The sequence below is a fragment of the Pinus tabuliformis genome, chromosome J (assembly GCF_031772625.1).
Source record: "Pinus tabuliformis cultivar Carrire ecotype Pingquan chromosome J, CPIR1, whole genome shotgun sequence".
In the NCBI taxonomy this organism is placed as follows: domain Eukaryota; kingdom Viridiplantae; phylum Streptophyta; class Pinopsida; order Pinales; family Pinaceae; genus Pinus; species Pinus tabuliformis.
The window spans coordinates 1,283,862,773-1,283,934,861 of record NC_142295.1 but is presented as its reverse complement, the minus strand read 5'-3'; the positions used below and the strand labels follow the sequence as shown (position 1 = coordinate 1,283,934,861).

At 37.5% G+C, this 72,089-nt stretch overlaps 1 pseudogene; it reads right to left on the bottom strand.

Annotated features, from left to right (window-relative positions):
- Positions 1-42,142: 42,142 nt before the first annotated feature.
- Positions 42,143-46,563, bottom strand: LOC149231940 (tyrosine--tRNA ligase, chloroplastic/mitochondrial pseudogene; annotated as a pseudogene).
- Between the last annotated feature and the right edge of the window lie 25,526 nt (positions 46,564-72,089).

Sequence of the window (72,089 nt, the reverse complement as noted above, 5' to 3'; positions counted from 1 at the left end):
TCTACTTCCTTCTCTAGATAAAAATCTTACAGTAACTGTTGCTTCTCTCTGGAAAATCGAACTCTACAAGGAAATTGATCTTAAGTGTGTTTCTCCATCTACCATCGACTTCTTCTTAAAATCTTATTTAGACCTCCAACGACCAATATTAAAACTTAATCAAGGAAGAAGATCACATTTTGTTCGATCCGTGTGAGTTTCTATATAATTCACAACTTATCTCAATTATTATTGATTAAATAACCACTTTCCCTATGTTTAGATTTCATAAATAATTAAAAATAGTCTAATAATATAATTGAGACACTTCCAGGTGGAATTTCCATAAACGATTTCTAGGTTATGGAGAATTCATGTGTTTTAGCCTCTACGCAAAGTTTCAAGACTATAACACCTCTGATTCTACAAAAAACTAACAATTTATAACCCACAAGCTAAATCTAGTGGTTGGGGAAGATGGCATTTTAAATCCCTGATTAATAAGGTTGAGGGTTATTTATTCATGTATATAATAAGGCCCAATGAGGTAATCTCATATCTGTATTATTTGTAAAAGTCTTACAAGTTCACTCTCCCCGTGAACAAGTTTGATGCATCAATATGACCACCTCCTTTATCCATTAGATATCTTAGTTGCCCAAATAAAGCAACAAAAAAATAAAGCAGGAATTGTTCATTGTCAATTACTCATTTCACAAAATCCTCTCTCGTTAATGTGTACAGAACGACCATTTATACTGATTTTGAATGTGTTGCAATAGCCATTTTGTTCTCAATGTGAACCTGACAATTCTATAAGATAGAAAGGATTCTCCTACCATTTAGATTTGAATGTTAACATCATATTGAAACTTATTGGAATGGATTTCCTTAACATGTGAAGGGTTCTTTGATAAGGTAATCATTTTGAATTTCCAACTGGACTTGAAACCAGGTTTTCAATTTGTATTAGAGGGCAATTCTAGTCATTTTATGAAATCTTGGACCATTATCCTATAACATAATTTTTAGTGTCTCATTTAATACTAGTAGAAGCCAAAATGTGGACTTGAAACTAGGATTTCAATTTGTATTAGAGGGTAGGTCTAGACATTTTATTAAGTTGTGGACCATTGTCCTATAACATAATATTTGGAGTCTATACTAGTACTAACGTAACCGCATTTAATTAATTAAATGTGGTTGATCTATGTCGAAGGCTTCATTTGTATCTACCACACAAGCCATTGATAAATATATAATAATAAAAAAATTAGATATCGTTTTTGGGATTCAACTGCGTTAAGTAAGTCATTAACGTATGACCATTTCCATGAGAGGTAGTCGTAACTGACTAATTTCTCATGATTTTTGAATTGTTCACTTAGCACTCATACGCTAATGACTTACTTAACGCAGTTGAATCCCAAAAACGATATCTAATATAATGCACTGCGTAAACCCCTAATACTTAAATTCAAAAAGAGTGAAGGGATCTCTACATGAATGGTTCATGAGGCACAATACTTGCTAAGGTTTTGCAAATGGGGTAGCAAGCTAAGTGGGCTTGATTTTGGGGAAAACTCCATAGTTAAGCGCGCTTGAGCCAGAGGAGATCTGGGATGGGTGACCTCCCGGGAGTCCTGGTTATCGGGTGCAAGCCCCGGAAGTGACGATTGACGCTATGTGATTCATTTCACTAGTTTCAATCCCACTTCTTCACCCCTGTGAGCATCACCCAATGCAATGAGTGCTAAGTGAAGAATTCAAAAATCATGATAAATTAGTCAGTTACGACTACCTCTCATGGAAATGGTCATACGTTAATGACTTACTTAACGCAGTTGAATCCCAAAAACGATATCTAATATAATGCACTGCGTAAACCCCTAATACTTAAATTCAAAAAGAGTGAAGGGATCTCTACATGAATGGTTCATGAGGCACAATACTTGCTAAGGTTTTGCAAATGGGTAGCAAGCTAAGTGGGCTTGATTGTGGGGAAAACTCCATAGTTAAGCGCGCTTGAGCCAGAGGAGATCTGGGATGGGTGACCTCCCGGGAAGTCCTGGTTACCGGGTGCAAGCCCTGGAAGTGACGATTGACGCTATGTGATTCATTTCACTAGTTTCAATCACACTTCTTCACCCCTGTGAGCATCACCCGATGCAATGAGTGCTAAGTGAACAATTCAAAAATCATGAGAAATTAGTCAGTTACGACTACCTCTCATGGAAATGGTCATACGTTAATGACTTACTTAACGCAGTTGAATCCCAAAAATGATATCTAATATAATGCACTGCGTAAACCCCTAATACTTAAATAAAAAAATTATTACAAAAAAAAAGCTATTACAATATATATATATATATATATATATATATATATATATATATATATATATATATCTAGCTGAATCGGCAATGGCGGTGGTATCATACTCGCGTTACACGGGGTCGAATCCCACCAGCTGCCACTATAACAACTAGGAGGAACCGCCGAGCCTGCAAGGAACGGCCCCTCAGGGTAAGACGAGACTTGAACCCATGACCTGCATAGCGGCACGAACGACTTAGCAGACTGTTCGCTGACCACGAGACCAAACCCCTGCAGGCAAAATATTATTATTATTATTATTATTAATTAATTAATTAATTTTTATATTACTATTTTTAATAACAATATTTAAGAATAAATATTGTTATAATCATTTAAAAATAATTATTGTTATTACTAAATAATTATTACTATTAAGATTATTGTTATTGATTAATATTTTTAGACCATGATTGATTTTCATATTGAGACAATCTTTGTCACAATACAAAGTTGGACCATGATTGACCAAGGTTGACAATCATCTATTTTACAAAAATGGTTAACCATGGTTGGCCATATTTGATATTATAAACAAGAGGGAATAATAAACCCAATAGATTAAAGCTAAAAACCCAAGTGATTATAAACTAAAGGTAATAATATTAAACCCCAAAAATATGAATAATTAGATTAATAAACCCAAGGGATTGATATTATAAACCCAAGGGAATAATATTAGACCCTAGGAATATGAACCCTTAGATTAATAAACCGAGGGGATTGATAGTATAAGCCCAAGGGATTAATACTAAACCCTAAGGGATTATGAGCACAAGGGAATAATATTAAGCCCAAGGGATTAATATTATAAACCCTAAGATAAATATTTAAAACCCTAAAATAAACATGATTGTCCATGGTTAACCATGGTTGATCACCATATTGAGGCAATCCTTGTCACAATGTGATGTTGGACCATGTTTGACCATGGTTGATTTTCATGTTGAGACAATCCTTGTCACAATTTGACATTGGAAAATGGTTGAACATTCTTGACAATGGTTGATTTTCATATCTACAAAATATTTGTCACAATGTGATGTTGGAGCATGCTTGACAATGGTTGATTTTTAATACTAACACAATCTTTGTCACAATGTGACGTTGGACCATGGTTAACCATGATTAATTTTATTAGCCTAAGGATTATGTGAAAATCCCAAGGGATTATGAATCCAAGGGAATAATATGAAACCCAAGTGATTAATATTATAAAACCAAGGTATATAAACCCTACGATAAATAATATAAACTAGGGGAAATTTTTGGGGATAATATTCACAAGTGGGCTAATTTTATATGCCTTTTCCAAAAAAATATTCGCCAATTTCAATTTTTTTCTAAAATTGATTCGCCCAAATTTTATGGTATAAAACTATTTTACCTTAAGAATCACCAAATTTTTATATACAGACTATATAGGATTACCTGAAATTTTAATATTTTTCCAAAAATATTGCTAAACATTTTATAGATTGCATATTAAAGGCTAGTGATGATCTAGGTGGCTCTAGAGACACACACATGAGAAAGAGGACTCAGGAAAGATCAAAAATCAAAGTTTGTGGATTATGCTTGAACTAGGACCAGAGCGTAGAAATAGGCAGCCAATTCGAGTCTAGATGAAGGACATATAGGAAGCCAAATTTGGGTTGACTTTTTGATGACTAGGCAGGCTTAACAAAGACACAATTTGGCCTTTTCTGGCAGATGGAATTCGGTAACTCCGGCCAGATCCCGGGAAAAACTGTGGCCTGGTTAAAAAGACTTCTTTGGATTAAAATCTAAATTTTTGAATGTGCCTTATTAATTATATAAAAAAAAATTATTGAAAAATGGGAGGTGGTGGGCCACCACCCCCACCACCCACACCTCTCCATATATATGCCATAAATATCAGAATTGTGAGGCCGGTAGGGATTGAACCTACCATGGGAGTTATGGGGCAGGCCACCCAATGCGGACCCGACCCCCCAAAAAAAACTTTGGTTAAATTCAAATACACCATTTTAAAAAAAAATAACTATACATGCGGATTCTGTGGGGAGGCAGGATTTGATCCCCAGACCTTCCCTTAACCAATGTCCATTTTTTACCAATACGCCAAACAATTTCTTTGGACTATCCAACAACCATTTTTTTATTTAAACCTCATTTGCACGTAGTTTGGGGCATATGGAGGAAACAGAAGCGAGGCATGGATTTCGAGACAGAGGAAGACAATGCACGCAGTTCGAGACAAAATTTTGCAGGAGTGAAATTTCACTTTATCAAATTTTGACAAATTTTATATGGTTTTAACACTTCTTCATGCCACGAACATAATGGTGCTTTCCATTTCTCCATCAGAGTTCTGCATTTTTTGGTCATTTTTTAGTATGCAGGTGGAACAATGACTGTCGCAAAAGCAGGGAGTGGAACCATAATCCTTGAAATTTTCCTAAGGAGGTAATTTTTCTCCATGTCAGAATATAGCCAAGTTTAAAGTAATTTTTCATGGTTTTCCACAGGGATCACAATGGCGAGGTTAGATTCACCTTTTGAGTTGAAAAATTTCATTCCACCCATGGAGAAGAATCTTTGAGGAATCTAGGGGGAATCTAAAAGATACCTTGAGCCCCAGATTCCAAATTTCTTAGAATTCAGAAATTCGACAGTTGATTTTCCACTATTCAATGCCACAAATTTGATGGTGCATTTAGATTTGTTATTTTCTCATTCCATTTTCTAGCCACTTTTCTAAGTGCAAGTGTAGGTGTCAACATTCAGGTGAGAGCATTCATTTTCATGCAATTGATGTCGTCAGATCAATGGTCTGAACATCCTCAGCAGTTTGACATCCTTTTCTTAATATGGCCTTGGTTGTGAGGTATATGTAGTGTGTTCATGTACTTCTTTTTCTATGCATTGTGTTGCACAGGTCCGTGTTTGATGTTGATGAGGGATCTTGTTTATTACTGTTTTCATGATTCCTGCTTGATGTGACGCGAAATTGTCTATGTGATGTACTTGTTGTAATGATTCATCATGTTATGTTTTTAGATCCATTTGTTGTATTTTTGTGGGATACTCATGATTTTGTCATGCATGTTTTCATTGAGATCCCTTTTATGCCATGTTGGTGGGATGCTCATCATGCATGAGTTTGTGTCATACTAATAGGAGTCTTTTTGACTGAGAGTTCATGTACTGGGACATCTTTTGGAGCCACTCTTGTGTGAGGGCATTTCCCTTGTATGATAGTGACATCACCTCTATGTACATCATCACTATTGACAGCGCTTAATGTAGCGGCCTACACCGTCTTGACACCAAGGCCCGGAGACATAGTCCCTCCTAGACGAACTCTGTTATCAATGGCTTATGTTTTCATGTGTTGATGATTTTCATGTTCCTCTTATTTACAACATGCACATGTATTCACTTATGCTCTTTTAAAAATGCAATTTAACACATCATGAAAGTAAAAGGCCTTGGAAGGGTCCTTCGTCACACCCGGACCTAGATCAAGTGGTATAAGAGCGATATTTGCCTTGATATGAATTGCAGCATAAACAATGGAATGTGCAACGATAGAGGATGAAAACGCGATGTATGAGACCATGCTCAAAATTTCCAAAAGGGTGGAAATAATGTATGAAACTCTACAGAAAGAGACAGAGGAAAACGAGTGATTGCAGCTTTAGTTGCAAGCCACAGAAGAGGCCCTGGAAGAACTGAAGCACAAAAACCAAAGTCTTCAAACAGATAACGTTGAATTGAAGATGATTCTACATGAAGAGAAAGAGGAGAAACATAGTTTGCGGCAATCGCTACAAGCTAAGGATGAGGCCTTGGAAAAGCTACAGCGTGACCCATGTGAGGTAAAAAGTAGTTCTCCATCTTCATGTATATTTCCTGATGATGATTTCACTATTTTTGAAAATCATACTAGAGGAATTGGCTCCAAAGTGTTGAAGAAAATGGGGTATGAAGGAAAAGGCTTGGGCGTTAATTGCCAAGGCATTGTCAACCCCATCAAAGTACAAGAATTACCCCATTGGGTAGGACTTGGGTATGTTAGAAAGGAAGTTGGTGAATGTGCTGAGACAACTAATGAACCACCAACAACAGATGATGAGAAGCCCTCATCATTTCTTTCCAAATCAATAGAGGAGGTAAAATATGTTGATTTCCTTTTGGTTTCGTCGTCACATAGCATGATTTATGTTGGAGATGTGGATATTCCAATTACAGGGACAAACATGAGGCTCCTTACCAAGACAAGGAACAAGGAGGAAGAAGAACTTGGTGTTAATAACCAAGGCATAACTCAACCATTGGAGATTATGTAGAGACCTCAATTTGCAGTCTCAAGATACACAAAAGGAGAATGCTCAAAGGTGTCATATGCTTCCAAGACATTTTCGAGGAAAGAGAATGATGGGAACCCATCCCCATCACCCCATGTCAGTGCCCATTGCAAGGATAGAGCTTAGACAAGCTCTTATCACCATACTTACACCAGAGATAGTAGAGATAGGTATAACGAATTTCGATCTTTGAATGTTCATTTCGATTATAATCTTGTTGTTGAAGATGAATGTAAAAAGAAAAACATGTACCTTTTGTGGATTACATAACCATACATTTTCTAAGTGTTGGAAAAGAGTAGGAGCACAAACAAAGATGAGGCGTGAAAGACCCTCTCAACAGCATGTAAAGAAATAGGTTAAACAAATTTGGAGGAAGAAGATGTATTGCAGTCATTGGGAAAGAAATGGCCATCAAAGAGCCACTTGTTGGAGGCTCCATCTAGAGCATCACCTTAAAGAAAAAACGTCGGTGCATGAACAAGGTGAAACGATTGTTCCACAAGAAAAATCACCATAAGGAGGCGATCCATTCACCTTGATAAATGAAAAATGGTTTCTAGATATGTTAGCGTTTCACAGCCTTACTTTTGTAAATCATTTGTTGCATTTTGAAATGTAAAAGTGATGATGTGTTTTCCATCACTTGTTCAGCAACAATGATGTCTGGTCTTATTTTGAGTTGCATTTTAAACTGTGAAAGTGATGTCATGTTTCCATCACTTGTCAAAACAATAGTGTTTGGAGTTATCTTTGTAAATCATGTGTTGTAGTGATGATGTGTTTTCCGTCACTTATTGAAACAACAATGATATGTTGGCCTTGTTTCACAGCGAGGGTATTGTGTTCATTTTGATGTGAACTTGACCCTCAAGTATGTGTTATAAACTCGTGGCAAGTATGGGATGCTTGGGTAATTATTTGGTCATGAAATTCAAGCATGTAATTTGCAAAACAATGCACTATAGGTTGCAGGTGTTGGCTCATCGCTTAAGACTCTAAAGAGCAAAGGTGAAGGAGATGGAAGCAAGACCTTTTCAGGACACTTGTGATGCAAACAAGGTACAGAGAAGTTGTAGATTATTTTTCATGCTTTTGGAGGACCAAAAGCTCCTTAGTGGGGAGGATTGATCCAAGTGGATCTAGAGACACACACAGGAAAAATAGGATTTAGGAAAGCTAAAAAATAAAAGTGTGTCGGTTATGCTCGAACCAGGACCAGAGCGTAGATCTCGTCGTCCTGATCGTGACAGTGTGAATTGTTCGTCAATCTGAGTCCGGATGAAGGAGATAGAGGCAATTAAAGTTGGGTTGAATTTTTGATGACTAAGTAGGCTTAATGAAGACACCATTTGGCATTTTCCTGTAGACAGAATCTGGCCAACTCTGGCAAGATTCTGGGCAAAATCATGTCCTGGTTAAAAAGACTTCTTCAACCTAAAATCTGAACTTTTGAATGTGCCTTATTAATTATAAAAAAAAAAATTTAAAAAAAAGGAGGTGGTGGGCCACAACCCACACCTCTCCATATATATACCATACGTATCATAATTGTGAGGCTGGCGGGGATTGAACCCGCCTAGCCCACGTGGGTCGACCCCCACTGGGTGGCCCCATAAACAAACCAACCACCAAACACTAAAAAAAACCATTATTGCATCAAACTTAACACGCCCCCCATTTAATGTATGGTTATGGGAGTTATGGGGCGGGCCGCCCAATGCGGACCCGACCCCCCAAAAAATAAACTTTGGTTAAATTCAAATGCGTTGTTTAAAAAAAAAAAAATTATACATGTGGATTCTGTGGGGAGGCGGGATTTGATCCCCCGACCTTCCCTTAACCAATTTCCATTTTTTACCAATACGCCAAACAATTTCTTCAAACTATCCGCCTAGCATTTTTTTATTTAAAACTCAATTTCATGTAGTTCAGGGCAGATGGAGGAACCAAGAAAGGGCACGGATTTCGAGACAATGGAAGGCAGTACACGCAGTTCAAGGTAGAATTTTGCAAGAGTGAAATTTAACTTTATCATATTTTGACAAATTTTATATGGTTTCAGCACTTCTCGATGCCAAAAACACAATGGCACGGTTTGTTTCTCCATCATCATTCTGTATTTTTTGGTCATTTTTTAGTGTGTAGGTGGAACCATGATTGCTGTAGAAAAAAGGAGCAGAACCATGATCCTTGAAATTTTCTCGAGGAGGTAATTTTTCTCCATGTCGGAATATAGTCAAGTTTACAGTCATTTTTCATGGTTTTCCATAGGGATCACAATGGTGAGGTCAGATTCGCCTTTTGAGCTGCATAATTCCATTCCACTCATGCAACAAAATCTTTGAGGAATCTAGTTGGAACCTAAAAGACTCCTTGAGCCCCAGATTCTCAATTTCTCAGAATTAAGAAATTTGATAGTCTATTTTGCACTAATTGACACCACAAATATGATGGTTCATTCAAATTTCTTATTTTCTCATTCCATTCTCCAACAACTTTTCTAAGTGCCAGTGTAGGTGTCAACATTCAGGTGCGAACAGTCATTTTCATGCATTTGATGTTGTGAGATCGATGGTCCGAACAGCCTCAACAGTTTGACATCCTTTTCTTCATATGGCCTTGGTTGTGAGGTATATGTAGTGTGTTCATGTACTTCTTTTTCTATGCATTATGATGCAAAGATCCCTATTTGATCTTGATGAGGGATCTTGTTTATTACTATTTTCATGATTCTTGCTTGATGTGACACGGAATCGTCTATGTGATGTACTTGTTGTCATGATTTGTCATGTTAGGTTTTGAGATCCCTTTGTTGTATGTTTATGGGATACTCATGATGTCATCATGCATGTTTGCATTGAGATCCCTTTTATGAATGTTGGCAGGATTCTTATCATGCATGAGTTTATGTCACACTGATAGGAGTCTTTTGACTGAGAGTTCTTGTAGTGGAACATCTCTTGGAGCCACTCCTACGTGAGGGAATTTTCCTTGTATGATAGCGAAATCACCTCTATGTACATCATCACTATTGATAGCACTTAATGCAATGACCTACACCATCTTGACACTGGGGCCCGAAGACGTAGTCCCTCCTGGACAAACTTTGTTATCAACAACTTATGTTTTTGTGTGTCGATGATTGTCATGTTCCTCTTCTTTACAGCATGCACATGTATTCACTTATGTTCTTTTAAAAATGCAATTTAACACACCACGAATGTAAAAGGTCTTGGAAGGGTCCTTCATCACACCCGAACTTGGATCAAGTGAGATTCACCAAGGTTTCTAAACTTTAAGATAAATTTCCATCGTTAAAATCTTCCCTGATATAAACCCTAAATTATAACATGGTTGACGATTCTTAACCATGCTTGACTTTCATATTGAGATAATCCTTGTCACAATGTGATGGTGGGCCATGTTGGACCATGGTTGACCATGCTTTAGAATGATTGATTTTCATATCGAGACAATATTTGTCACAATGTGACATTGGACCATAGCTGACAATGATTCACTATGGATGACCATAAAATTATAATCCCTAGGTATACAAACCCTAAGATAAATACTATAAACTCTAAAATAAACATGGTTTACCATATTTTACCATGGTTTATTTTCATATTGATATAATCTTTTTCACAATGTGGCATTTGAGCATGGTTGAGCATGGTTGATTTTCATATTAACATAATATTTGTATAATATTATATCCTAATAATATGAACCCTTAGATTGGTAAACCCAAGGGATTCACATTATAAACCAACATTAGTAAATGTGGTTGATATACATTGAAGGCATATGATTATTATTATTATTAATTAATGTTACTACTATTATTATTTTCATTGTTAATTAAATTTAATATCATTATAAATTAAGAAATATTTATAATAATTAATTAAGTCATTTTTATTTCATTCATTATTCATTAGATAATTAATTAATTAAATAATTGAATAATCAATTGATTAATGAATTACCATAATTTACCATGGTTGACCATGGTTGATTTTCATATTGAGACAATGTTTGTCACAATGCAACGTTGGACCATGCTCAACCATTGGTTGAACCCTTAGATTAATAAACCTAAGGATAAAATATTAAACCAAAGGGAATAATATAAACCCAAGGTATATAAACTCTAAGATAAATATTATAAACCCTTAAATAAACACGATTAATCATGGTTGATTTACATATTGAGACAATCCTTGTCATAATGTGACATTGGACCATTCTTGACGATGATTGATTTTCATATCAAGATAGTATTTGTCACCATGTGATGCAAGACCATTGTTGACCATCATCAATTATACAAAAATGGTTGACCATGGTTGACCATGAATTACCTCGATTGACTAGGATTGACCATGGTTGGCAATGTTTGATATTATAAATGAGAGGGAATAATAAACCCAACATACTAATGCTAAAGACCCAAGTGATTATAAACCCAAGGGAATAATATTAAACCTTAGGAATATGAACTATTAGATTAATAAACCCAAGGGAAAATTAAACCCAAGGGAATAATATGAAACCATAGGAATATGAACCCTTAGATTAACAAAATGAAAGGATCGATATTATAAACCCAATGGAATAGTACACCTAAGGGATTAACACTAAACCCCAAGGGATTATGAACAAAAGGTGATAATATTAAAACCAAGGAATTAATATTATAAACCTAAGGTATATAAACTCCAAAATAAATATTTAAAACCTTAAAATACACATGGTTGACCATGGTTGACAGCGGTTGATCATCATATTGTGACATCCTTGTCATAATTTGAGGCTGGACCATGGCTTATTTTCATATTGAGACAATCCTTGTCACCGTATGTGACATTGGAAAATGGTTGATCATGCTTGATCATGATTGGTTTTCATATCGAAAGAATCTTCGTCACACTGTAATATTGGAGCATGGGTGACCATGGTTGATTTTCATATTGACATAATATTGTCACAATGCAATGTTGGACCATGGTTGACCATCATTGATTTTATAAAACATGGCTAACCATGGTTGATCCTGATTGATAGGATTAAGACTAAAACCCCAAGGGATTATGAACTGAATTGAATAATATTAAACCCAAGTGAATAATATTATAAACCCTAAAAAAATCATGGTTGGATGATTATTGACCATGGTTAATTTTCATATTGAAACAATCCTTGTCACAATGTGATGTTGGACCATGCTTGACCATGCTTGAGTGATCCAAAAAGGATTTGGATAGACTCGTAAGTTAAATTGAACCTCACTGAGGAAAATGAAAATCCAAGGAAGTTCCTGGAACTAACCCCATTGCATAGATCATCTCATTCTAAATCTACTGCAACTTGAATGGGAAAAAATTGACTTAGGATGCAAAAGTTATCCCAAAATGAAGTTGCCCTTTTTCCTTTGGAAAAAGAGGCAAAATCCCCTAAAATGGGTCCTAGAAACCCTCTAAGTCTTCAAAATTTCCTAAAATATCAAAACTATCACATAAGCAAAACCTTTAAAAAAGTCGGATAACACTATCAGGAGGCAAAACCATAGAGAAAACATTGAAAATGGGGCTTATCGGCGGTTAATAGAACAATGAACAGGAGTTGTCAGATTTGGTCGATCAATGGTCCAGATCCGATCGAAAAATCGTAATCGGTGAAGGTAGTCGGAGGATATCGGAGGAAGACACACGATAGGACTGGGCCAATGCGATATCGTGATCACCGATATCGGCAGATTGCAATCGGCATTAGCATAGGCCATGCCATATGGAAAGACCTCAAGCATGTTCAATATGTGATTGTTACAAGTCGTATCGCAATATCGCGTCGGAACATTGGAAAGGAGTGGGGCCTTTATATATATATGTTTGTGTGTGTGTGTGTGTAGATATATATATATATATATATATATATATATATATATATATATATATCTATATATATATATATATATATATATATATATATATATATATATATATATATATATATATATATATAGATGCAATGCAATAGTTGGACCCGACGGGGCTATAGGTGATAGAATCTGTTAAAAGGAATTTTCTATGTATTTTTGCATATTTTTTTTAATAAATGAAAAGCGAAGGAATGCGTCGATGTGACAAATCTGGACCTGAAGGGGTTCCTAAAAGCAAATGTATATTATTTCAAGATCGCATAAAGCCATTTTTACGATATTTTCAATGTTTTTAACGTATTTTCTAAATACAAAGGGAAGCCATGGAATGGGCATTGTGACTTGTGATAAGCTATTCCAGGTAGACCCGATAGGAATATAATGTGCATTTATGAAGATTTGAAGTCAGATGAACAATGCTTTTTGCAGATTTTTCCCGTGTTTAGTGTATTTTCCTATGTAAGTTGAGAACACTAAAATTTTGGGATTTTAAAGGCCCAATGGCCCCTTTCATTACAGAATAGGTGGCCACCATCCCTGAAGGCATTTAGCAATGATTTCTAACACTCAGAGAGGGGATTTGAGCAGACCAAAACAAGAAGATAGAGAGCTGAGAGGAAAAATGAACAGATAAGCACCCATTGGTTTAAAATTCACAGAACGACCGAGACATAGGTTGTTGAGGTTGTTGGAGGGGTTTGTTGCTGAAAGTGAAGCCAAAGTAGGAAGCTAATGTGAAGAGGTGGCGCAGAAGCAAAAGGAACAACCGAGGGAGTCACTTGGAAGTCAAGTGAAAAGCCAAGAGCATTGTAAACTAATAGAGAGAAAAAAGAAGTTAGAGCTGAAGAGCCAGAGCCAAGAGCCAAGAGCCAGAGCTTAAAGAGCCAGAGCTTAAAGAGCCAGGGGATAAAATGGTGTATGAACCTACTGTTTCTGTGTAAAACAACAGGAGTTGAGCCAAGATCTTGTAAAAATGACTTATCCCATAATCCCAGAGAGCCTAGTTGAGTTTGCTATAGCTCACGGAGATATAGCCCAAGAGTTGTGGGTGAACTCCTAATTATATTTTTGTTTCTGTGTGATTGTTTATTGCTGCATTATTTACTGTTATATGCGTTTATATATCAGTTTAAGCACATCAACTTACAACATATATAATGGATTTTAAAGCATATAATCAGTTAAAAACCAATACAAACCTACACCCATATTTTCAAGCACATATTTAATTCCACATTGGTTAATCATTAAGACTTGGGAAAATTTAAAGCTTTGGAAGTGGGACAGGTTCTTGTAAGTTAGACAAAAAGCCTAAGAGACCCATTTTCAGATGAGGTGGTATGAGAGCTTAAGATTGATTAACCACACCTTTAAGAAGGTTATATGAGAATCCTTGATTAACAGAGAAAAGATTGCTTGTCTAAAAGATGTTTGGACAGTCAAGGATTGATTGTCTAATTGATTGTATGCTTGTTTGCAGACTGACTATTTTATGGGTTTATAGAGGTGAAGGGAAAGATATTGATAGTTCAGTCCAGAAAGGACAAGAAGGAAGAAGGGCTGAAGGCATTCTTCTATCCCAAAGGACCTCAAAGAAATCCTTGGAGCACAAGAGGTTTGTTGCAAAAGGTTGCTTGAATAAGCTCTTTGTTAATATTGTTTGAAGTTCTTTGTTCATTGGCATAATGACAACTTCTACAAGTGAGTCCTCAAATTCTCCTTTCTTCATAAGTTTCCTTGATGAAGACATGAAGCAAGACTTGTTCATCATGATGGACATGGTGAGAGATATGTATGAGGATAGAAGGAGGAGCAGCATACTTGGATAGCAATTGAATTCCATGGAGGAAGAGAAGCAAATGCGTTCTGACAAATTGCAGAAAATGGAGAGGCAACTTCATATTGCAAGTATGAACCTGAAAAGGATGCATGATTTGGAGTCACAACTCTTTGTTGCCCAAGAAGCCCTAATCAAGTATCAACTTGAAGAAGAGGATGCAGGTGTTCAGAAGCACACACTTGAACCAGAGAGTTGTGGAAATTCTAGCAACCTTGAAAGGATTTATGGTGTTCCAAGTGGAGCTACTTCTTCACTTAATTCACCTCCTCATGAAGGCAATAAAGGTGAAAGAGGTAGGTATAAATCTAGTTCTAATCATATTCCTTTTGATTTTGTAAAGCATGGTAAATTTTCACATAAGCATGGGAGAATATTTGCATGTTCCTTTTGTGGTTTGGACAATCATGATGTTTGTAGATGTTGGAAGAAAATGACCACATAGAGGAAACTTTTGAAGGAAAGGAAACAAGAAGCCAAAGGTCCATTGGACAAGGCACATCATGCTGTCAAGAGGATGCACATGCAGTGCACTTACTGCCATAAACAAGGACATATTGCTACAAAATGTTGGACACTGAATCCAACAATGCTTTCACAAAAGCTGAAGAAAGTGGAAAGAGAATATGGCAGAAATGGAAAGGAAGATTCCATGAGTGATGTGTCTCAAAATGATTCACATGTTGATGCTGACGTGCAGACAGAGGTAGTAACTTTGAAATGGATTGGTAATAAATCGTTAGAGTTATTATCCGATTAAGATTGTATGTCTATTGATACATCTATTTCCATTTCTTTGTTAATGGAATGCAAATTGTAGGTCTACCAAGTAGGTGAATGGAGAAGTTGAGCAGGAGATTCATTTTCTTGCTACAACATTATATTTCATTTCAGCTTCGAAAGTACAGTCTGCTTAGGCGAAAGTTGAAGGATGAAATGCATGCATAAGCTTGATGTGCATGAACACAGGGATACTGATTATTTCCTTGTATTTAACATATGTAGGTGTAATTAACTTGCAGAGTTGATTTCTTTGGCATGCATGTGGTGCAATGTTGACTTGAGAGAAGTTAAATTGGTCTCTTAAATGGGGATAATGATGGAGTGTTTCATCTTTTTAAAAGGATTCCAAATGGTTTTTTTCTACATGCTTGACTTGAAAGGTCATTTGTTTTAAAGGCATGGTTTGTGGGCTTGTTATCCAGTCCATCATTTGTATACAGATGTAAGACATGGAGGTGTTCACAAGATGTGAAATCTGTTTCTTTTGTTGAAGCAAGAGGTTAGGCCATCCCGTTGTTGTCGGTATTTCTGTGGTTGTTAACAGTTGTTGTTGACATCTTGTTAAACAGGTACAAATGGAAGTTTTGTGGAGCAGATGTACTTCACATTTTTTTGATCCACCTTGGATCAATGATCAAGGCAGAGATGTTCAAACTACCTTCTATGACCATTTTTAGCAGAAGTTCTGCAGGAAGGCAAGGTGGAAGACAGTTCTTCTTAGAAAGACTAGCCCATCCAAGAAGGGAAGTGGTTAGAAACTTTTGTTCAAAGGCGCTATGCAAGGCAAGTGTAGGGAGGTTCAAAGAAGAGGGTGAGTCACTCTAATTTAGAGGTTAGATTAGTATATCAGTCTTTTGGAGACCAAAAGTTCTTTTAGTGGGAAGGCGTGATTCAAAATGGATTTTGGATTGATTCCTAAGTTAAATTGAACCTCATTGAGGAAAATGAAAGACCAAAGAAGTTCCTGGAACTAGCCCCATTATAGAGATCATCTCATTCTGAATCTACTGCAACTTGAATGGGAAAAAACTGACTTAGGATGCAGAAGTTGTCCCAAAATGAAGTTGCCCTTTTTCCTTTGGAAAAAGAGGAAAAATCCCCTAAAAATGGGTCCTAAATACCCTTTAATTCTTAAAAATATCCTAAAATATCAAAACTATCGCATAGGGAGAACCTTTAAAAAATTCGGATAACACTATCGGGAGGCAAAACCATAGAGAAAACATTGAAAAAAGGGCTTATCGGTGGTCAATAGAGCAATGAACAAGACCCATTAGATCTGCCAGATCAACAGTCCAGATCCGATTGGAAAATCGCAATCGGCGAAGGCAATCAGAGGATATCAGAGGTAGACGCACGATAGGACCGGGCCGATGTGATATGTGGTTGCGACAAGTCGCATCACAATATCGCATCGGAACATTTCAAAGGAGCAGGGCCATTATATATATATATATATATATATATATATATGCAATGCGATAGTTGGACCCGACGTGGCTATAGTTGATAGTTGATATATATTTTGAGATCCGTCAAAAGGCATTTTCTATGTATTTTCACATATTTTGTTTAATAAATGAAAAGCGAAGGAATGCGATGATACGATGAATCCGGAATTGAAGGTGTTCCTAAATGCAAATGTATATTATTTCAAGTCTGCATAAAGCCATTTTTGTGATATTTTCAATGTTTTTAACATATTTTCTAAATACAAAGGGAAGCCACGCAATGCGCATTGTGACTTGCGATAAGCGATTTCAGATGGACTCGATAGGAATATAGTGCGCATTTATGAATATTTGAAGTTCGATGAACAATGTTTTCTGCCGACTTTTCATGTGTTTAGTGTATTCTCCTATCTAAGTCGAGAACGCTAAAATTTGGGGATTTCAAAGTCTCGATGGCCCCTTCCGTTACAGAATAGGTGGCCACCATCCTTGAAGGCATTTAACAATGATTGCTAATGCTCAGAGAGGGGATTTACCAAAATAGGAAGACAGAGAGCCGAGAGGAAAAATGAACAGACAAGCACCGATGGGCTTAAAAGCCACAAACGATCGATACAAAGGTTGTTGAGGTTGTTGGGGGGGTTTGTTGCTGAAAGTGAAGCCAAAGCAGGAAGCTAAGGCGAAAGAGGCAGCGTAGAAGCAAAAGGAGTAGCCAAGGAAGTCACTTGGAAGTCAAGTGAAAAGCCAAGAACGCTGTAAACTGATAGAGAGCATAAAGAAGTCATAGCCGAAGAGCTAGAGCCAAGAGCCAGAGTTTCAAGAGCCAGGGGATAAAATGGTGTCTGAACCCACTATTTCTGTGTAAAATAGTAATAGTTGAGCCAAGAGCTTGTAAAAAGAACTTATCCCATAATCCCAGAGAGCCTAGTTCAGTTGACTAGAGCTCACAGAGATGTAGCCTAAGAGTTGTGGGTGCACTCCTAATTAAATTGTTGTTTCTATGTGATTGTTTATTGCTGCATTGTTTACTATTATATGCATTTATATATCAATTTAATCACATCAACTTATAACACAGATAATGGATTTTAAAGCATATAATTAGTTAAAAACCTATACAAGCCTACACCCATATTTTCAAGCACATATTTAATTTTGCATTGGTTAATCATTAAGACTTGGGAAAATTTAAAGCTTTGGAAGTGGGAGAGGTTCTTGTAAGTTAGACAAGAAGTCTAAGAGCCCCATTTTCAGATCATTGACAATGATTGATTTTCATATTAAGACAATCTTTGTCAAAATGCAACGTTGGACCATAGTTGATCATGATTTATTTTAATTTCGAGACAATATTTTTTTGAATGTGACATTGGACCATGGTTGACCATGTTTGATCCTGATTGATTTGCATATCAAGACAATATTTGTCACAGTGCTAAACCCAAAAAAATAATAAACCAACAGATTAATACTTAAACCCTAAGGGATTATAAAGCAAAGGGAATAATATTAAACCCTCGGAATATGAACTCTTATATTAATAAACCCAAGGGATTGATATTATAAACCCAAGGGAAGAATAAAAAACCCTAGGACATGAACATTTATATTAATAAACTCAAGGGATTAGCATTATAAATTCAAGGGAACAATAAACCTAAAGGATTAACACTGGATTACGAATATAAGGGAATAATATTAAACCCAAGGGATTGATATCATAACACCAAGGTATATAAACCCTAAGATAAATTTTATAAACCTTAAAATCAACATGGTTGAACATGGTAGACCATGGTTGATTTATATAATGAGACAATCGTTGTCACAATGTGACATTCGACCATGTTTGACATTGTTCATTTTCATATTGAGACAATCCTTGTCATAATGCGACGTTAGACCATGTTTGACCATGGTTGATTTTCATATTGAGACAATCCTTATGATAATGCGACATTGGACCTTGTTTGACTATGGTTGATTATCATATTGAAACAATCCTTGTCACAATGCGACGTTGGACCATGGTTGACCATACTTTTCAAACCGCAAGAATAGTTAGTTTTGTACCTCAATATGAGATAATAAGGTGCATGCAACTTCACAACTAATTTGCATGACACAATCAGATTCATACAAGTGCAAAACTCAAGCAAAAATATTAATATTAATGCAGCTATAAAGGAGAAGTTCTAGGGAAATTGTAGTAATTCGAATTTAATGGGTTGTCAATGTCTAACACAACTTTAATTCGGCTATGTGTTAGATTTTAAATAAATTCTATTAATAATCATTCAAGGCCCGCAACAAACTCCGCCAAATTGACCTAACTACCAGAAAAATTTAATTATAATATATATATATATATATATATATATATAGATATATATATGAGTACTCCATTTCATATGTGACATCTTAATTCAAAATTCTCTGAACATTTTATCACCAAAACAAAAATATCAACTCCTCCTAATAAGAGAATTATGAACAGGGTGTATAACTCTCATTCCTACTACCACATCACAAGAAAACTGAACTTGAACATTTTGAAAGATAAGTCAAGTCAACTTTCTTGATACCAGGAAAACTGAACTTGAATGTTTGAGAGATCAGTCAATGCAATTTCTAAGATTGCAAGAAAAATGAACTTGAACCCATTGAAACGTCAGTGAACACTTCTAATGGCTTAATTCTGAGAGTATGAGTCACCTCATTAGAGGTTACCATATTCATGTCAAAAATGAAAACTTTGTAACCAGTCCGAACAATCTCTCTGTCACTGTCGACCATGGATGGATGCAGTAACATGTAAATAAAAAGGGGAAAGCCATAAATGTTGAAGGAATGTTATGGTGAGGATGAAGTTAAAGGTGAAGGCCATAAAAGTTGAAGGAATTCAATAGGAGGGTGAAACCAAACTTCCTCAACACGCTTTCCCCAGATTTATGGTTGCATGACAGGGAAAATTTGTGTATAAAAACTCAGTGTATATATATCCATAGATAATAAAGCAATTTTCTTTTAATCTCCCTTAATGGATGCATGGTTGTTAACGGGAAAACTGTCTACTCAGAACGACCTTATCCCACTAAGGTGTGACAGTGACCTTAGAAACAACCAAGGAAAACTACTTTCCTATTCTTCTTTATGAACTATAAATGAAGAGGAATAGGATGAACCGACCTGTGTCTTGCGCTAGTCCTTTTGATCCAATCTCTCTCCTCTTTGACAACTTCCAGCTATCTGCTCCCTTACTTGCCCAGCTTCACCAAGTTCCTGTAAGATCACAGAAGAAGAAAACTACACAAAGACATGGATTTATATTCATAAATAGCTTAGGATCAGATTTAAGCTAAACATGCAAATATAACAAACATCAATGATACACAAGCATGTAGGAGAAACTCAAATAGTTTTATTGATATAACAAGAAGGTCCAGGAGGAGTTACAACCGATGATTCCTGATCCAGCATCAACCTCCCAGCAAAGGAATCCCCTCTTCACCTCCAACAAAGCATAAATCACCCAATACTCTGATATCTATCTCAAAACCAACAACAATTCTCTGCAATGTACAAAATTCCAGCCTCTAACCCCTGGATCTCTGGGATGAGAGATCTATATATAGATATTTGTAGAGGTGTGAGTCAGCTCTGGGTTTTTGATTAGTGTCTTCTCTCTAATAGTTCTTGATGCCACTTGGAGATCTCATTGATCTCTTACTCATCCTTAGGCGATTTTGAGAGGCAAGTGTCCCATGAGAAGTTTCTGGAAGATTCCATGATCATCCACCTCGCAAACTGTCTCCGCCACTTGTCTTTTCCCATCCATCGCACCCTCACAGTGTATTTAGGTGCACTGCAACGCACTTCCCGTGTGTACAAGGTGCGCTGCAGCGCACCCTGGCCATGGAGCAAGTGCACTGATCCAGTTTTGACCAATTTTGAGTAGTTTTTCATGGAGAACTTCTGGGAGAAGCTGTAATTTGTTGACCTTGTTCCTTTAGGAGTTAGAACAACACTTTTAGGGACTTAGGAGCCCTTGGTTTATGGAAATTTCATGCTTAGAGCTATAAGGCACAAAAATTTCTAGAACAGTTGCCCCCTAAAGTATGAGGCCGTTTATTGGGTGAAATGCTTTATTAGGAGGATCCGAAGTTCTTTCAATGCTGGGAGGAGACCTGTAATAAGATACAATACAATACATTATCTTCATACTATTTTCATGATCTAGCTGAGGCGGGCATTCCCATGCTCAGCTTTATAAATTCATTTTCATGTACATAGGACAGACAATCGTCTGATGGTAGACTGATGATTCTGATAGAGCCATCATCCTTTTGGTAGGATGATTATCTGTGCTGCAATGCTATACATTTTAATGTCTTTATTTTCCTGAATATATATCGCAGCCCGGAAGGATGAAACTAGATCCGGGGTCTTCAATCTCGTCCGATCTTCACTCGAAGTACAATTCGATCCATGTGAGAAATGTTCTGAAGTCGAACATGGAAAGACATCGCTTGATTACCAGTCAATGATGTAAACTGTTAACAAGCGCGAGAGGAATCACCGATAATGATAATGACCCTCAAGGTAATACAGTACAATTCATGTGGTGTGAATAAATGACTTGGCGTCAAACACCACGCAAAATCTTTCGGTCGAAGGCCATTGATGTAAACCTGTCGCCGGAAGTGAGAAACTTGCCATTAAGGCATGCAAGCTTCAAAGTACTGAATGGGGTGTTCCTAGATCAACTTCTTGGATAATGAGTTGATGTCGACAAGAAGCGATCTGTCAAAGGAGGGCCTTAATGAGTCCCACATCAATGACACGGAATGGAGCAAATGATTTTGATGGAGGTGAAAACAATCTGATGATATACGGTTCAGGATGGCGGTCATGAAAGAATGAAGTATAATGTATGGTAGTGGATGGGACACAGGTGACTTCTCTAGATGACTTCTCTTGAACATGTCGGCGACACTTATGTGATGGATTGGTAGCATTTACCCCAAATGTGGATGGTATGGCGTGACCATGGTGATGTGACCGGTGAATGAAACAACCCAACCCGACTCAGGCATGGAATGGAAGTGTCATGTTCAAGAGCGACTTGCTACCAATAAAGATTCTTTGAGTTTTCTTCCAAAATTTTCCCCAGTCATTGCTGACCAGTAGCTCTCTATTTTTGTCAAGCTTGAGGAGGATAACATATGCTTGTTCTATAATTTACCCTTCAGGAAAACCCATCGCTACGTTTTAACGAGCCTAGTGATAGTGAAACTCGTTCTCGTCTAAAGACAAGTTTGTCGCTATTAATCTTTTTAACGAGTTTAACGACAAAGATAACTCGAACCTTTTCATTTTTAGAGAGTCTGAAAAGGTACGTAAAGGTAAATCCAAAATTCCTTTTTCATCATCTAATCCCTTAAGTCCGAAAAAGTATAAAACAATACAGAAGGGATGAATTTTCGATAGTTTTAACGAGCCGAACAAAACAAGCGCTCGATCTTTTTGTGCAATAATCCCTTAGGTCCAAAAATATTAAAATCTAGAGGAGGGATAGCACTTCCTGTCGCTTTAACGAGCTGGAAGGCCAAAACTCGGCAATCTTTTCATATTTTACGAGTCAGTTGGAAAGAGCTTAAAGAAGACTCATCTTTTGAGGAACGAGTGATAAAAAGGGTAGCAGCTTACAATACAATACATTATCTTCATACTGTTTTCATGATCTAGCTGAGGCGGGCATTCCCATGGTCAGCTTTATAAATTCATTTTCATGTACATAGGATAGACAATCGTCTGATGGTAGACTGATGATTCTGATAGAGCCATCATCCTTTTGGTAGGATGATTATCTGTGCTGCAATGCTGTACATTTCAATGTCTTTATTTTCTTGAATATATATCGCAGCCCGGATGGATGAAACTCGATCCGGGGTCTTCAATGTCATCCGATCTTCACTCGAAGTACAAGTCGATCCATGTGAGAAATGTTATGAAGTCGAACATGGAAAGACATCGCTTGATTACCAGTCAATGATGTAAACTGTTAACAAGCGCGAGAGGAATCACTGATAATGATAATGACCCTCAAGGTACTACAGTACAATTCACGTGGTGTGAATAAAGGACTTGGCGTCGAACACCACGCAAAATCTTTTGGTCGAAGGCCATTGATGTAAACCTGTCGCCGGAAGTGAGAAACTTGCCATTAAGGCATGCAAGCTTCAAAGTACTGAATGGGGTGTTCCTAGATCAACTTCTTGGATAATGAGTTGACGTCGACAAGAAGCGATTCGTCAAAGGAGGGCCTTAATGAGTCCCAAATCAATGACACGGAATGGAGAAAATGATTTTGATGGTGGTGAAAACAATCTGATGATATACGGTTCAGGATGGCGGTCATGAAAGAATGAAGTATAATGTGTGGTAGTGGATGGGACACAGGTGACTTCTCTGAATGACTTCTCTTGAACATGTCGGTGACACTTATGTGATGGATTGGCAGCATTTACCCCAAATGTGGATGGTATGGCGTGACCATGGTGATGTGACCGGTGAATGAAACAACCCAACTCGACTTAGGCACGGAGTGGAAGTGTCATGTTCAAGAGCGACTTGCTACCAATAAAGATTCTTTGAGTTTTCTTCCCAATTTTTCCCCAGTCATTGCTGACCAGTACCTCTCTATTTTTGTCAAGCTTGAGGAGGATAACATATGCTTGTTCTATAATTTTCCCTTCGGGCAAACCCATCGCTATGCTTTAACGAGCCTAGCGATACTGAAACTCGTTCTCGTCTAAAGACAAGTTTGTCGCTATTAATATTTTTAACGAGTTTAACGACAAAGATAACTCGGTCCTTTTCATTTTTAGAGAGTCTCAAAAGGTACGTAAAGGTAACTCCAAAATTCCTTTTTCGTCATCTAATCCCTTAAGTCCGAAAAAGTATAAAACAATACAGAAGGGATGAATTTTCGATAGTTTTAACGAGCCGAAAAAAACAAGCGCTCGATCTTTTTGTGCAATAATCCCTCAGGTCCAAAAAGATTAAAATCTAGAGGAGGGATAGCACTTCCTGTCGCTTTAACGAGCTGGAAGGCCAAAACTTGGCAATCTTTTCATATTTTACGAGTCAGTTGAAAAGAGCTTAAAGAAGACTCGTCTTTTGAGGAACGAGTGATAAAAAGGGTAGCAGCTGATTCCAGGTAATGTTTGGAATTTTCCAATCACAGCAGTGTCACAAGGATGGCTAGTGAAATCACTCTTTGCAGCTGTTCCTCAAAATGGGTAAACAATCAAATGGAGGTGAATGATCGGCCAATGGAAAAGTGGAGGTGACGGTGCAAACATGACCAAGGCTTTAATGGCTGAAGTATTACATTCACGGTGGTTATTTACCGGGGAATAGTTCATTTTTTAACGAGCTTAAACGCGGGTGGAAACATTTGCTCATGTCTTATGTTTATTTTTTAACGAGCTTGAACTATGTGCTAAAACTGCTCGATAAGTTTGCATGCCCCCAGCATAATAATGCAAATCGAGGTGCATGCCCCCCAAGCTTCATTGCATTCAACTCGGTGGTTGGAATGAAGGTTTACCTTTGAGATTTGGAAAGGGTATTTGTTACATTTTTAATGAGGTTGACACAGTAAAAGAACTATCCTCATGACTCCTTGTTTCATTTTTTAACGAGGTCGACACGAGATAAGAACCATCCTCGACATCCACCGTATTTACAGTATTTGATAGAAAATCAAAACCTGAAGGATGATTAAGGTTGCTGGAATAATCTTTGTGGTAATCCAGAAGATGGGAGTGATGGTGGTAATCTTCCCATGGTGCCTCTTCTTTCATCATTGATTGAATGATTCCTTCGTTTGTAGAATGTACATGTGACCAAGGATTTGAAGAGGTGCCATATTCCTTAGACCTATCTATCCAAACACTCGATGAGCGTTGATTTGGGGTTGCCCCCCAGGCCAAGAAAATTGATTGCTACAATATTTCTAAAATGGCGATGATCCATGCTGACAAAATGTTCAGGAATCTTCCGAATCCATTAGATATAGAAGATTTCATATTGTAGGTTTCCACTGTGGCCACTTCCGCCAAATTACTCGGAGGCGGTAGGGCAAAAGTACCCATTAAGGCAGGGTCTTTTAGGAGGCCTACTCCAATATTTTGAAGCGAATGGTTGCTTCCATGGATCATTTGAATGCTTCCTGTAACTTGTGCACTGTTGGGGAGAAATGTTTGTTGGTCGAAGATTGTAATTCCTCCTTGGAAGGGAAATGCAATCTTCCTGAAGTAAGTCGACACAACTGCGGCCATGGCATATATCCAGGGCCTTCCCAGTAGGATGTTGTAATCGAGGTTTCCATCGATTACTTCAACATCAATTTCTACTGTTTTTCCCCCTAGTTCAACTTTCAAGTTACTTAAAATCCCGTATGGAGTGTATGATCGTCCATCAAATGCTTTTAACATTGTTGAAGATCGCGACAAGGGTGGTGAGCCTAAATTTTTCCAGCAACTCATCGACATAATACATGTGGATGCCCCCTCATCAATAATTGTTCGATGAACAGTTTTGCTGAGGGCTTTCACTTGAATAAGGAAAGCTAGTTGAGCCGGTAATTGAGGGTCATATCCTTTATGATCAAAGGCCACAAGATTGGAATCCATTGGGCCAATCCCACCTATTGCTGATAATAAAGCTTACTTTTGGGAGGGGCAATTTCTCGATACCTCAAGTGTCGACACAGCGGATGGCGATTGGGCCAGGTCCTCTACTTTATTATAATTCTGTGCTACTTTGGCACGAGGATTAAATGTCGATTTGTGTACTACTCCCTTTGGCGACTTTAGCATTGGTTCAGGAATGATGGGTGGCACAACTTCGGTCAAAGTTATTGGTGAACTACTAGGTTGTTCATTAGCCTTGTTATTCGACAGCTGTGGATTCCCATAATCTTTATTCCTTGTCAAAGCATCATTTTGCTGCTTTGAGATAGACAACATAAGCACTTGGGATCGGGAAGCATTTTGATTAGCAACCAGTTTGGTTCCTGGGTTTGGAAATGGATCAGTCAATACTGCTAAGGTTTTTGAACTCTTAAAGAGTTTCTTAACTTCAGCTTTATGTGAACAATATCTCGTCCGATGATCCTCATCTCATATATGACACCCCGCAGGGGGTTTCCTTTGCCCTGAAGGGTTTGCAGAAGCTTTATCGTGCTTCTTTTTTCTCCCTTTATTTTTCTTCTTTCCCCCTGGTTGCTTTAATTGTTTGCCCTTGTCGGCCGACATGGCATTTACTTCTGAAGCAAGAAGTTTGTCTTTTGCATTTTGATCTGAAATCTTACGGGCCTTCTTGGATGTAGCCTTTTTCGATTTCGTGTCTGTCGTGTCAATCACGCCATCGTCGGCATGAGAGTCATTGTTCAATTTAGGAGGAGGAGGAATTGAGAATTCCAGTCTAGGGGCATCAGGTATTTTGTCGTAGAGCGTTCCAGACTGAGTGTAAATCAAGTCCAGATATTGTGCACGAGCGATAACTTGCTCTTCTGTTACGACTCCCCCCTTTGCCACATCTTCTGTGATGGAAGGCAGTAATGAATTAATAAACCATTCAGCTAAAAGCTGATCAGGAACATATGTTTTTACCATTCTACGACGACGTCGCCACTCATGTATATGATCAGATATGCGAGTGGCCGTTGTTTGTTTGAAATTGGTAAGAAGTTCCGTTCCCGTTTCATACCTTATCGGTAATTGAAAATGGGTTAGAAAGGTTGTGGCTAGGGTACTGAAGTTTTCAAATAAAGCTCTGGGCAATTCGATATACCATTTTTCTACCGGACCAGTTAACGTCCTCTGAAAAAGGTGAAGCCTAATTGAATCATCATTTAGGGTGTTTGATGAACACCACAGATGAAAGGTCATCACATGATTCGACGGATCTTCACCCGGATTTCCATTAAATTTAGGAATATCTAATGGAAGTTTATGCGGAATCGCCGACCACCAAGGGGCATAAGCAATTGGATCATTCGTCAGCTGGTTTAGATCTGTTAATTCTAGAGTTGCTACAAAGGGAAACTGTTGATTCAGGTTAGGCGAAGCATACCCAGGATAAGATGGAATCACCTGAGCAGTGGGTCTTTGCATACCAGCATAATGTATTTGATGCTGGCAACTTTGACAAGGTTGATGGGAATAACCATTATAATATGGTTGTTGATAACCGCTTTGGAAATGCGGTTGCCCATTACTTACAAAGACTTGTTGCTCAGGTCCTTGATATGAATGCTGGAATTGCAGTTGTTGAGATTGAACTAGTCCTGGTTGTTGGACCATTTGCTGTTGTCCAATACTGGATGATTGACAAAGATGAGGAGTCATAGTACTTGTTTGAGCCTGAGTCGCTCCAGATAAGGAGGCACTAACCTGAGTTTGTGATTGAGTCGTCGAGAAAAGAGGTTGTTGTATTGCAACCTGAGAAACTTGGGGTTGACATACAACAGGTAGCGCTTGTACTTGTGACGCAGTCACTGTAGCAGGTATAGTGGGAATATTCGACACAGGATGGACTGGTTGCATTGAATATACAACCCTTGGTTGCTGAGGCAGTATTGGTACCCAACCGCTGGATGTAATATCAGTTTGACCTGAAGTTTGTTGTAAACTCGCATATGGTTGTTCTCTAGGAGGGAACAATGAAAAGGCATACTGCCCTCCATATGCTGGAAATCCAGTACTTAAAGGGTAGATTGGCCTTTGAAGACACATTGGATGAATTTGTTGAGTTTCAACATAAGAAATACCAGATGATAATCTGGATGAAGAAATAGGAACTGACCATGTCGTCGAAACAGTCTCTGGTTGGACTCCGGCTTGTTGTTGATAACTTGCCGGGATAGATGGTATACCATTGAACATCGTTGGAGTAGCAGTAGGAGGTTGTGCCACTGCTGTATCGGATGACACAGTCCTGGATGTCGACGATTGTTCAGACATATCTAGTCTATCCAAAATATTTTCTAGCGATTCTACAAGAACTTGCGATGAAGGGAGACTAACTTCGAAGACCAACGAGGGAAAGGTGATGATTATTTCGTTTAAAATAAATTTTTAGACGCTTTGACACAACTTGTTTTTTCAGTTTTTAAGAGTCGAGAAGAAACAAAAGATGACTCTAGTCTCCTTCGATTTTTAATGAGCCTGAAGTGACAAGTGCTCAGATGGACCTTTTCCGTTAAGGAGTCTGAAAAGGAACGAAAGGGACTGCTCTGGAGATCTAGGTAGAGGGAGTACCAAACCAATCGCAAAACTATAGAATACTTTTTACGGTACGACAGTCAATCTTCCCGAATGCTGTGTTCAGTGCATTGCGATCGATAGGGAGGCCGACACGGTGTCCTATGGATAAAGGATTTAAGCCTATAGGGGTCTCCCAATATATACTCGACGATACGTGGGAGCACAAGTCTGTACTAGCACTTATCGTCTCAAAGTGGAGGAATCACCCAACCATCAGTGAGGACAACAGTTACCAGGCTTTATGACGCCGGAATACGTCTCTAGCCTAGACCTCTAAATGTTGTGCGTTAAGTTACAAAGCGTTGTTAAGTTCATTCAGTTTATTTTAAGTTGATCTTTCTTGTGAAGTTTGCCTTTTGGGATCATCACTAGATGTAGATGTAATTCCTAAAATGCAATCTAAAGATGATAAACAAGCTTTTATCTCTTTTCAGCAATGAAAATCCTAGCTACGAAGGGAAAAGAAAGACACAATATTTTCGCAAAGAGCAAAGAGCACACTGTAAATGCACTTTTCCTAAATCAAGCCAAACAGACTGCCAATATGCAAATGCACATGCATGTGTTTTGTTTTTCACTTTCTTAATATTGATGCCTAAAAAGAAAGTTGTTGTACAAATCTGAATTCGCTTTCAAGTGAAAACACAAACAAGCTTCTTTTTGAAATCAAAGGGTAGAGACGATTACGACACTTTATGATTTTGAAATAAATACTCGTTTCGACACTAGAAAGTCACAAATTCAAACCAAAGGCAAAAGTAAAAGCATAATCGACTATCAACAGCAAATAAACTTTCTACTAAGATCAAAATCGACACTTACGACAGATCTAAATCAAAGGACGACAGTATGACTATTCTACTTTTTCAATGGAAAACTGTAAATGATGTAACAAACACACAAAAACATCTACAGTCTTTTTGTACAAAGGAGGTATAATTAAGGCAAAGAAAAGGGGTTTTTAAACAGACACATACACTGATCCCAGGCTACAAAAATTAGAGACAAAACTGAAAAAATGAAGCAAAGAACCTCAGCTGCACAAGGCTAGGCTGATCAACGCACCTGTTACACAAAGAAACTGGATTGCAGCGCAGGTAGCCCTCTCGGGAACTGCGTTGAAATGCAGAATCTCTTCACAGAGCCTGCGCTGGGGCAGAAACGAGAATTCTATCCAGGTTTTGGGTCATGGTTTGCAGTTTAATCTATGGTTTTTTGCCGAGTAAAAGCAATCAGTAATGCACAATCAGAGGGTAGATTTAAAGGAGGTCTAAGAGCTATCACAAAGGGCAATCAGATCATTTGTGAATCAGCTGTTCAGATCATAAATAGATCCAGTGAATGGATTGAAGTAGCAGATGTCTACTTTGCATTTGTTAATGGCAAATGCAGTTCGATTGCTATTTCTAAGTTTATGAAACAAACAACAAGAGAAACACAAACAAACTAATTAGACACGATCCCCAGCGGAGTCGCCATTTTTTTAACGGGAAAAGTCTCTACTCAGAACAACCCTATCCCACTAAGGTGTGACAGTGACCTTAGAAACAAACAAGGAAAACTACTTTCGTATTCTTCTTTATGAACTATAAACGAAGAGGAATATGATGAACCAACCTGTGTCTTGCGCTAGTCCTTTTGATCCAATCTCTCTCCTCTTTGATAGCTTCCAGCTACCTGCTCCCTTACTTTCCCAGCTTCACCAAGTTCCTATAAGATCACAGAAGAAGAAAACTACACAAAGACATGGATTTATATTCATAAATAGCTTAGGATCAGATTTAAGCTAAACATGAAAATATAACAAACATCAATGATACACAAGCATGTAGGAGAAACTCAAATAGTTTTATTGATATAACAAGAAGGTCCAGGAAGAGTTACAACCGATGATTCCTGATCCAGCATCAACCTCCCAGCAAAGGAATCACCTCTTCACCTCCAACAAAGCATAAATCACCCAATACTTTGATATCTATCTCAAAACCAACATCAATTCTATGCAATGTACAAAATTCCAGCCTCTAACCCCTAGATCTCTAGGATGAGAGATCTATATATAGATATTTGTAGAGGTGTGAGTCAGCTCTGGGTTTTTGATTAGTGTCTTCTCTCTGATAGTTATTGATGCCACTTGGAGATCTCATTGATCTATTACTCATCCTTGGGCGATTTTGAGAGGCAAGTGTCCCATGAGAAGTTTCTGGAAGATTCCATGATCATCCACCTCGCAAACTGTCCCCGCCACTTGTCTTTTCCCATCCATCGCACCCTCACAGTGTATTTAGGTGAACTGCAACACATTTTCCGTGTGTACAAGGTGTGCTGCAGCGCACCCTGGCCATGGAGCAAGTGCACTGATCCAGTTTTGACCAATTTTGAGTAGTTTTTCATGGAGAACTTCTGGGAGAAGCTATAATATATTGACCTTGTTCCTTTAGGAGTTAGAACAACACTTTTACGGACTTAGGAGCCCTTGGTTTATGGACATTTCATGCTTAGAGCTGTAAGGCACAAAAATGTCTATAACAATGGTTGGAATATATTATATATATAACTAACTCTCCTGCAGCTTACATGAACCATAATATCTATATATATATATAAATATAAATCTTGAAGCTTGCGGGTATGTGTTGCCTAGAACCAAAAGAACTACAAAGAACAGCTTCTCAATGAAATTTGATACGAGAACCGTGATTGGTATGAGAGTCGAAATGCAGAACGTGGCTTGGTGGTGAAAAATTGAGTGCCCCAACTTAATATCTTGTCACATGACTCCACGGGAGGATTAACGCACTGTGGGTGGAATTCGACCTTGGAAGGAATCAGCGCAGGTGTTCCCATGTTGGCTTGGCCTCTGCATTCAGATCAATATACGAACTCGATAATGGTGGAGAGGAAGTTGAAGGTGGGCGTTGAAATGTAGGCAGACGAGTATTAGTTGGTCACTGCAGACGAAGTGGAGAAGGCTATCAGGCGAGTGATGGCGGAAGATGAAGAGGGAATAGAAATAAGGAGAAGGCCCAAGGAACTCAAAGAAGCCACTAGCATGGAAGTTGGAAAGGAAGGGCAGTTCTTTTTGTTCAGCACGATCCGTAGGTGATAGTAAACCAAAAAAAACATTATTTGTTAAATTAAAATTGATAGAGGATTGTAAAGTTCGCACTCGTAAAATCTAGTTTGTGGATAAAGACTCAGACCAAGAATAATAAAATCTAGTTTGTGGATGAAGATTTAGATTAAGAATTTTTGAGCCGAGAGGTTTATTATTTTATAATATTTTGGTTTATTATTTTATAATTCACTGTGATGTGTAATATGGTCTGTCATCAAAGTTGAAATTTGATTACATGGATTAAACTAGCATTTGCACCTAATGTTGCAAAGAAGACGCCGTAAGGCATAGCATGTGGAAGAATATTGAAACATGAATAGTCTAAAGAGGTTTGAGAAGGAATATAATAGTCTAAAGAACACTGTGCTTGTCATTCCATATTTGAAGTTGTATGAAAAAATGGTGGAGGTAGTGAAGACCTGAAGAAGCAGTAATGGACCTGCAAAATGTATATTTAGTTAGAATTAGCAATATGTAAATCAATTGCGGAAATTAATTAGTAATACTTTGCAGGTGAGCTGTGTTAAAATGAATCTGGAATGAATGGAAATGAAGTTACCTTTGCTATGGGGATTTATATATTGTTAGTGGAAGATGCATGGTGAATAACGACATATTGAACACCATTAGAGGTTAATGCGTAGCTGGAGATGCAGTTTTTTTGCTTGCCAGGCGACTTGTAGTTGTGCAGGTATGTTATTTCTGAGTCCATGTGGCCTGTTGCAAAAGAAAGAGAAGGCTAGAATGAGATGTACAGATAATATAAAGACATTAAAATATTTGCTTATTTACTAATATTGATTAAAGTTGGTTGTTGTTGAAAGATATGAAAAGTATGTTATGAAATAGAATGAGGTAAATAAATGGAGGAAACCTTTTGGTGAAGTCAAAGTATGGGTTGGAGCAGATTATCTGGGGGCGGCATTGAACGAAGAATTTCTTTGGCATTTTTTCTGCGAGAAATGTTTTTGTTGTCCTTCATTTTACTGTAACATTCGAAACTGAATGTAGGGTTAATACGAAGATCTTGTAGAGAAGGCACTCTTGAAATAGCTCTGAATGTGAGACCTTGACGTTCTGTTTTTCCAATGTCAATTGTTGCTTTTGGAAGTGTCATACCTTGAGATTTATGTATGGTTAAAGCCCAAGCCATCTTCAATGGAATTTGTGTACGACCATTTCCTTTTACTGCTGGAATAGGCAAGTGAGTGGGGTTTCTTTCATCCCAAGGAGGCCCAATGTATTTGGGGAAATCTGCGACAACAAATGTTGGAATTTGGGGTGGTGCAGTTGAATCTTTATAAAAGATGGATATAATTTTTCCAAGTTAAATACACCAAATCATCAGATACCAGAATGACACAGGTCTCTTTGAGGCATTATATTTATCTCAAGTTTTATTAATTTTTCTATGCTAAGGTTAGCTACAAATTCCCAGCTAAACAGAGATGCCTCTTTTACAATGATCAAGGCTTATAGTACAAAACTATGCCCAAACTGTACATTTTGATTCAATGATAAGTAAGCTCGTGGAATTAGTTAAAATGAATGTTGGTGAATCACCAATGGATGACTAATCTAAAGGTGTGCAAAACGATATCAAGAGAATGGTGAACCCATGAGTAACCAGGATGTAGTCCATATAGTCTCAAGTGGTATTGATGTGGGAAAAATACATTTAGAAACATGTCCAGGCAGTGTAGATCAATAAGTTCTCATGTGAAGGCAATGTTATAGATACATCTGATGGAATTTGTAACCATTTGTTTTGAAGGTGTATCTTTCCAAGTTAAATACACCAAATCATAAGATACAAGAATGACACATGGCTATTTGAGGAGTTATATTTATCTCAAGTTTTATTAATTTTTCTATGCTAAGGTTAGCTGCAGTCAGGCTTGAAAGCATTAGTAGTTAGAAAATGGTGGCTTTGGTTCAAAGGGTGCTCTCAGCTTTAATTATTGAAGACGACCTCCAAGAAACCAGCATATTTCTATGTGATGGACAACAAGACAGCTCTGTTCAATGCACTAGTGAGGATTCTCCTTATGATACTATCTAGATTAGCAGTGACACTAAAAACACAAACAACCACAATGCCTCAGGTAAATGGCTCCTCAAAATCTGAGAATATATACCATGATTTCAAAAAAAATTGGGGAAATGTTACCTTGTAAGCCTTTTCCAAATTACGCATAGCATCCAAATTAAATAATAGAACAGAGATTAAATTGCATGCAAGATGATCCGAGAACATGTAGTAAAGAAAAAATTACCAACACTTCCTCCAAGGTGCGCAAAATATTGAATTTAGGTGTGCCCTGTTCTCATAAAGGCGTTGAATAGCTTGCCTCGATCTTACAATTTTTTTTGCCAAATTCTGCCCAAGAAAATTTTGACCACAATGAATCAGCAAATTAATTGACAACAGGGGATTCAAGTTATACTATCTAGAAGCACACCTTGCAAGAAAAGTTCTTATTGAATATTTGGTGTTAGACAACTAAATAAACAAAAAAAAATTCCCAAAGCTATACATTATACAATGGGAGGTTCTTGGTTCGAGGCCTGGAAAGATTGTCAATTCGCAGACCTGTGGCTTCAGGAAGTGGACTAGTATAAGAGGTCCCAGATGATACAAAAGGTGATTCAAGATGAGCTCATAAGGCTGTTGGATACAAAAATGAATGAAAGAGCAGGAGAGCTTGAAACCAGAGTAGGTGAGTTGGAAGGCAAGGATAGAGAGATCTCTGCTCTGCAGAAATTGTTGTTGTTTTATCTGCAAGAGAGGTTTCTAACAGAGGGAGGGAATGGTGTGAAAGAACATCCTTTTGATGCGAAAAGAAAACGCAGTAAGGCATAAGGTTTCCTTTGCGTTTCCTTTGATGATACATTGACAAAGATTTTTTACCTCAAAGATGTCATCTTACAGGCATGGATATCATCTTATTCTTTTTGCTTGAAAAACAGAATGCATGTTGTAAGAATCATCCCACCCATAGCAGTGCCTGCAGTGGTATTGCCTCTTAAGAAAGTGTAAGTATGAGCAAGGCAATCTCAAGTCTTGGAAAATCAGAAACCTTGGATGCTTGAGCTAATCCATAACTATATTATGGGGTATCACATGACAGAATGTATGACATTATTGGATGTGTTTGTGGGGTATGTAAATTGGAGCAAAATTCTCTTACTCCTACCCATACAAATTCATGGTATGCAGAATAGTCCTCGGGATATCTTTAATCTGATATGTTCAAAGCCATGTATGATGTAACTGTCTAGTTTCCTAGGACTGAAACAAAAAAAATTGCTGGTTTATTAATTGAAATAGATTTTACAATTTAAATAATCAGTTGTCTCTGTTAATGAAATGATATTTTTCTTTATTTACAAGTGAAGCCAGAAGAAACAAGCTTTAACAAAATGGTTAAGGCAATATATGTTTGGCTATGTACATTGCATTAGCATGGAAATAAAATATATTGATCTATGAGTGAATGGCCATATATAGCTTGCATTCATTCTGTCAGTGCTACCTTAGAAGCAACTTATTTTGTTTTAAGCACCCTACGATTTTCATAGAAACAAGCCTTTTTTTGTGTTGTGCAGGTTTGGAGCAAAGACAAATATGAAAGTATAGAACATATGGTGGTGGTGAATGACAAGAAGGAAAGGTTCCCTATCCCATTCTTTTTAAATCCTTCGGATTATGTTATGGTGGGACTTGTACCTGATTTGGTCAATGAGAAAAATCCACCCAGATACAGAGAATACAGTTGGGGGGAGTCGTCCAAAGCTTGAGTCACAGCAATTTCAAGAATTTAAGAAAGAAAGATGTTAACAAAAGAAATCAATAAGTTCTCACGTGAAGGCAATGTTATAGATACATCTGATGGAATTTGTAACCATTTGTTTTGAAGGTGTATCTTTCCAAGTTAAATACACCAAATCATAAGATACAAGAATGACACAGGTCTATTTGAGGCATTATATTTATCTCAAGTTTTATTAATTTTTCTATGCTAAGGTTAGCTACAGTCAGGCTTGAAATCATTAGTAGTTAGACAATGGTGGCTTTGGTTCAAAGGGTGCTCTCAGCTCTAATTATTGAAGACGGCCTCCAAGAAGCCAACATATTTCTATGTGATGGACAACAAGACAGCTCTGTTCAATGCACTAGTGAGGATTCTCCTTATGATACTATCTAGATTAGTAGTGACACTAAGAACACAAACATCCACAATGCCTCAGGTAAATGGCTCCTCAAAATCTCAGAATATATACCATGATTTCAAAAAAAATTGGGGAAATGTTACCTTGTAAGCCTTTTCCAAATTACGTATAGCATCAAAATTCAATAACAGAACAAAGATTAAACTACATGCAAGATGATCCGAGAACAAGTAGTAAAGAAAAAATTACCAACACTTCCTCCAAGGTGTGTAGAATATTGAGTTCAGGTGTGCCCTGTTCTCATAAAGGTGTTGAATAGCTTGCCTCGATCTTACAATTTATTTTGCCAAATTCTGCCCAAGAAAATTTTGACCACAATGAATCAGCAAATTAATTAACAACAGGGAATTCAAGTTATACTAACTAGAAGCACACCTTGCAAGAAAATTTCTTATTGAATATTTGGTATTAGACAACTAAATAAACAAAAAAAAAATCCCAGCTAAACAGAGATGCCTCTTTTACAATGATCAAGGCTTATAGTACAAGACTATGGCCAAACTGTACATTTTGATTCAATGAGAAGTAAGCTCCTGGAATTAATTAAAATGAATGTTGGTGAATCACCAATGGATGACTAATCTAAAGGTGTGAAAAACGATATCAAGAGAAGGAAGGATCTGATTTCTTTTATCTAGAAGTTCCAGCTCATCTGAATACTATGCCCTCTTTCCCATTTCATGGTAGCAAGAAGTTAACGTTTCCTCCATATAATTATGCAATCCCAATCATCACTTTGGGAGTAATTATTGTATACTCTCTTTTGTTGGTTTGTGAATAGGAGTGTAAAATCCACAGAGAGGAAGGAACATGAGGAACAAGAAAAGTTCCTTAAAGGTCCAGGGAGTTTCCCTCTCGAGAGGCTGCTTGCAATCTTCCAATGCATCACAGCAGTGGCAAATGAAGAATTGGAAAATCTACAATCTGACAATATATATGCAGCTGATGAAAATGGTTTGGGGCCTATGGCTGATGCTCTTATGCAGCTCTCAACTCTTTGTAATATCAATCTTTTGTATAAAGGAACAAACTGTCCCCTAGAAGGTGCTGCTAGATATTGTTGCAACACCGATCAGGAACTTGCAATGAAGGTATGCCTCTTTTTGTTTATGATTTATCAATGTTTAGTGTTGTTATGCTGTATTGAAAATATCGACTAAAATCTTTGATCATCACTTTTGCTGTGGGAAATAGGAATTTTATTTTTAATCCATCTCTTATTTGTTTGTGATTGTAGATTGCGTGCAGTGTCAAATTTCCTTTGTCAAAATATCTCTATCTGTGATAATGACCTTGACAAGGATGATTTCTAGACGTGTTGTTCAGTCGCCTGCTACAGAGGAAGTAAATCAGTTCAATGTTAAATGTGTGCCCTTCTAAATGAAATTAAGACTTGCCCTTCTTTTTTGAGCACTAGGTGCCTCTCCTCTGTTCAACTGACATAGTGGGGGTTTCCTAGTACTTCGAGATAATGGGGACTCTCGCACGATAAGGTGATGAAGATGAAGGCTCCCTTTAGTTGAATATCAGGGCGTCAATGATGACAGTGAGCTTCAGGGGTTTCTATGGTATAGAAATTGGTTCAGATGTTGGCAGTTTTACCAGAACATTGCAAACCAAAACCACCCAAACAAAAAACCAAATGTATTTCCTACCGAAAACTCGTTGGTGAATCTATGGCACCCGAAGTTTTTAACAAAGATTGAGGCATGTTGGTCTATGAGAAGTAGAGTAAGGGAAAGCGTGTGAGAAGAAAAATAGCGAAAGGGGCCAGCACCAAGTCTAAAGACTGGGTCTCTGTGTGCAAGAAGTAATAAGCCGAAGTTCCTAAATTTGTGTGCATCACGTTGATAAAGATAAAGCGACACCCGTTCTGTTGAGGACGACGAATCTTTAACACTTTCGTGAGGAGAACTCATAAAAGACTACATATTGACATAACAAGGAATCAGAAGGACCTGTGCTTGAGAATAAAGGTAAAGAAAAAGTATACACGTTTGTAAATGTAATTTTTTTTTGATAACATGTTCATATGCTCTGCCCTGTATGTATGGTTGTCAAATTTGGTGATGCCCAAATAACCAGCGGTCGGTAGCTTTGTGAACTGCACAAAAGATGAACTTCTTGAATCTTCACTATCTTCTTTTTGGCTCTAGATCCAACAACACTGTGTGGACCATTAATTCTTCTCCAAATTGATGGTGTGCATGTTTTAGATACTCAAACAAAATATCCGCCCAAACTCACTTCAACATTTCCTTTGCTAGTTTTGGCCCTATTTCCCATGTACAAATGAAGAAGATCCCCTACTTCTGGGATCTGCTAGTCTGAAAAAATCCAAAGCAATAGACACGCCATCAAAGTATTTAAAACACCCACAGGTCAGATTATTTGACATGAATAAAGACAAATAAATTATTTTTTTCCTGAATGTAAACCTGGGGTTGGAGAACAAAATCTTGACAATGATGGGAATTAAGGAAGATACTCTTCCTACCGTTTACTCTTCAGTAGCAAATGGAAGACATGCTGCAAAAAATGGAAAGATGTTTTTGATAATATAAGAAAGATGGTATAAGTATGAACAAACAATTCCCTCTCCCTAGTAGGTAGAACTCTCCTCATTCAACCTGACATGTAAGGCATTCTGATTTATCAAATCTCCAGTGTTCTGGCACCACAGAGAGTGATCAATGAAATAGAAGGCATCCTTCAACAATTCCCGTGATAAGTAACATCCACCGAGAAAAAATTGCACCTTTTAAATTAGTGATCGGTATCAAGCCCCATTTGAGCTGGAGGTGCAGGGATAAGAAAATTGGAGCAAATGAAGAAAGCCCTTTGTGCAAAAGTGTATTGAAGTGGCAAGTTGCAGCGCTTGCAAAGTTGACAACTCACGTTCAAAAACTCACATTCTCACCCTGTATTCTAGAATTCAATTAAAAAGAAAGTGTATTGGAGGCTATTAGTGGAAGGTGAGAAGCTTTGGATCAGAATCTTAAAAATTAATCTAGGTAACAAAAGCCTAACATCATTAGAAGGCCAATCCACTCTCCCTAAAGGGGCTCATCGATATAACATTATGAGCAGCAAACATTTAGTTGACAATGGACAATCATGTGTTTTGGGGTGTAAACAATGGGAAGAAGATAAAATTATGGGATGATGCATTGACATCAATACAGGGTCTACTCTGAGTTACCTTAGAAATGAAGAAATATGGTTGAATTTATGCAACAGATTACAAGAAATGAAGAAATTCGGTTGAATTTATGCAACAGATTACAAGAATTTAGTAAAGTTACTCTGTATCTTGGTGAAAGTAAATTTCGTTTCAGTTTTCAGTTGCTTAGTTTTCAGTAATTCACTAAGTAGTTGCAGTGTTATTTAACATACCACTGTGAACATCCTCATTGGCATAAAGATCATGGTATAGTAACTTTGGTTTTAGTTTTAAGCTGCCTAGTTTTCAGTAATTCACCAAGTAATTGCAGTGTTATTTAACATACCATTGTGAACACCCTCATTGGCATAAAGATCATGGTATAGTAAATTTGGTTTCAGTTTTCAGTTGCCTAGTTTTCAGTAATTCACTAAGTAGTTGTAGTGTTATTTAACATACCACTGTGAAGTAAATTTGGTTTCAGTTTTCAATAATCCACTAAATAGTTGCAGTGTTATTTAACATACCACTGTGAACACCCTCATTGGCATAAAGATCATGGCACAGTGGGACTTATATGTCTTCATATCAAGGCTTCACCTCTTCATTAGTTGTTATTAGATTATAATTATATGTCTTCATATCAAGGCTTCACCTCTTCATCAGTTGTTACTAGATTATAATTACAATTATTCTAGGTCTTTGCCCATTTACATTTACATGCCCATACAGAGGGATCACTAACATAATTAATTATAATAGCAACATCAATGGGAGTTAAGTGTTGGGGATTATATTCCCATACAAGAATCAATAACGTAATTAATTACAATTACAATGTCAACGTGGGTTAAGAGTTGGGGAACGGGATATTACAATGTCAATGTGGGTTAAGAGCTGGGGACTAGGATATTACAGTGCTCGCTGAGGAACCAGTCAATCAGGTCTATTGCCTATATATGAAAATGACCTTTTAACTTTATGAAAGATATCCCTACGCCTTAAAATGCTAAGAAATGTATAAATTTACTGTATCTGTTTCGATTGCCCAAAATATCATGAGAATACCTCGAGTGAACATACATGTCAAACTGCATCTATGAATCTAAGAATATTTTTCCAAGCTAGAACAACTCACCTACAAATGTCGTGAGGAGACCTCATAAGAGACTACATATTGACATAACAAGGAATCGAAAGGACCTGTGCTTGTAGAATAAATGTAAAGAAAAAGTATACACGTCTGTAAATGTAATTTTTTTTGGATAACATTTTCATATGCTGTGCCCTGTAATGTATGGTTGTCACATTTGGTGATGCCCAAATAACCAGCGGTCGGTAGCTTTGTCAACTGCACAAAAGATGAACTTCTTGAATCTTCACTATCTTATTTTTGGCTCTAGATCCAGAAACACTGTGTGGACCATTAACTCTTCTCCAAATTGATGGTGTGCATGTTTCAGATACTCAAACAAAATATCCGCCCAAACTCACTTCAACATTTCCTTTGCTAGTTTTTTCCCTATTTCCCATGTACAAATGAAGAAGATCCCCTACTTCTGGGATCTGCTAGTCTGAAAAAAGCCAAAGCAATAGACACGCCATCAAAGTATTTAAAACACCCATAGGTCAGATTATTTGACATGAATAAAGACAAATAAATTATTTTTTTCCTGAATGTAAACCTGGGGCTGGATAACAAAATCTTGACAATGATGGGAATTAAGGAAGATACTCTTCCTACCGTTTACTCTTCAGTAGCAAATGGAAGACATGATGCAAAAAATGGAAAGATGTTTTTGATAATATAAGAAAGAGGGTAGAAGTATGAACAAACAATTCCCTCTCCCTAGTAGGTAGAACTCTCCTCATTCAACCTGAAATGTAAGGCATTCCGATTTATCAAAGCTCCAGTGTTCTGGCACCACAGAGAGTGATCAATGAAATAGAAGGCATCCTTCAACAATTCCCGTGATAAGGAACATCCAACGAGAAAAAATTGCACCTTTTAAATTAGAGATCGGTATCAAGCCCCATTTGAGCTGGAGGTGTAGGGATAAGAAAATTGGAGCAAATGAAGAAAGCCCTTTGTGCAAAAGTCTATTGAAGTGGCAAGTTGCAGCGCTTTCAAAGTCGACAAGTCACGTTCAAAAACTCACATTCTCACCCTGTATTCTAGAATTCAATTAAAAAGAAAGTGTATTGGAGGCTATTAGTGGAAGGTGAGAAGCTTTGGATCAGAATCTTAAAAATTAATCTAGGTAACAAAAGCCTAACATCATTAGAAGGCCAATCCACTCTCCCTAAAGGGGCTCATCGATATAACGTTATGAGCAACAAACATTTAGTTGACATTGGAAAATCATGTGTTTTGGGCTATAAACAATGGGAAGAAGATAAAATTATGGGATGATGCATTGACATCAATACAGGGTCTACTCTGAGTTACCTTAGAAATGAAGAAATGTGGTTGAATTTATGCAACATATTACAAGAAATGAAGAAATGTGGTTGAATTTATGCAACAGATTACAAGAATTTAGTAAAGTTACTTTGTATCTTGGTGAAAGTAAATTTGGTTTCAGTTTTCAGTTGCTTAGTTTTCAGTAATTCACTAAGTAGTTGCAGTGTTATTTAACATACCACTGTGAACATCCTCATTGGCATAAAGATCATGGTATAGTAAGTTTGGTTTCAGTTTTGAGCTGCCTAGTTTTCAGTAATTCACCAAGTAATTGCAGTGTTATTTAACATACCACTGTGAACACCCTCATTGGCATAAAGATCATGGCATAGTGGGACTTATATGTCTTCATATCAAGGCTTCACCTCTTCATTAGTTGTTATTAGATTATAATTATATATGTCTTCATATCAAGGTTTCACCTCTTCATCAGTTGTTATTAGATTATAATTACAATTATTCCAGGTCTTTGCCCATTTACATTTACATGCCCATACAGAGGGATCACTAACATAATTAATTATAATAGCAACATCAATGGGAGTTAAGTGCTGGGGATTATATTCCCATAAAAGAATCAATAACGTAATTAATTACAATTACAATGTCAACGTGGGTTAAGAGTTGGGGAACGAGATATTACAATGTCAATGTGGGTTAAGAGCTGGGGACTGGGATATTACAGTGCTCGCTGAGGAACCAGTCGATCAGGTCTATTGCCTATATATGAAAATGACCTTTTCACTTTATGAAAGATATCCCTACACCTTAAAATGTTAAGAAATGTATAAATTTACTGTATCTGTTTCGATTGCCCAAAATCTCATGAGAATACCTCGAGTGAACATACATGTCAAACTGCATCTATGAATCTAAGAAAATTGTGCCAAGCTAGAACAACTCACCTACAAATGTCTATTTGAAATCAGTTAAGTGTGTATCATGAACATTGACAAGTTGACTACATCAGTCGTTTGAAGCAAAGACACACATAACTGAAACAATCTCAAGCCTACTATCATGGTTCATTGAAAACAAATTTTAGGTAATTTATCCATTCAAACAATCAATGTCCTGAAAGCCATCCGCATGAATTAAGCTATCGTTACAACCAACTTGTTCTTTTTGCGTGCTGATAGAAACAACAATTTATCATCGACAACATGAGTTGCTTCAATAATTTTCCCCTCATTGTCTACTCTTTGGATATTCATGTAGAGACCTCCTTGTCTTAATGAGATGCTTCACTGTTGCTTTAGTTGGCAGCAACCCAACTTTCACAGATAAATCCACCAGAGATGAACTCAACACCTGATTATATGACAACAAGGAGGATGGCACTTCATTTGCAATGGCATCAATAGTTTTCCATTCTAAGTGAGTCTTTGAACCATGAGTCGAAGCCTATGTTTCCCTCAAGGCCTCCAATCCTTCTTCAGCATGAACAAAACAATTCACCTCTTCAGCAAGTTTTCTTGGAACAGAATTGGGGACGTACCCAAGGTTTCTCATGCCTTCTTCAAGCTCAGAAAATTTTTCCAGGATCAAGAAAGCAAGCTTTTTCAAAAATACTATCACATTTGCATCAGAGATCCCAATAAAATGTTGGTAAACTTGTAAGGGGAAAGCATGGAAGCAGAGAGCCAAATCGCCCCATCTTCTGACTTCCCAAGCTTGGTCCCATCACTTCTCAAAATAAGTGGAAATGTCAACCCATAAGTCCCTTCTTGCTGAAGAACCTTCCCAATCAATTCAGTCCCTGCAGTTATATTCCCCCACTGATCACTTCCCCAATCTGAACCGAAACATTCTCATTCTTAAATAGGTGAAGAAAATCATAACCATGCAGCAATTGATATGAAAAATCAGTGAAGCTCATCCCCTCCTCTGATTGCAGCCTCTTCTTCACACTCTCCTTGGCAATCACGGTGCCCACTCTTGCATGCTTCCCGATATCTCTCAGAAAATCCGGCAGCTTGAATTATTTCCACCAATCATAATGATTTATCACTATAGCATAAGAATGACGAAATCCTAAATTTCCATCATGGATATCATTCGTCTGCCCTAATATCTGCTATAGTATTATCGTAATACTACCAGAATTCCTACTAATTGTTTCTTCATCTAGTACAGGGTGTTCAGAGCTTTTACCAGAGGGGTCCCCAACCCTACCAGTGACCCCCCAACTAAAGCTACAGGCACATGGCCACATTTTTTAAACCATGATAATACAATAATACAAAGCAAGTTTCCCAAATGCAAACTCTCTGCAGTTTAATTAAACAGTTTAAGAATTCGATTGCAAAGGGTAATATGCAAGGCTTAGATCTCTGTTGATTAGGAAAACTGGCCATGCTCAGTTGATGCAAGTCTGAAATAAGTGTCGGTATGTACAATGGAATAAATGATGAATAGTGGAGCACTGTGAGGAATCAATGCAATTGTGCAAATAGGTTCTATGTTTTGAGCTCCAAATCAGAACATTGACTGAGTTTAGTTTCATAAACAAAACGTTAAGAGAAAACAAATGATTACCTGTCCTTCTGTGGCGCTGGTTACCCTTGTGTGCAGCTGGTTACCTCTGGATGAAAATCTGTGCCTAAACAAAGACGATCTGTACTTATATAAAGTTCTGGTGGGAAGCAGAACGCTACGCGAGCGGGCCGCTCTGGTAGGAAGCAGAACGCTACGCGAGCTACGCGGCCGTCATGCAGGGAAGAAACAAAGACACGTTTCGTGTGGCGCGGTGGAAAAAAAGAGAACGCTACGCGAGACGGCCGCTCTGGTAGGAAGCAGAACGCTACGCGAGCTACGCGGCCGTCATGCAGGGAAGAAACAAAGACACGTTTCGTGTGGCGTGGTGGAAAAAAAGACATTTTAAACTAAAAAAACATATTAAATCAACGGCTGAAAACACCCCAATCGTCTAACACAGAATCAATGGCTCAGGATCGCACACGTCACATTTTAGGGATGTCTTTCTCAAAGGGAACGCCTTACGGCGTAATTAAAAAATAAAAAAGTCTTAAAATTAAAAAAATTAAATAAGTAGACAAAACATTTAAATAATATTGGCTTACAAAAAATTTGCACATGAAGAAATTGGATCCCTCTCTGCACATGTTAGATTCGTATTTAAGATGGATCTATGTCGCTAGTATAAGTATATTCTCTTTATATAATATGTTCTCTTCATATTTAATGATCCATTTAAAATTTTAAAAAAAATCAACAAAGCACTTTCCACCTTTAGGCTGAAATAAGAATCCCCTACTAAACAAGTATTTTGTAGTACTTTGGCTTCACCATAATTTTAGAACACAAACTCTTATTCCTATTTCCTATACATTTAATACAATGTTAAACGTGGTTATGATATGTTGAAATGGTGTATTTTAATTATATTTTAGATTCTATTTAATATTTTCAAATTTTCCATTATCAAGTCGTCTTTATAAGTGGTTATATCCTATTAAGATTGTGTATTCTAATTAGGTTTTAGATTTTACTTACAAAGAGTTTATTCAAACCCTTTAACTAATTTTTAATCTTATATATAAAATTGAGTGTGATGATTCATTGTTACTTTTTATTGTGATATTTACACTAGAAATATCCCATCTAGTTCTACATTGTTGGTCTTGAACTAACTTAAAAATGCTATCATATAAATAACGAGGTCCCAGAATCAAGGTAGTGCATAATTATTGCTCTACATGTGAGGATACTCATTTCCCCTCCATAGTATCTTAATCCTTCTTCTAAATTCCCCTCCATATTATCTTAATCCTTCTTCTAAGTTCCTAACTTTGGATTTATAATATTTTATTAATTTAATATTTTACATAAAATACATAAAGGCTTGAATGAATACCACTCCTATTAAACCTATTTACTATGGATCTTATGGGTTGTCCACAACCATAGGATTTTCTATAGTCACTGAAAGTATTAGAGCACCAAAAATGAGAAGCCTCTTTATATTTTTCTTCATAATTTCTTTATAATATTGATCTATATTGATTAGAGATAAATGTAAAGCACGTAGAATGACTAGTACTACTTAAATTTGTAATCCCATTTCCTTTATCGTTTTATGGAGACGTATACGCTATACGTATCACTTTAATCAACATAATGGAATATAATGGTATTGTTACCAATGAGATCCATTCCATTACTAATCACGGTGGATATGATGGGTTAATACAAGCCTATGATAATATGGGACATGCACATAATGCCATGCACATAAGGCCAGGTACATGTTGTTGGAGACTTCAATGACATAGATTTCCAGTGGTTAATGGTTGATGAGTGTCCCTATATCCTTAACATTTTACTGAAGGGTCTTCCTGGTCTTCCTCCTCTTTATCAATAGGAGTTTACCATTTTGGAATTATCTCAAGAAAATTAATTTGATGATGTATTTTAAGAATATTTCTCTTGAAATGAGGTTTGAATCCATTATGTATTTGATGTAAATTATCCTTTCTCTTATCCTTCCAATAATTTTGATAAGTCTCTCTGCCCTTTATTTTCTCATACGTATTTGGCTTTTCTAATGTTTTCTACTAGAATATTGGATTCATCAAATTGACTTTTTTCTTAATATAAGGATGGGAAGCAGCTTAAATACTTTTATTTTTTCATATTGTTCTCATTAAGAAAGACGAGATACCTCAACAACTCCAAGAACTTCCTTTCATACTCTTTTATGGTCATATTTTCCACCTTGAGTTTGAATAACTACTTCATCTTCTTGTCATAGTATCATTCAAAAATATATTGTTGCTAAATATACTTCTTGAAGTGCTTCTAAGAAATTGTTTTGTCTTTAATATCATTTAATTTCTTTAATTGGTCCCACTATAGAGGCTTTCCTTTTAGATGATAAACAAAAATCATGGCCTCTAGATTAGATGAGTAACTATGCAACTAAAAATATATTTTAATTACAACCAACCAAATTTCAACATCATCTCCTTTCTTATTTTCACCATCACTTTTTGGTGGCTTAATCTTCCTCAACTCATTTGGGAAGCTCTCCAACTCATGTATTCTTACTCTTTGATGTATAAAAAATATTACTTTTGCGATACTCCTCGACTCTTCAGATGCATAATACTTCTTGGCTAAATGTGTAGGTGAGTAGTAATGTCCTCAAGCTATACTAGGACTTCTTGAGTGTTTTTATCATATTTATTTATCCCTCAATGCATAAGGTATTCTTTCATCCTGAAGCCTTGAACTTGATCTTGTATTCATTTGTCTTTATAGCATAGAAACCACTAAGTATTTATTCGATTCTGTTACTCTTGCATTCTTGTTATACTTTTATTCTCATTTTTATAATAGTGCACTTTTATGTTAAGGCTCCTCAAGTCTCTAACAACTCTACTAGCTCCACCATACCTTTATGCCCATTAGAATTTATTTCTTCATTACTTAAACTAATGTTTATGCCTTCAGCTTCTCTTTCATCATTGTAGTATTTTTTTGCAACTTCCATGTTTTTCTAATCTACAATTCCTAAGCTTATCATGTTCCATTATACCCTAATTATGCAAAATGCATAAGCAACCATTCTTGTTAGAAGTTTTGCATATTATAAAAGTTTCATTATTTAGGCCATAAGGCATTCTTCATCTCAATTCATTATGAGTATAGTTGCACTAAAACATATTTTCATATTTTGGATATGTTCTTCTACATATCACCCTTCCAATTATTATAGTCATGCCTCATTCTACTCTCTAAGATGAATTTTACATCCTTCAGAAGTATAACCTTTCTCAATTGTGCCCTTTTTTATATGCAATCACTATTAGCGACTAATTTCTACGACTTGTAAAATAAAATATGTCAGGAAATAAAAAAATCATATCAACAAAAGATATTATTATAGATTGTGAGTATGCAGTAACTTTCAAATTTCAAACCAATGCTCTAGTTAAATTTTATAGCAATCTATAATTACCAACTTCATTCTTTTTACATTTTTTCTAGACTTCGAATTTATAGTGGCACTAGCTATCTCTCAAACTAAGCATTTTTGGAGAAAGTTCACTAAGGAAAAAAATATTATTGATGAGTGCCTAAAATGTTGAACTAGGAAATTTTTTTATCGATGATTACTCGATGATGTTTCCAAAACTATGTATTGTTGACTTAATTAAAATTATTCATTAATAAAAAGAATAAAATTTCCTCAACAATAAAACAATTTTCCTCCCCAATATTGAATGACTCTTTCCTAAAAGTACTAACCAAAATCTTTCTTATGAAGATAAATTTCACTTTTATAATTTCCTATTTAATGTAGATGGAATTCATAGGATTTAGCCAAATGTGCCAATTACCGCCTTTTTGAAAATGCCAATAACCTTTATAATAAGTGATAATTCACTACCATTGTTATACCCTTATCACAATCAATAGTGCCATGTCTTCCTTACTACCCTACAATGTGGCTAGGCTACATCATGGACATATTACCATATCATTGTTTGTATATCCTAGAAACAACCATGTGAATCACCAAAAACGTGAGTCATGGTTGAGGACATCAATCACATATTCGAAATGATGAAGCCATTGGTAATTGAACTCCATCAATGATTTATGATATGCACCATAACGATGAGCTCAAATAAATACACATTGACCTCTACCCATATGTTAATTTTACACTGCTCTATGTTGTTTCAATTACATTAACCCAAACCAATTCTTCAATTTAGCAGTATTTCAATATCAATTAATTGTTTTCATCAATAGTAATTGAATATATAAGAATAATGCAATGCCAATAGGAAACAATCAACCACAACAACAAGAGATAAAATTGGTCAAAGACCAGGGAAAGACCCCACAAGGAGGAACCCTTTGAAATTCTTTTTCTATTAGATTTTTTGAAAAGTGTAACTAGGTTAGGTCTCCATAATGACATGTAATTATGATTTTATGTAATGAGATGTAAAGAAGAAAAATAAAATTATTATTGTGTTGACTTGCTTTGTGGTTTTCATGAGCAAGAGATTTTTATTTTTCAGTCAAAACTTGTATTGAGAGTCTTTAATAATTATTTTCCATCTAGTCATAAAATTATAGAGTCATTGTCATGTAATGAAGTCATGTTACACTTTATAAAAGGTCAAATTTGTCTATGTAGATTATCCTCCAAGACCTTTTCAATTTTCCTCTTCAAGTCGGCCTACGACAATGGAAGAACATACTAGAAGAAGTTAACCTAATCTCTAGGGATCAAGTTATCCTAAAGGACATGAGTGGAGGTGTATATATAGCCACACTCGGCCTCACTTAGAGGCATGTAACTCGACTTGCATTCAATCAAGAAAAAGTTCGAAGAAGAGTTGAAAGAAAAGTACGAAGAAAAGGTCAAGAAGAAGTGAAAAGAAGTAATAAGGAAAAGGTTTCTTATGGGAAAGTGAAGGAGAATTCTTCTGGACATAGTGAAGAAGGATTCTTCTTGGGCAGCAAAGAAGAGGTTTCTTTTGCGGCAGCGACGAAGAGATTTTTTCTAGGACAAGATTTCTTCTCGGGAAACGAAGGAAGGATTCTTATGGATACTTGTTACGGGTAACCAAGATAGAGATCTAGAAACCAAGTTTCTCTAGGAGAAGTCAAGAAGAACCAATGTGAAGTATAGGGATTGAGTTTCCCTAGAAGTATCCGAGGAGAGTAGTTTGAGATCAAGCAGAAGGTCGAGTAAGCGAAGAGACAAAGCATCGAGTTTAGTGACAAAGTTCTTGGGAGGATACTAGAGTCAAGGTAATTTGTTATGGTCTTGGTACTCGCCAATTGAAGATATAGAAGAATAATTTTGATTGGGTTTTCCTCTTAAGAGGTAAGATGTTTTAGCCCTGGATGACAAGCCTACATACTGTGTCACTTCTCTTTTATTGTACATATTGATAATTGTCTTGATGAAAAGAACACAATAATAACATAACAAAGAAAATACTATAAGATAAGAAGTAAAAGTATATCAGAAATAATTATCAAGAAGAGAAATATTTTAACTATTCATGCCCTAGATTTCTCAACATAGTTTAAGAGATTAGGTGTTGAAGTCAAGAAGGGGAATTCAATCAAGAAGACATCAATCAGTGGAAGAAGGATCATAGCATATTCTAGGGTCACTAAGGTTAATATCCTCAAAACCCTAAATCGAAGAAATCTACACCTATAAGAGTCTTGAAATCGTCTTCAAGAAGGATGGAAGATGAAATCATTCAAGGACGATCGTGAATCAAAATCTCTCCTATAAATCTCTTAAGAAGCAAATCCTTTATCAACATCAAGATTAAGGAGGAATAAAGCATCAATCTCTGAATTAAGTTTATGACTATATCTGATAATATCAAAATGTCTTTTTGCAATGAAAGAAATAAAATGGTTGGGGCCGCAAATTTCCTTGCATGGAAGAAAAGGACATACCTAAATATTATTGAGAATGAATTCATGGATCACATCAAGGGATCGATAACCGAGCCTCCAAAAGAACATACTAAAACACATGCTAGATTAATGAAGGGAAAAGTAAGAGCCTAGAGGATTCTTATAGAATTTATAAAAGACTCTCTAATCCCATATGTATCAAACATGGAGACTGTGAAAGCTATATATGACAAATTGGTAGAGTTGTTTTCTATAAGTACTATAGGAGAAGTAATGTCACTAAGGAAAGAACACTACCAACTGAATATATCAAAGGAATATGGAATAACCTCATACTTTATCATGATATCAGAAATTTGAGATCAACTACAAGAACTAGGAGAAGTCATATTTGATAGAGAGATGACCATAGTGGTAGTGAATGCACTACAAAAAGAATGGGGTAAGTTCACTTATTATTTATATGGAATAATAAACTACTCCATTTTAGGATCTATCGTCACTCTGTAAGATCGAAGAAACCAGACTGAAGGCAAAGGTTGATGTTGGACCAAATGCGCAGAATCGATCATATGCTGCTATGGCAAGAAGAAAAGGGAAATTTGGAAAGTTTGGTCCTCAAAAGGAAAGGAAGAACATGGATAAGGTAAGATGCTATGGATGTCAAGAACTTGGATGCTATATAAGAGATTGTCCTAGATGTAGTAAGGACAAGAGGGATAAGGAAGAATCCCACATTAGTGAAGGAGTGAAAGAGACTGAGTCAAATGAGCTTAAGAATCAAGAAGTAAAAGATCTCTACTATGAATGAGATGGACTTCTTCACTAGAAGGTACTTTTCCCTTGTAATTTATATATAGTAAGCAATGTAAATAATATAGGATGCATCAGATTAGAAAATAACATCGTGATAGAAGCATTAGAAGTAAGAGCTCACGACATGAAAAGAAAAAATAATGTCTAAAATCAATTATACTTTTTACAAAGAATGAGATATCTTGGAAACCTAATTGAAATAGGAAGAATCAGAGGTCATCCTCAACTCAGATTATCATATCATAGTCAATAACGAAACATACGTTGCGTGAGGATATGAAATATCCTCAAATTTCTCTAATGGAATCCTCATAAAAGGATTCACTGGTCTAAAAGTAAAGCAAGAGTTTCGTCAATAATTCCAACTTGTGGGATTCAAGGGATGATGGTATGATGAATTAACAAGAAATCATGTCTAAAGGATAAATTTCTTTCAAATGAAGCTGCTACAGGAAGTCTAGATGACCAAAAGGAAAAGATGAGGTATGTATGCTTACATAGGATACTATGAAAGTTAGTATGGTTACAGATAATATGGATTACTATTTCCATCTTGGGAAGTATGATCAAAAGAATAAAGGATCTCCTCCTCTGAAAGATTGCATAAAAACATAAGTCACTCTAGATGGAATCAAAATAGTGTGTTCTCATATGAATCATGAGGAAGCTGACTACAATCGAGGATCTCTGATTGAAAATTTCTAGGGAATGAAGTGTGTGAAAATAAAGTAATATATCGTAAAATAGGCAATAAGAGTAGATGTAATTCAATATCCGAGACCAAGAAGCATTGAATAGAATATCTCCCAGAAATAAATGAAGACTCTAATAGAAATCAGAAAAAGATAGAGAACTTGATAATGAATATGTTTGGGAAATGTGTCAACCTACATGTGGCATGCTAATAACTATAGGAATATTTCATGATGAAAAACCATCACAAAGGTAATGTTTGATTTAAGTGTTCATTTATTTTTGAACTAATATCTGGATGGGTGTCGGGCGGATGAATCGTTCTTGCAGACAAGACCTATCTCCCTAGTATCTAATGATATCTAGTGACAAGCAAACCAAACAAATTCTATCCTTCTCTAAATATGTGATTTATAAATAAAGGTTACTAGGTGATTTAGGCCTACCTCAGGTCGAATGCTAGTTTGTGGAAGCCACACTCCGTTTTTCCAAATGATCTCCTTGGTAAAGAATCTGCAAACACAAACAGGCACACATATCAAATAACACCTCAAAATCCAATATAATAAACCATATTTATCATGATGATCAAGGAATTCATGAAATAAACCATAGAAAACAATTTATTGATAAAAATGGATCTAATTGTATTAACTTTAATCAAAGAAGAACTTTACAAACTTGGTGCCTTGATGCTGTACAAGCTCCTCCCAGGGTCTAGTAAGAATCTCCTCTACTTTGACAAGTTTCACTCTCTTCCCAAAGAAGCCAAAAGGTATGTAATCTCTCCTCTCAAGCTTAAATAGGAAGTCTCAATTCCAATAGCATTTACCCTAAAAAATGTTCAACTTTCAACCTCTCTAGCAACTAGCCCAATGCCTCAATTTATATTGCAAAGGAGGGAAGTTACTAGGTCCACCTTCAAAGGGATAGAGCCCTCCTTCAAAGGGATAAGCTCCTCTCATCAAGGGGTTAGCTGCTTTAGTTATGGGATGCATGAACCACCTAGGAGCGAACCAACCACGTGAAGATTCCTTCTAGAAGTGTCCAGAATTAACCCAAAGTGAGTTTTTAAGAATAAACTTGCGCCTTTTTTACTTTTATAGGGGTCCGAACCCACTCCTTTAGAGACAAAATGGGCAGGTCCGCAGGTAACATGACCAAGGGGTGCGGGACCGCAAGTAATGGTAAGAGAAAGTGCAGAACCAAAGTTTTATAGATTTTCAAAGACTTTCTCTCATTTTTAAAGCTTGACATGAAGAGCTGAGGTTTGAGACTTGTAAAGGAGGACAGTATGAGTGGTGATAGACTCACACTGACTACAGAAAGTCATGGTGATAATATTTTGTGTAACAGATTGCCCCCTAAAGTGCGAAGTCTGTAGTAGATGAGGATGTCATTTATCATCTAAGAAGAGTGAAGTGTTTTATCATTTCGAGGATCATCTTGTGAAGAGCCTGGTTGGAACCTATAAAAACATTCAATGCAATATATATATATGAGATCATATCATCGCTGAGGTAGGCATTCCCATACTCAGATCAAAACTGACTAGAAAACTAACTAAACTGCTCTGATATAGGAATGATCTTGCAATACATCACAAGTATAGACACTTGTAGACATAGTATGGGCGCAACCATCTATTTATGAATAGTCCACTCTATAATGAATACAAAATTCCCCACAGCCTGGATGGTGGAAACTAGATCCAGGGTCTTGATTTCTACTTCCCGAAATAGTACGATTCTATCCATGTGAATGAATGTGCTGTAAGTGGACCGTCTTTTTAATTACATTTTAACGAGCTTAAAAAGAAAAACTCGGAAATATTTTCATATTTTAGGAGTTAGAAAAGAGCTTAAAGGTGACTCTAATGTGTTTTGTCAAAAATGATCAATTTTGTCTGAAAAATCTGTTATCCTGCACAAAAAATCAAACATTACTCATACCTGTTTAAAATAAATAAAAATGCTTCAAAAGTTACCTCTTTAAAGTGAAAAATAAACAAATTAAAAATTCATTTATTCAAAAAAGCTTATAGAAAAGGCTTCTGTAAATTCATTTTTACCGTTTGACTTCAGAGTGAGAAAAGAGAGTTTTTGGTAAGAAATTCCCTGTGAAGATTGTGGAAAATCCGTTCGTTGGAATCAAACACTGTCACCTCTAGGTAATCCACATCACCTTACTCTTGCATTTCATCCATTTGAAATTTGTTTTTATGGTTTTATTTTCATTTTTAGGAAATATTTAGGTTAAAAGACTGCGCGCGGGGGTCTGCAAGCCCAATATAGGAAACCTTCGGACCACGACGTTTTAGCATCCAGAAAAAAGTCAGGGGCCCGCACCTGCTGTATAGACAGAGTGTGGACCTACGCACTGTCTCTAACATAGAGGGTACGGTCCCCATAGCATACGTTCTAACATTCCAAATTTTCAAATATTTGCCCAAAAACTTTGATTTAAGATATTCTAATCCGCCTTTTCTTTGAATGTAGGGTATACACGATGCTTGACTGGCGGGAACAGGAGCATGATGATGTGGACCTCGCCGCGATTAATCATCAACCTTCAATTAATGCATTGAAGGCATGCAATTTATTCAAATTCTGGGCCATACCTGGAATGAGGACCCGGGTGGACTTTTTGCAGTGGTTGGTAGACAGGTGGAATGTACAGGACTAGTGTTTCTTTATGAGTGGCCACTAGCTCGAAATGGAGCCGGAATACATTTACTTTTTGACTGGTTTTCTTAAGGGAGGTTAACAATTGACTCTATTCAGGGCTAGGCTAGGTGGCCAGTCTGTCGATAGCCTCTGGCTAGAGTTTTGTAATGACCAAACCAAAGACAAAGGGATTGATATCAAAACCATCTCCCGTCCTGAACTCAAAGTGATTGAATTTACTATCACTAGACTCTGCGGAAGTGTAGCACTACATATGGCCACTGGATCCCAAATTCAGATGAGAGTAGACTGCTTTCGGGGCACCATCTTCGACTGGTGCAAAGCTGTGTTGACTAATGTAAAAGGCCAACTGACTAGAGCAAAGAACGGACAACTAAAAAACTTTGGATATGGTTTCTTAGTTATGAGCTTTGGTCTAGAGAGGGTCCCAATGTTGGTCCCACAACATCTTTCTGTTGGAGATGGACTTCCCCGAGAGCCCAAACTGATGCATTGGGTTGCAGTTATGGCCCGTCATCCTGAGGAGGGTTCAGAAGTTGTTCGATTTCCTCCTGAGTATTTTCATTGGTTGGAGAACCAAGTTTTTGCTATTCAGGATTTTCCTTATGCTTGGATGAATTATCGTGGTGACCCAGACATGGCTCTTCCACCAGGAGAGCAATGTGATGACTTAGGTAAAATCATTTTCAACATTTTCTAATTTAATTTTTTTTGGTTTTTAAATTGTCCCAAAATTGATAGTAAAAAGTTTCAAATGCAGATGTAGGTCCACGACGACCAGCCACTCTCCGGCCCTATGAGAGGAAACAACTAGCTATAGCAGCACCTGCGCCACGGGACGAATCTACAGAGACCTTCGCCGAATTGGAAAACCATGTAGAGTGTTTGACAACAGACATTCCAGAGACTAGCATAGATGACATTCCTCTTAGGCTACAGCGCTATGTGATTGGGGTCCTAGGACCTTTTAGGAGGTTCCTTTGTAGGGTGGCTCGTATAGTGGTTTCTTATCGTGACCATCACTAGTGATAGGATGATCGCCTGTTGTAGACTCATATGACATTTTTGCTTTTTGTACTATAATTTTTGCTGATCATAAGGTGTTTTTCAACCTATGATTGAAGACGATGTATATTTGACACACTTCTATGCTATGCTATATCACTATTACCCGTTATCTTGTAAAACATGTTATGGAATGTTTTTAAATTTACTTGATTACTGCAAATGTCTATTTAACATTCGAGAAGAAATTGCATCTGCTAATGTATTCAAATATCTTGGAATATGCTGATTTTCAATATAGTCAAATTCACGTTCCAAGAGACGAACTCTCAAAAATAATCTCAATAACACTGGATTTCGAATGGCATAAACTCTATTAAGCTGCAATACAACGAGTTCAAAATCTAACCTCACAATCAAACTCCGAATCCCAAATGATATGGATTCAGATAATAACTCAATCACTGCACTATACTCTGCAATGTTGTTCGTTGTTAGACCGAGGCTTACCCCATGCATAGATACCAACTCATCAGAGGGCGAATAGATAACCTAAGCTGTGGAAGAAATGTTCTATGTATTACAACAAGCACCATCAGCAAAACCAATGTATGTTTGGAGAGACGTCGACATATACAATATCAAGAGTAAAATCAAGATAAGTAGGAATAATGACAAAAACACTCTCTAAGCTAACACTTTTTAATCTAAAACACACCAGCTAGAAAGAAAACTAACCTGATTAAAATCTCCACACCCAGATTTAAGCATAATAAAACACACCAGCTAGAAAGAAAACTAACCTGACTAAAATCTCCACACCCAGATTTAAGCATAATATCTTTTTAGATAAAGACCATTTCTGGGCTTACCTAAAGAGACCCCGTCAAAGTCTAGAAATTCATAGGCCCATTTTGCCAGCTTTCTCTTAACAACATAAGGACCATGCCACATGGGTACAAATTTTCCAGCGCCTAATTTATCATTTTCTTGATTGTACAGTAAGACTAGCTCTCCTTCCGAAAAATTACGAGGTGTAACATTTTGATCATACTGAGCTTTAATATGTTTGGCATGAGCTTCGATTGCTAGTGCAGCATCATGTCTATTCTCATCTAGCTGAGCCAAGTACAACAATCGTTTTTCCTCTTCGGAAGTGACTGGAAGTAATTCTATGGCCATTTGCAATGACGAGATTTTGCATTCAATGGGTAACACAGCTTCCAAACCGTAAACTATTTGGAAAGGAGTGAAACCAGATGATGTTTTTACTGAGGTTTGATATGCCCAAAGCGCTGAAAATAGCATGTTATGCAAATTCGACCTATGAATCCCAATGATTCGTTGGATCATGATGACTAGAACTTTGTTGATGGCTTCAACTAGACCGTCAGCCTGTGGATAATATGGAGTTGAATCATCGTGACGCAGGCCAAGTTGGTATGTTAGTTCAGCCATCATAATATTTTGAAAATGACGCCCATGATCAATGATAATCTCTTGTGGAACACTGAACCTAGCAATTATATGATTGAAAACGAAAATCATAGCATTTTTGTCGTCTGTCGAAAATGTAGGCATCACCTCGGCCCACTTGGTAAAATAATCTACCGCAAGGATGATATACGCATGCCCCCCGGCCAAGCGAGGGTTACATGTAATAAAATTGATACCCCATTTTGCAAAAGGACCGACGATAATTATAGGGTGGAGAGGAGCAAGTGGAGTGCGCATCTTTCGATCAAAAATTTGGCAGTTGTGGCATTTTCGGACCACGTTAATACAACCTTTAAACAAAGACGGCCAGAAATAGCCAGTGCGCAATATTTTTTGGGCTGTGGCATACCCAGACACATGACCACCACACGCTCCAGAGTGACAGTCATTTAGAACCCTTTCAGCTTCCTCATGAGTTAAACAACGTTGGAAAACAGAGTTCGCCCCATGACTATAAAGTGTATCTCCAATAATTTTCAATTACTGGGACTGGAATCGTATTTTCCGACACTGAGATGTTGAAATTTCAGGCCAAAAGGATTGGGTTTGGAGATAAACTATGATATCTCCATACCAATGATCTAAAGTGCTTATTAGAAACAAGGATTTGTCCGCAATGGGCTCTTTCGCCACAGTTTCAGTATCAGCACGCGGGAAGTTACACATTAACTCCGCAAAAACTAAATATTTATTTGACTTAGATTTTTCAAATTCCAAGTCAAGTTCCTACAGGATCACAATCCATTTGGAATACTTGCCCCCTAGCAATTGTTTGGTCAAAATATATATCATAGGGTTGCAATCGGAAATTATAGTAGTTTTGTGTAGTAAAATGTAATGACGAAAACGTTGGATGGCTTGAACAGTTTCCAAGCCCAATTCTCCACATGTGAATATTTTAGCTCAATCAGATTTAAGGTTCGATTAAGGTAATATATCACATGTCCACTACCAATTTCATCTTCCTATACTAACACCATTCCAATGGTGGAATGAGAGGCGGCGAGATATAAGAAGTAGTCCTGGTTGTAGTTGGGAGGATGCAATAATGGTGCATGGGTCAATGCATGTTTTAGTGCATTAAAAGTTTTATCGGCTATCTCATCCCAAAAGAATGAAGTATTCTGTTTCAACAACCAGGTAAAACCCTTTGTTATCTTGGCGTAGTTAGGAATGAATCGATGTAAAAAGTTTGCTTTCCCTTGCAAACTTTGGAGTTGGCGAAGAGTTGAAGGAGGAGGCAATTTGACAATAGCTTGAACCTTCGAAGGATCGACACGAACACTGGCTTTCGAAATAACAAATCCCAGTAACCGACCCGTTTCCATACAGAAAACACACTTATGTGGATTCAACCTAATTCAATAATGCCTACACCTCATAAAGATTGCTCGTAAATGAATGAGATGATCGGCTCGATGTAATGAATGAGCAGGTAAATCATCGAGATAGGGTTGCACAATGTGCTTGATGTCATGAAACGCGTAAGACATGGCTCTTTGAAATGTTGCACCAGTGTTCTTAAGCCCAAAAGGTAATTTGCAATAAGCGAATGTCCCCCATGGACAAATGAAAGCTGTTTTTGGTTGATCAGCAGGTGGAATATTTATTTGATTTTAACCGGAAAAACCATCCATGAAGAAGAATACCTCACTGTCAGCACAATCATCAATGGTTTGATCGAGATAGGGATTTGGGTAATTGTCTTTTGGACAGGCTCGATTAATATCCCTATAATCGATACATATTTTTATCGTTCCTTGTTTTTTGTTAATAGGAACAATATTCGATACCCAATCCGTTAAGGGAATTGGTTAAATGAAACCTGCTTTAAGTAATTTTTCAACTTTTGCTTTAATAGCAGTAGCTTTTCCCGGGTCGATCTGACGCAAACGTTGCTGGACAGGTTTAGCATCCGGAAAAGTTTTAATTTCATTAAAAACAATTGTTGGGTCAATTCCTGGAATTTCCTCATATGACCAGGCAAACACGTCGCGGAATTCTTGAAATAGGGCCTTATATGTTTGAATTTCATTTTCCGTACAAGAGGCACCTATATGAATGTTTTCAACAATTCCAAGCTTAACCGAAATGTCAATAGCAATGGTTCAAGAAATATTTCCCAAATTTAACTCAGAATCAGGATTTTTCAATGGATTCTGAGGTTCCTCGACATAATCAGTTGTAAAAATAGATGAAAAATCATTTTCAAAGTGATCAATCTTAGGTAAAAACGAAGATCTATGATGAAGATCTTCCCATGGTAAATCATCAATAGACAATACTTCATGAATTTTCTCATCTGTATGAACAAGTTCGGAAAATGTCGTTGAATCTGAGTTTGATGTTGAAAGTGATTCTTCATGGACCACATTCATTAAGTCAATTTCGGTTGAAGAGGAGTCGGAAAATGACTGTACGACCTGATACGCAATTTCATATGGACTCAAAGGCATAGCATCACCAAATGAATCTATCTCAGATTCGGAGGGTATGATCCAAGGATCATCATAAACAATAGTGTTTGATGAAATCATATGAATGGTTGCAGTAGAAGGCGATACGTTGGGAGGAGGAAAGGAAAAAGTTCCTAGTAAACCAGAATCTTTAACTAGTCCTACTCCAACATCCTTATAAGGGATATTTGTTTTGCCGACATGCTGGATACTTTCAGAAGAGGCTGGGTCGGATGAAAAGTAAGTTAGTTGGTCTATAGTTATGATCTTTCCATTATGAGGAAACTTTATAAGCCAAAAGACCGATGAAACAACAACAGTCATAGCGTAAGACCAACTACGACCCAAGAGAAGGTTGTAATCTAGAGGGGCATCAACCACCTCCACATCTAGATTAACAGTTTTGCCTTCAACCCCTATAGGTAAATCCTGTAGAATGCCAAAAGGATGGAACCCACGACCATCAAAAGCCTTTAGAATCGTCGGGGATTGATTAAGTGTACAAGAACAAAGCGATCTCCAACATTGGATTGACATAATACACGTTGAAGCTCCCTCATCAATTACAGTCCTATAGCAAGGTCTGTTTTTGACTAACACTGGAATCTGGAAAGCCATTTGATGAGGTAAGCAAGGTGTACTATTTTCTAGATCGAAAATTATAAGGTTCAAGTCCTGAATATCAACAGCTCCTATAGCCGACAATAGCAATTTATGTTGTGCTCGACATGATTGCAGCACCTCCAAAGCCGACATTGTTGAAGGTTAAATAGCCAAATCTTCAACAATGTTATAGTTCTTAGCAGATCTCGCATTTGGATTGAAAGTTAACTTTCGAAGTATACCCTTGGCGGGCGGTTTGATTACTAAGTCTGGGTTAGGTTTCTCGATCTGTAGTGGATCGAAACTAGGAGTTGAAGTTGATGGGTTCGAATTAGAAGATTCTACTTCCTTACCACTAACAAGACTTTTACTTCCATAATCTTGTGATCATGTCACGATCCTAACATGGGACATCATCATTATGGGTTCTTCTGAGGCATTTGAGGAAGAATGTATCATCTTACTATCTTGACTAGGAAAAGGATCCTTCAAAACAGTAGGCGTTTGAGAACCTTTGACGATTTTCGTAACCTCAACGCGATGAGGGCAGTCTCTTGTAAAATGCTCTTCATCATAAATGAGACAAGGATAACGAGGTTTGCATTTCTCATCAGTAGATTCCATTTTTTCTGGTTTCTCTTTCCAATTTTTATCTATTTTATTTTTCTTCTTCCCTTTCTTCTTACGGCCAGATTTTGATTTGGCCGTAGATGACTCTACAACATGAATATCGGCAGAAATTTCCGTGAAAGAATCTCCTGTCGAGGAATCTGGTAAGGTTATGATAGGAGAAGAATTCTTGGAAAATTTCTTCTTACTTTTGGTATTAACTATACTAATCATACCATCAGTGGCATGAGACCCTGAAGGAGCTCCAGTTATTTGATTTTGTTTAGAAAGATTGAGGATTTTCTCGTGTAACGTACCCCACTGCGTATAAATGAGGTCAAGGTACTGAGCTTGAGCAATTACTTGCTCTTCAGTAACGACTCCTGCCTTAGCTACATCCTCAGTGATTTTAGCTAGTAATGATTTAACAAACCACTCTGCTAAGATTTGATTCGGAATAAAAACTTTCACTAAACGTCGTCAATGTCTCCATTCATGAATGTGATCTGAAATATAAGTTGACGTTGACTATTTTAATGAAGTTAATAATTCCGTGCCATTGTCATATCTGACAGGAAACTGAAAATGAGTTAAAAATGAAGTAGCTAGCTGACTAAAGTTATAAAAAGTGGCTCGCGGTAACTCAATGTACCACTTGGCTGCAAGACCAATTACAGTGCATTGAAAAAGCCGTAAACAAATTGAATCATCTGAAATGGAGTTAGATGCACAGTAGATGTGATAAGTCATCACATGGTTTGACGGATCCTCTCTTGATTTTCCTTCAAACTTAGGAATATCACTGGGAAACTTATTCGGCATTGGTGGCCAAAATGGAATATAATTAATCGGATTGTTCATAAGGCATGACAAATCAGGCAAGTCTAAAGTTGCAATGAACGGTAACTAACGATTAGGGTCACGAAAGCCTTGGGTCATAAGACTAGCCCCAGGAGGAGGATATCCAGGATAACTAGAAATTGGAATTTTATTTGGGATATTATATCCTCTCGGAAAACCAGGATTAACCGGACCGTATTGGGGTTATTGAGGTTGCTGATAAGTATATCCAAGGTACGGTTGATACTGATAGACTGGGTTCTGCACAGCAAGACCGAATTGGTACTATCCCTGGTACAGTTGATAAGTAAATTGAGGTTGACTTGTGACAACCATACTTGGACCAGGTTGTCCTACAGGAATTTGAGCCGAAGTCTAAATTGTGGGTCCAGACCGAGGTAAAGATGCTTGAGGAATTGATGAAGGAACAGTAGAAACCAGAGCTGTCGATACTCCAAAAGTAGGTTGGGTAGGTGGAACAGATGTTGCAGCAGTTGTTTGAGGCGGAGTTCGAGGTGAGCTAGGCCCAGGCTGAGAAACTACAGAAGGTGCAGAAGTTTGAATAATAGGCTGGATAGGTTGCTGGGTTGAACCAGAAACCAAGGGTTGTCCAGATTGAGATGACAACTGCACATTTGGTTGTAAGATCTGTTGAGATTGAGATGGATCCCACAATAAGTTCATTCCGGGGTATGGACCCATCGAAGGTTGAGCATATTGGGGACCATAACCGGGTTGAGGGTAGGGTTGATAATTCAAAGGTACATTTCTAGCTCCTTGGAAAAATGACTGACCTGAAGGTGGTTGGAAACCTTGGGTTGGTAGTGACCTTGAGGTTGATAACCTTGAGGCACGTACTAATACTAGGGTTGATCTTGAGGTACATATTGATACTGGGGTTGACCTTGAGGTACATACTGAGTCTGGGGTTGACCTTGAGGAATGTACTATCCCGTAGGATGTACTGTCCTTGAGGTTGCCCCCCATGGGGTAATTGGGTACCTTGAGGTTGCCCCCGAGGCGATCATTGGGGACCTTGAGGCTGCCCCTAGGTGGTAACTGGCCACCTTGAGGTTGAAGATTTGGAATAGTACCTGACATCATAAGAATATCTTCAACACTCAATGACCTAGTTCCGTTATTACCAGTTAATAACCCTTGTTCAACAGGTTGAGGATATGCTCCCGAAAAAGTACCAGTAAGTGACTGATACCCAAAGGGAACAGAAGGAACACCATATAAAAATGTTTCTGGAGATTGAGAAAACATGGATGAGTGCCTTGACATATTCAAAGGAGGATAATAACCCTTAGGTGTTGGATGAAAAGGAATGTGAGGTGGTGAAAAACGTAGTTCCAGGTTTTCCAAAAAATTGGTCAATGAAAGATACCAAGCGTCCCTCCTAGGTGGACTGTAAAAGATTGATTCACGCTCCCTAAGTTCTATAGCTGGTTGATTCTTAGGGATAGGTATACCTTCTTCCGGAGTAACAAATTCTTCAATAGCAATAAGTTCAGAAGGAAGATTTTGGATAATGACTCTTTCTACCCTGGGTGAACCAGGACCACTGGAAGTTGGAGAGGCAAATCCTAATGATGGAGTACTAGCAGGTTCAGTTTCAGGTTCAGATATTTCAAGTTCTTCGGCTAATTCACTAGTAGAAGAAAAACTACTAGTAACTTCGGAAAAAGAAACAGGTTCAATAATATACTCTGGTGCTTGCACTTGATAATCAGGATGTACAACTAAAGAAGACTCTCCTTCTTCATGTGACCCAACTCTACTGTCACTAGGAGTTACAAGGGCTCGTAGCCCTTCAAGATGGCTTGGTGAAAACTTAGGAGGTTGGCCCCGAAGTCTACGGGACTTCATTGGTAATTCAGCCATGATTAAATATTTTAATTACTTCACGTGCAAACAAAGAAAAATCTCAATGAAAATCACCTAAAGTCTCTAAAGAACCAAACAATTTTGAATCACATGCCTAAATAATCTTGGAGGTCAAACCACACATAAATAGTAACTTTCTGTACCGAAAACACTAGTTGGTGATTGAATCCAACATCGCAGAATTCAATACAGAAATGGCGGTTGGAACAGTTACCCCGGCAACCTGCTTAATGAATAGACTGGCACAAGTTTCTCCACTAAACCATCTCAGGTGAAGAGAACTCCCCAGAAAATCCAAGTGAGTCTAGCCGACATCTGCTCCATGTACAGTGGGATCTTCCCTCCACCGTCACCTTAGGAAAGAATCCTATAAAATATGGTCACTATGGTTACCAACGGAAACAAATATACCTGGGGGAACACTCTGAGATTCGATACACATGCAAGGGCTGAGTAGCAAGCTCAATCCCCTTGAAGGCTCCTTGACATAATCCAAGGTTTACCAACAAGTGACCCCAAGCTCCTCGACAATGGTGAATTCGAGGTTTACCATTTTTAATATGTGTATATCTTGTATCGTTCCCAATGAGGAAGGATTGATTACCCCACTGGTTCAAACGCGATCTCGTGCTTGACTCCTTTAAGAGGAGCTTCCCGGAGCATAGATGTAACAATTAGAATTTATCTCCTACCACAAGATACAACTACTTGTTTGTTTTTACTATCTTGGAGAGTTAATTACTCCCTACTCCAAGATACTAGCCTAAGCTATGTTGGTGATAAAGAGCCATAGAAATAGAAATATTGCTAGATATGTTTTACTTTAAGCATTATTTTTATTGGTTTTTTCTTAAGTCAAAAGGTGCGGAGATGAAACTTTATGGTGTGAAGACTCGTCTCCAAAACACTAAAAATGCACTTAAGATGAAAAACAATGCTTTTTCTTCAATGAATTTCTAGCTAAAGAAAGAGTTGAGAATGAAAATGCTTGAAAAACAAATCTTTCCTTAACAAACAAAAAATAAGAACTTTTTTTCTTTTCCAATAAACTCAAAAACGAGACAGCTAGTTATGCTCATGAAAATTTCCCTTTCTTTTCAAACACTCAAATACTACAAAAACAAAGTTTTTCAAAAGAGAGTTTTTTTTTTAATTTTTATGAAACACTGAAAGCTATTGAAAAAATCTAATCTTGAGATCTATAAATTCTAAAAATCTAATTGAAACAAAAGCTTACAAACTTTATTTTCAGGGATGTTTTACTTAGTTATCAGTAAAATAAGGACTAATTTTTCCAGAATCACAAATTAACCAAAAAACAACCAGCTTTTATTTTATTTTTAAAAATGAAATCCAAAACTTTCAAAACAAGTTCTTTCAAAGCTTCGCAAAGAGAAAAACGAGATGTATTCCTCAACAAAGGCAGATTTTAAAAATCGGTCAGACTCATAAGAAGACCGGTAAAAACCAGGGTGATCTGAGGTTTCTAAGGCTTCTAAGCTCTGAGTTACTAAAAACACCGAACGAAAATCAAGCTAGGCACACAAAACTTCTATAAATTCACCTAAAACCTAAATGCCAATGGAATTAACCTACAAAAAGTTTCTGACAAGACATGTGAAGATCTGGGCAGAGGTTAAAACATATAAACAAATCGTAAGCTGACTGAATGAGAAAATTTTAAGTTTTTCAAAATTTTGACAGGGTCCGCAAGCTCCCATTACAACCAGGTGCGGTACTTCTCTGTGTGTAAAGCAAAAGTGCGGGGATGTCCACACTGTGTTACAAACAGAGGGTGCGGTCCTCTTCCAAAAGCATGAAAAACAAAAAATAATTCAAGATCTATATAACCTACCCAATCCCACAAATCAAGAAAAAACCAGAAACAAAGAAACAGTTTCTCAAGTCAAAGTAAAAGCAAAGGAAAAAACCAAAAATTCAAGTCCCCAGTGGAGTCGCCATTTTGTCAGATGGATGAATCGTTCTTACGGACAAGACCGATCTCCCTAGTATCTAATGATATCTAGAGACAAGCAAACCAAACAAATTCTATCTTTCTCTAAATATGTGATTTATAAATAAAGGTTACTAGGTGTTTTAGGCTTACCTCGGGTCCAATGCTAGTTTGTGGAAGCCACGCTCCGTTTGTCCAAATCAGCTCCTTTGTAAAGAATCTGCAAACACAAACAAACACACATATCAAATAACACCTGAAAAATCAATATAATAAACCATATTTATCATGATGATCAAGGAATTCATGAAATAAACCATAGAAGACAATTTATTGAGAAAAATAAATCTGATTGTACTATTAACTTTAATCAAAGAAGAACTTTACAACCTTGGTGCCTTGATGTTGTACATGCTCCTCCCAGGGTCCAGCATGAATCTCCTCTACTTTGACAAGTTTCACTCTCTTCCCAAAGAAGCCAAAAGGTATGTAATCTCTCCTCTCAAGCTTAACTAGGAAGTCTCAATTCCAACAGCATTTACCCTAAAAAATGTTCAACTTTCAACCTATCTAGCAACTAGCCCAATGCCTCAATTTATAGTGCAAAGGAGGGAAGTTACTAGGTCCACCTTCAAAGGGATAGAGCCCTCCTTCAAAGGGATAAGCTCCTCTCATCAAGGGGTTAGCTCTTTTAGTTATGGGATGCATGAACCACCTAGGAGCAAACCAACCACGTCAAGATTCCTTCTAGAAGTGTCCAGAATTAACCCAAAGTGAGTTTTTAAGAATAAACTTGCACCTTTTTGACTTTTACAGGGGTCCACACCCACTCCTTTAGAGACAGAGTGGGTAGGTCCACAGGTAACATGACCAAGGGGTTCGGGACCATAGGTAATGGTAAGAGAAAGTGCGGAACCAGAGTTTTATGGATTTTCAAAGACTTTCTCTCATTTTTAAAGCTTGACACGAAGAGCTGAGGTTTGAGACTTGCAAAGGAGGACAATATGAGTGGTGATAGACTCACACTGACTGCAGAAAGTCATGGCAACAATATTTTGTGTAACAATGGGCTAATGTAGGACTGTCAAAGGAAAGATATCTGGATAACTTCCAAGAGGACCATATTGGACGATGTAAGATCCTCTAGAAAATATGGCATGAACTGAGTATGACATGAAGCAAAGCCAAATGGAAAACTGATGGATCACTTTTTGATGATATACTCATGAATGAAAGTGATGGATGGTCCATGATCTATGAAGAAGTCCCCACAATATGAAGACTCCATGACAAAAGAAACTTGTGACATTGAAGAAGAGAGGAGTTCTTCTAGTAGTTGGTTGTTCCACATGAAGATTTGCTATAGGTCCCTAGTTGAGAGGGAGCTTGAAAATAAGTTTCTTACTTGGAAGAAACTTGGAAATTCCTATTCCAAGAGGGAGCTTAGGTACATTCCTTTTGTAGGAATGAGTACATTCCTTTACTAGAATATGTTCTCCCTATTTGAGAGGCAGTGATAGACATGACATTCTGGTCTTCACGTGGGAAGACATAATCAAGGATTGAGTAATCATTTGGCATTCAATATTATTTGAGGATGACATAAGGAATCCAACAAAAAGAGTAGTCATGGAGGATCATTATTCTTTGAGGGTTGGGGAGTCCAAGATAAGAATTGTCCACATGGAACACACCCTAAGTACCTGGGCAGGGGATGTTCTGAGAGACACAATGGTGAAAGTGTCTATAAATCGTTGATCTCGCCAACATTGAGCTCAGATCTTGTGGAGATAACGAGTTATTAGTCAAGGAATTGTTATGTAGCAATGTTTGTTGATATGATGCTATACAAATGACTTACAAATATGAATTCTTCTTATGATAAATTCTTCATATTGAGAAATTCCACGTACCATTATGAATACCTCCCTAGTTAAGAGGGAGTGTTGAAAAGTGTAACTAGGTTAGGTCTTAATAATGACATGTAATTATGATTTTATGTAATGAGATGTAAAGAAGAAAAATAAAATTATTATTTTATTGACCTTATTCATGGGTTTCATGAGCAAGAGATTTTATTTTTGAGTCAAGACTCCCATTGAAAGTCTTTAGGAATTATTTTTCATGTAGTCATAAAATTATAGAGTCATTTGCATGTAATTAAGTTATGTTGCACTTTGTAAGGGACCAAATTTGTATATGTAAAGTATCCTCCAAGATCTTGTCACTTATCCTCTTCAAGTCGACCTACAATGATGGAAGATGTTAACACCCAGGTTGTTCCCTATGACTCCCAAGGGAATACGGCCGGGGTAACCACTAACCAATCTTTGGATCACAGTTTCTAGCCAAACTGTAATCAGAGAGGGCTCTCTCTTTATGATTTGTCTCTGTTATGATGGTGTTTTAGGCTAGCTATTATGCTCAGGTTTTTGTTGAAGGATTTCTTTCAGGTCTTAAGATGTAGTGTTGAGAGAGTAAAATAGCATTGGGCAATGGAGTATGGAGTTGTGAAATGCTTAGATATGTAGGATCGGTGGTGTTCAAACTGCAGGGCCAATTTTGTATTTCAGACAAACAAATTGAGCTTGAATGGTGATGTATGTCAACCAATAGAAAGCAATTAAGAATTTTCTATTAAGCTGGTGAGGTGAAAGTGTAACACACTGCCCAGGAGCAAACATGAATTCCTGTGACAAAGGCCATTGTGAAAGATGTATTCTGAAAGTGCAACAGTTAAGAATTACACTTATCAAGATTGCATCTGAAGAAAACATTTATTAACAACACAGATTGAACTCAGGGTATTCATTGAATAAATCCTGAAAGTTATTCTTTTTCCTTGTTGCTAAATATTTAGAGTTAGATAACATATGGATTTAAAAAACAAAATACATAACAGAGAGAGTTACAGAGACTTATTGTATGATGAAATACACAGGAATCCAGCAGTTTCCAACAGACACCAGGACGCATTTAGCACTTCAGAAATCCGAGAAATTCCATCACTTTGTTTATTAACTTCTGAAAGGATTACAGCATAAGAACTTCTTCAGGAGAAATCAACAACAACCCTTGCAAGCTCATGCGAAGGGGACTTTATAGGGATGCTTATACAAAATATCTCAGGCATTGAGTCATCTGAGAGAAAAAATATCTTCATAAATTCGTACAGAAAGTAGAAAAGAAGTTATTACAACTTTGAATGCAGCATAAATGCTCTTTATGTCTGTCAGAGGATAATTTGACCTTTGGAGGTCATTGAGTCGGTTGAGCCGTTTTGCTTTAACGCTGAATAATGTGTCTTTATTTCTTGTTGCGCTGTATTTTCTCGGCTCTGCCACCTGTAGTTTTCTATTTCTTCTTTGTTGGCCGATACATCTGCTGAGTTGGCTCAGCTTTAATCCACAATGCATGCTGATTTTTGTTAAATTGTGCTCTGCATGACAACTGATATTTTTTTTAAGAAACAAAAATTGGTGAGTGGCTCCCTGTCTACAAAATCTTCTGTATTGCATTTGTCCACCAGTCTTGCATAGGGAGTTGATGCTTGAGAATAGCATCCATTGTCTCCTCTGCCTCTGTATACTTGTAGAAATTGGGAGCCACCCCAAACAGGTGATTGATCTCATTCATTATAAAAAATAGATTCTCTACTCTGTTATAGAGAGTCTGTCCCGTGGCTGGCCCTGTTTCCTCTGAGGTGCTGGGCTTCTCATTGATCTGACTAGTGGAAAATGTGTTGACCCTTTTAGCATATTGGTCATGTGTGAACAATCTCCCTGCGCTGTTCAACAAGCCAGGGAGCCCTCTGCTTTCTAACACCTGAAACTTTTCCAAAAACCTGTTCACCTCAGTCTGCATATCCTGAGTTCTTCTTTCCAATGTCTGCACTAAGTTTCTCAGTGTGAGAACCCTTTTGACCATTTGGATAGTCTCAGTTCTGTTTGTAATTCCCATGGTAGCTAACTGAGAACTTGTTTTATGGTTAAGTACATTGATCATTCTGGTGGCCACTTCAGGCATATTGCTCAATAAAGCTCTTGATCTGTGAACCTCCTTCTGTGCCTTTGGGATGAGCTCTAATTGCTCATGGATAGTTTCAATATATTGCCATTGCTCATTGATAGATTTACCAATGTTAGCCCACAACACTATTTTAAGCTTAGCCACCACCTTATCCAACTTGAGCTCATTCTCTAGCTCTTTGATCTTGTCTTTAAGGGCTTTGATTTCCCTGCTCTTTTCTGCCACTTCTCTCTTTGATTTATCATGCCTGTCATTGATTTTGTCTAACTTTTCCCTGGTCTCATTTAACTCTGTCATTTGAGCTTCCAGGATTTGGATTTCATTCTTCAGCTTTTGCATATCCAGGCTTTGGGCCTGCTCTGTAGTTGTTGGCGCTGCTGAAGTAGATGTTGCTGTCTGTTCAGTCTATTGAGGAGGAGGAGCAGTGATAGGAGCAGTTTCCTCAAGATTGATGATCTGAGGAGGAGGCTGAGAGGTCTGACCCTCTTCTCTTTGTTTCAATGCTGCTTGCAGGGCCGCTTGTGTAGCCTCAGATTCTCCCAATTTCTCTTGTGCCTGAACAAGCTGTTTATAAATGGAAATCAACAAATCTGTGGTATCCTACTCATGCCTTTGTTGGGCTACCTCATCTGTCTGAGGGTGAATGGTAGCGGGGAGTTTGATTTTCTTCCTCAAGGCAGCCATGTCAGCATCCCTCAACTTCAAGATTTCCTGTATTCCTGAAATATCTTTGGGATCATGCCCAATTTCAATGATTATGTCCTCCAAGGACCTTATTCTGTTGTCCTTCGCCTGGGATGATGCCCTCTCCAATTCCAGTTGAGAGGTTGTGGCATTAAGGTTGCTCTTTAGTTTGTAATTTTCTAATGTTTCGTCTGCCAAGGAGGCATACACCATCTCACCAGTTTGTTTGTGCAGTTCAATTTTATCCATTTGGTGTATGTCTTTGGCCAGGACCTCCAGGTTGGTCCTGAGGTAATCTGAGGCAGATTGGGGATGCAGTGCTGTGGGCATAAAATGACTCATGATCATTTTTCCTTCACTTACATCAAAGGCAGACATAAGTCTTTTTTGATTGGTGGGAGCCATGTTTAACAGATGATTGTACAGCTGTATTTTGATAGGATCACTCCTCCTTTTGATGTCTATAAATTGCTGTTTGATGCTTACTTGTCCTTCTTTTTGCTGGCTAGAGGAGCTGACCTCCCCTCCCATAGTCATGTCCTGTTCCTGCTGGAAGGAACTTGCTGAAGCTTCTCTGCTGGGTGGGCCCATGCCCAATGCTTGTCTTATTGCTATGTCGTCCTCCGAAAAGTCATTCAATCTTTGTCTTTTCTCTCCCTGGTTGATAGATGAAGTCAGAGGAGTTTCTCTATCCCTTTTTCTGCTTAAGTCCTCCTTCTGTGGAGTTTGGAGGACCGAGGCATCAGTGGTGACTTCTGGCCTAGGAGGCACTATGTTCTGAGCCTGTTGCTCAGTGGAAGTTGGAGTATCAATTACTCTTTCCTACTGTAAGGGCTGCTGTCTGTCATGTTGCCCTTCTTCTTGCTGCAATCCTTGTTGTTGTTGTTGCTCTGCCTGCTGCTGCCTTTCTTTATCTGCCTGCTCTTGAGTCATTGGAGGTGACTGCTCCTTCTCTTGATGTGGTTGCTCTGTCTCCATTTCCTTTTCTTTGCCTTTGCTTGATATATTTTCAGTGGCCTTGGTAGTTTGTTGTTTGGCAGTTGAGGAGGATGCAGCTGCTCCCGCTTGTGTGCTTGGAAGTGTGAATACCTGTGAACAAAGTTCAAGGTCAGCCATCTTCCTTAGATTCCTTAGTGCCCTCTGGTTTAGCTCTTCTTGTGACATGGGCTCTTCTAAGGTCCCTCTCCTCCATTTGTCTTGGTTTGCATATTTTTCAATGTGAGGGATACTATGGTGATCATAGGCAGATAACTTATATTTGAGCCTCCTCATAGTTATAAAATGATTAGGGTCATAGGGAGCCCATAGGAAACTGGTTTGCAGGCCAAGGGCCTCAAGCATTCTCTCTGCTTCCCTCCATCCTTGCTCCCTCTCGTTATAGATAAAATGGCCAAGTTGGCTTTTCACCGTCAACTGTGCTTTTTTGCCTTTTCCTGAAAAGTGAAGCACATCAACACTGCCAAATTGCCTAAAGTACTCTAGGGCAAATAGCCTCATAGGCACATACTTAGGTAATCTGAATGGAGGTAGATCACACCCATATATCCTGATGACAGTGTGGTTTTGGTAGAAGTACCAATCCCCAATGCTGTAAGCTTTGGACAGCTGAAGAATTCTCTGCATGTCATCAGTGAGTCTCGGAGGAGGTGAGCTCATCAGCATTGCCATAGCTAGATGGATGAACAGATCCATGAATTCACAGTAAGTGTATGGAGACTCAGGTCTAGTGTGGAAGACAGAAGACCAATAGACCACTGATCTGGGATTGCCTTGGGCATCCATTCTTTTGATTGAAAAATGAAATTTCTCATGTTGATGGTACAAGATCAAATGGTAAATGTAGGAGGTGTATGTGAACACCCTATCTCTCCTCAAATTCATAAATTGCTCATGAATATTGTCTGATATGTAGGTGGCATAGTCATAGCAGATTGGTGACTTGCCAGGAGCAAACATAAGCATCATTACCAGCACAGTTGCATCAATATGCTCAATTGAACTATATCCCAAGATGGGAGAAATCATATCTGCAAGGTCTCTGCCCAGCTCATTGAGATATACATAAACAATTGGAGGGTACATCACAATGTCAGAGTTAATGTATAATTGATTAAGTTTGATAATTTGAGCATCTGTCAGTTTATCCCCTTGTTTTATCAGGTTCACTAGTGACAAAGGGACCAACTTCTTCTGAGGGTTGAAGCAAAGCATGTCTCTGATAGCTTGAGGGGTAACATAGAAAAGTACTGAACCAGATCGGTCAACAACAGCCCTCTGAGAAACATCATATTGTTCAGCACACAGGTGGATTAGTTCAGGGAACTGGTTGACCTGAGGGAGCTTGAAAATAGGGAGGAAAGAGTCCCATAAGCCCAATATATCTGTCCCATTTTCATGCTTGGCTTTCAACTCATTCAACAGATGAATGTGGAATTTGCTGGTCATAAGCATTTCTTCTGTAATTTGGTAATCCATATCTACCAAGGCTTGCCATTTCAAGTTCCTTTGAGGGGCATTCAGAGGCTGAACATTTAGTACTACAGGTGTCTCCATTGCACAAGAGGATTTTGAATTGAGTGCAAAGTGGTTTTAATTGAGCAGGACAGTACAGAGGAATGTCTCTTTACTAGGGAGGTGAAATTATCAGGAACAGAGAGAAGTTCTAGTAAATAGCAATTGAAATACTATTTGCAGTGCAAAATAGGACACATGTTTGGCCTCACTCTGTCTCTCTCAGTAGTTGAATTCGGTTTGAATGAGTCTGCCGCGATTGCGCAGATAGAGCTTGGTTTTTCAATGAAAAATGCAGGTAAACAAGGCTCGGCTAGTTTTGTTCGAGTTCACAACTGTC